The sequence below is a fragment of the Spermophilus citellus genome (assembly GCF_964194105.1).
Source record: "Spermophilus citellus genome assembly, chromosome: 1".
Classification (NCBI taxonomy): domain Eukaryota; kingdom Metazoa; phylum Chordata; class Mammalia; order Rodentia; family Sciuridae; genus Spermophilus; species Spermophilus citellus.
This window is the reverse complement of record NC_138182.1, coordinates 73,979,391-74,051,479: the sequence shown is the minus strand read 5'-3', so window position 1 is coordinate 74,051,479 and position 72,089 is coordinate 73,979,391. Positions and strand designations below refer to the sequence as shown.

The following is a 72,089-nucleotide window of genomic DNA, read 5'->3' as shown; positions in this document are numbered from 1 at the left end:
TCTTGATGCTGGGAAAATGGGATAGCTGTATGTATAAAAAATGAAATTAGAACTCTATTATTCACCCTGCACAAAACTCAAATTGAAATGGATCAAAGATGTAGGAATTAGACTAGAAACCTTACAATGGCTAGAAGAAAACATAGGAGCATCACTCCATCATAGAGGTACTGACACCATCTTCATTTACAAGAGCCACAGAGCACAAGAAATGAAACCAAAATCAATAAGTGGCTTCAAATAAAAAGCTTCTGCACTGCTAAGTAAACAAAAGTGTGAAGAGAGAACTACAAATGGGATTAAATCTTGGAAATCTGCTCTTCCAATAGGAGAATAACATCCACAATATAGAAATAATTCAAAAATCTTAACTCCACAAAAACAAATAGCAAAACCAATAAATAGGCAAAAGAACTAAACAGAAACTTCTCTATAGAAAAATATAAAAGGCCAATAAATTATGAATAAATGTTTAATATCTCTAGCAATCAAGGCAATGCAAACTACATTAAGATTTCATCTCACTCCACTCAGAATGGCAATAATCAAGAATCCAAAGAGCTATAAATTCTGGCAAGAATAGGGGGAGAAAGGAACACTTGTACTACAGACTAATAAACCACTCTCAAAAAAAATGATTGGAGATTCCTCAATAAAACTAGGGATGCACCCATGATATGGCCCAGCTATCTCATTCCTGGGTATTTTCCCAAAACATCTATAATTAGTATACTACAGAAACATAGCCACATCAATATTAATAGCAATACAATTCACAATACCTGAAATATGGAATCAACACAGACGCCCATCAATACATGAACAGGTTAAGACATGGTAACACACACACACACACACACACACACACACGTATATATATATACACACTCACACAAAATGAAGTTCTATTCAGCCATTTTAAAGAATGAAATTATAGTATTTATTGAGAAATGGATGGAAATGGAGAATATAGTACTAAGTAAAATTAGCCAAACTCAGAAACTCAAATGTCAGATGTTGTCTTGCAAAATCAAGAGTAAATTAAAGGAAAGAGGTGGGGAGGATAAGATTAAATAAAGTACCAATTAAATGCAAATTCGTAGGCCAGCACAAGGAAATCTAATAGAATAGAGGAAAGAGAATTGGAGAGAGAAGGGAGAATTAAAGGAAAAAGGGGACATCATGAATTGAAATTATTTTCCATGCATATATGAGTTTATTGGGATGAACCTAACGACTATGTATAACCATAAAAGTCTAATAAAAAAATTGACCAAGGGGCTGGGGTTGTGGCTCAGCAGTAGAGTACTTGCCTAGTGGGTGCAAGGGCCTCTGTTTGATCCTCAACACTAAATAAAAATAAATACATAAAAAAATAAAGGTATGTGTACAACTAAAAAAAATAAATATTTAAAAAAATGACCAAAGTCAAGTCTCAGGTTGTGCTTAAGTACTGCAGACAGAGATGAATAACAGAGAACACTTATTCAATGAACTTGTATTATTATTCAGTGAACTTTTCAGAGAAAATTTCTTTCATCATGGAAACATGGTGAACATCAAAACACAGGAGACATTTAGAGTCTAAATAGATATAAACAAAAGAGGAATTCTGCATTTATATTTTACTTAAAATGCCAAAACTAAGAGCAAAAAGAGAAATAACAAGACACCTATAAATGATAAGGCACCGGTATAAATCTAAAGGCTAGGAGCACCTGCAATGACATATTTTAAGTCCTGAAAGTGAAATATTGCCAGCCTAGATGGCGATATGCCTCAGAGTTATCCTTCAAATTCAAAGATGAAATAAAGACCTTCCAAGACAAAAATAAACTAAAACATCATGTCAATCAAGCCAGTTTTTCACAAGATGCTCAAATAAAAACTCCACACATGAGATTAAAATCCACAAAGACAGCATAGGAAAGCATACAATAGTTAAGCAAATTTAAGTTAGAAGCAAAATCTATATTAGAAATAAAAAAAAGACAGCAGCACTCATCTGTATATTAACACTAATTCTCCAATTATAAGACCTATCCAAAATATAAGAAATGTTGAATTAATAAAAAAAAATGAATCCACTATTCTGCAGGAGTATGCTTGACTGGAAAATACATTCAGAGAATAAAAGTAAAAGGATAGAAAATGAAAACACATGCAAATGGAAGCCAAAAGCAAAGAAGAGTACCTATTCTCAGATTTGAAATAAATGACTTTCAGCAGCAATTATCTGGACATCAAAAAGGATGAACAAAGTTAGCAGAGTAACAGGATACAAAGTCATTATACAAAAAAAAAAAATAAGGTTTTCAATAGCAATAGCAAACCTGATGGGAATGTAATCAGTATAACAACTCATTTAAATAGCTTAATAAATACCTAGGAATAAATCTAACCAAGGAGGTGAAAGACCTCGTCAACAAAAATTTAAAAATATTGAAAAAAAATTGAAGAAGAAACTAGAAGCTAACAAGTTATCACATATACATAGGAAGACAGAATTCATACTGTGAAAGTGATCACATTACCAAGAATAATCTACAGATTCCATGTAATTTATATCAAAATTTAAATAATAGCTTTGCACAACTGGAAAAAGTATTACTAATACATATGAAAGAAGAAAAGACCCATATTAGCTAAAGTGAGTGAGGAATAAAACCAGTGATGGAGACACCACAATGCCCAATTTCAAAACATAATCCAGAGCCATAGTAAGGAAAACAGCATGGTACTGGCATAGAGACAGTCATATACAAAATGAAATAGAATAAAAGACACAGAGACAAATCCACACAACTACAGTCATCTCATTTATGACAATAGTACCAAAAACATAAACTGAAGAACAGAAAGATTCTTTAGAAAATGGTCGTGGGTGAACTAGCAATAAGTATGAAACTAGATCCCTATCTCTAACATTGTACAAGAGACAATTTAAAAGGAATCAAAGACAGATATAAGACCAAAAGCTTTGCAACTAAAAAAATACAGAAAAACAATTACAACATTTTAGGAAATAGGCATAGGCACTGACTTCTTGAATGGCTCAGGAAATAACAGCAACAATAGATGAGTGGGCCTGCATGAAATCAAAAAATCTTCTGCAAGGCTAGTCAAACAACTGCAGTGGAAAGAGATGGTCTTCAGATGGGAGAAAGTCTTTGCCAGTTACTCTTCTAACAGAGGACTAATATCCTGAATAAAGAACTCAAAATTCTTTACACCTGACACACAAATTTCCCATTCAACAAGTGGGCAAATAAAAGGAAAAAAATAGTTCTTAGAAAAAGAGGTACAAATCTCCAACACTATATGAAAAAAAAAATGTTTAACATCTTTACCCATCAAAGACAGGTAAATCAAAACAGCATTGAGATTTCATCTTACACCAGTCAGAAAGCAAATAATAAATACTGGGGAGGTTGTGGGGAGAAAAAACACTTATAAATTTTTGGTGGGAACGTAAAGTACTATATCCCCTAGGTAAATCATTATGGAGGTTATTCAAAAAACAAGTAAAACTAGAACTGCTGTATGATCCAACTACACCAGTCCTCAGTATTTGTTGAAACAATTAAAGTCAGCATACTCAAGAGATTCTGTATACACCCATATTTTTATGAGACTATTTATAATAGACAAGATATAGGATCAGTCTAGGTGCTTCTCAACAGATAAATAAAGAAAATTGTGTGAGGAGTAAAATTTGCTCCCAAGATGTAGGATCTCTATTCACCTCATAGATTGTTTCTTTTGCTGAGAAGAAACTTTTTAGTTTGAATCCATCCCATTTATTGATTCTTGATTTTAATTCTTGCACTACAGGAGTTTTTATTAAGGAAGTTGGGGCCTAATCACACATGATAAAGATTAGGGTATGGAGATTCCTTGGAAAACTGGGAATGGAACCACCATTTAACCCAGCTATCCCCCTCCTTGGTGTATACTCAAATGACTTAAAAACAGCAGATTACAGAGACACAGCAACATCAATGTTTATAGCAGCATAACTCACAATAGCTAAAATGTGAAACCCACCTAGATGCCCTTCAGTAGATGAATGGATAAAAAAAATGTGGCGTATATACACAAGGGAATATTACCCAGCAATAAAAGAGGATAAAATCATGGCATTTGCAGGTAAATGGATGGTGTTAGAGAGGATAAAGCTAAGTGAAGTTAGCCAATCCAAAAAACAATTCCAAATGTTTTCTCTGCTATATGGAGGCTGATTTATAGTGGGGTAGGGAGGGGGAGCATGGGAGGAACCGACAAACTCTAGATAGGGCAGAGGGTGGGAGGGGATGGGAGGCGGCAGCGGTTAGCAAGGATGGTGGAATGTGATGGACATTATTATCCAAAGCGCATGTATGAAGACATGAATTGGTGTGAATATATTTTGTATACAACCAGAGATATGAAAAATTATGCTGTATATGTGTAATAAAAATTGTAATGCATTCTGCTCTCGTTTATTTTTTAAAAATCAATTAATTTTTTTAAAAAAGTAAAAAAAAATAGAAAAAGGAAATGTGGTACATATACACACAGGTGTATTTTTTATCCATAAAAAAGTGATATTGTGTCATTCTTAGGAAAATGATGGACCTAGAAAGCATCATGTGAAGAACAATAAGTCAGATGCAAAAGAAAAAGCATCACATTTTATCTCCTATGGTGAAACTAAAGAAGGAGATATTTTCAATGGGAAAGACAATCAGTATAGAGAGAAAGGAGTTGGGCATAGGAAGGAAGAAATGGTAAGTATTTTGGAGTGAAATTGGCCAAAATGTAATATGCATGTACAAATAAGTCATTTGGGTACTTCATGTGCATAAATTAAAAAAAAAATACCATCTTAATCATCTTGTCTGTAATTCATTAGTGCTAAATTTTAAAATTCCAAGCTTCAATGAGAACACAATGAAAATAATTTTGTTTTATTAAGCATATAATATATGCCAAGCACTTATTTTCATGATTTTTTCTACATGTTATAATCACAAAATGATTATGCTGATAGTGATCCCACACCACCTCTCTGGTCATTTCAGGATATTAGGAGTAAAATGACCCACTGCACTCCCTATCCAGAATGGCCTCCTCCTAAGCATTCATTGACTGGCTCCCTCCAATCCTTATGAGCTTATATTCACACTCAGAAAGACCTTCAATGACTCCACTCCCACTCCTATCCACATCTGAACTACAAACTCCTTAAGTTTAAAAGAAATGAGGATTATATTTTCAAGATCTTCATTAAAATCAAATCTAAGTTTTTCAGAAGAATCTAGTTTCTATCATAATTAATATAGAGCTCCTGCTGTCCTTAAATTCACTATTTCTGTTGTATTTTTAACTTCTTTCATCCCGACTTTTATTCAATCTGGATATATCTTGCCCTTAAATAATTTCTTCCTATGCATCCCTCATTCTCAGCTTCGTATTCATCGAGCTGTTCTTTTGGCTTATTTTCTTTTTCTTCAATTTTTACTTTTTTTTGCCTTTTTCTTTAATTTCAATAAAACTACACAACGTATACAACAAAATCTCTTGGTCATTGTTTCTTTTGAAAGATTCCCAGCTTTCAGATACCTTAGAATCCCAAAGAGGTGTGTTGGGTCACTCTGTCCTCTAGCTGGTAGATAACTCAAATCTCGGTATGGCTGCAGTGGGAACCCTCCCAAGCAATGGCAGTCCCAGCCTTTCTTTGTTGCCATGACAGGTTTGATAAATGGTTATCCTATGTGTGGAACACTGTCAAGGACACATTCTTTTTTTTTTAACTATAAAATATACTTCCTGGAATTTTGGCTTAGCCTGGTAGCTCTGGGATACATTCTTTGGGCTTTCCTACGATAAGGGGGCTCTCCCTCCAGGTACACCCATACATAAGTGGGGGATTATGCTTTTTTTCTAATTCTTTCCATCCATAATGGCATTCCTAAGGATTGCTCACTCCCACCAAGTTCCATAAATGTTAATCCTGCATATATACTCTGCCTGTTGCTATCCTTATGACTTTGTAGCCTTATGTTTACCTCTGGGATGTATGTCATTATTATGTGCATATGGAAGATGACATGTAAGAAGACATGGGAAAAAGAGATTTAAAAACACCTCACCTTTGAGTCAGTTGCTGAAAAGAAAGGGGTCTTTATACTGATAACTTGTACAAGATTGTTTTCATCTTCATCTTCCTTTTGACACTCAGTACCACTGTTGTCAAACAAGGTTTTATTTTCTCGTGTTCCTGTGTCAGATATTGCTTCTATGACAGTAAAAACAAAGTAAATAGTATATGAAAATGTCTGTCATTTTAAATTAATGAACAGCATAAGAAGAAGCAGTCTTCAAATAGCTTACCATCTTTACTGGATTGTTGAAAATCTTCACATAATTCTTCTTTTTCTCTTGCAATATTCTAGAAAGGAAAAAAAAAAGCTTTGGGTGTAGCAAGCACCAAAATTGATAATGTAATTATAATATTGGCCATTGCTCCATGATACAATAGTAAGAACACAGGTTTCTGAGTCAGTGGATGTATATTCAAACCCTAATGCTGCCATTTACTAATCTACATCTTCTCATGGGATGAGGACTATGAGAGATGGTAGAGAGAGCTCCTAAATATTACTCCCCTTACCTCCAATTAATTATTACAAAAATACTGAAATCCATTTGAATATTTTCTTAACCCAAATAATCTAGGATAAAAATTGCAGCCATGTGTAGCAGTTTAGAGTACTTTTAAAAAATAACAATTTAAGAAATATAAAGTAATTACATGTAATATTTGGAATGGGTTTTCATGATTTATATTGATATGAACTACCTCTTGGTGGAAAAACATGCTATCTGAATATCTTATGAATAAGAGGGGTTGGAATCACAAACAGCCTAAGTTGCTTCAATCCTGTGAGTCAAACAGCTGAAGACAAATGATTATATAAATGGTGCTCCTTCTAAGAAAGAGAAGAATAATGACAAGAATAATATTTGGGGCAATGATTGATGGCTGAAAGTCACACAGTTTCTAAGCCAGGAGATCAAAATAAAACCAACCATGAAACAAAGATGGCTGAAAGAACAAACACTAAAGAAATGTTTTCTAGGACTAAAACATTTTTACTAGGAAAGAAAGGAGAAAGAAACAAAAATAGAAGACATGACTAGTCAATTGACTATGAGTTTAAGTCAATAAAGAAAAAGAAATGAATTGAGTGGTTACGATTAGAAATATAATAAAGATTTTTATTCATACTAATATTTAAGACTCAATAGTATTATATTATGCTTGTTTTGTTAATAATTCTATAATAAGGCATTACATTTTATTAGAATATAATAACTGCGACTTAAATGGTTATATACCACTATCTGAAACCTGTAACATTACTTCTGAAGACAAAGAAAAATGTGGAACTTGATACTTAATCACACATGGGTTGAGACGCTAAAGGACATATTCTGGTTGCAACTTTCCTATTTATGGCATTTTTCTTAATTGTAAAGAATTACAATTCTTAATTGTAAAGAATTGTTCCTTTTTTGACATTAATTCACGATAACTCACCTGAACTTTTACAACCTAAGCACTAAAGAAGAACATAAATTTAAGCCATATTTGTAGAAATTCAATAGATTTGATTATTAGCTCTACCATGCATATTATATTACTTAGGATAATTCATTATCTATAAATCTATTTTTTGGTCATTTTTATTCATATCAAAAACATTAAAAATATTCGAAATCTTATTCTAGTTACTCCGGGAGATATGTTTCCTAACCTCCAATAGCTCATGATGATAGAAGAGATTTGAAATGAATATGTAAATAACTAAGTAAAGATATGTCTCAAATATGAAGACTCAGAATGTTATATAAGATCTTTGAGTGGATATTTTAATACACTACAAGGCAAAAAAGTTCTAAAACTAAAGTTTTACCACATAGTCATTAAGATGCTCTGCTTCAAGAACTGGTTATTATCTTGCACAAAATATCTATTTTTATTTAGATCATGAGTTTAAAAGCACTCAGTGGAGAGATTCAGAAAACATGATGGAATCCCTTTGTAATGCAAGCATTAAGAAACAGATTCTAAATTTCTATATTGCCACATTTCTAATATTATTTTAGTATAAATAAAGAATCAAGAACATAAATAGGAAAAAAAGTTCTCCTAAGAAGAATATGATCCTAAAACATACAGTGTCCAAGAGAAATAAGTATACACAATGTACATACACAATATGCTTTATAGCTTCAAATTAATGGCTCCAGGGAAATTCCATGATTACTAGGAAAAGTTATTCAATGCTTAAATCTTTATTTAGGTATAAATATCATAAAAGTCCTGTATGATTTAAAAGTCATAGTAAAGTATATTTATTCAAATGAATCTTACAAAATTTTATATTTCTTCTTCAGTTGGAAGGATTTTCCTAATGTAACTTTTCTGTTTGTGTGTTTTCCAGCCCCCAATGCCCTGAAGTATTTAAGTGAATGTTGGTATTTACAAAAGTGTATTAATAAAAAGAAATCAGCATAATTCTATGAAATAATTTCTTCTGAACAATTTTCAAATAAATGACAGGGAGGTCACTGCAGAACATTAAGAATAGACACCTCTAAAAACAAATTTTGGAACAAGAAAATTAACTTCACGAAAGAGCACTTTACCTTGGTATCAGATTGATTGCTGCCCTCATCCGGCATAGAATCACTAGGGCCAGGTTTATCAGAACATCTTTAGAGTAAAAATAAACAACAACAAAAAATGTATAAGTCCAGTTTTTCAACAAAATAAACTTTGGTGAATGTTTAATTATATCAGATGATATTTCTTGATGATATAGTAATAACAGTATGACCTCTCTTAAACAAAATTTATTTATTTATTTCTGCCTCCAATTTTTCCTGTCTATGAAATATTCAATGAAGGAGCTTTTAGTTCCATTTCAAAAAGTGACAACCAATAGTTTGGCAGAACCTGAGAATAATTTATCTTTACAAACTGGCCTGTGTTGAAAGCTGAACTGAAAATCAAATTAATGGGCAAAATAATTTTTGTTTCTTGAACTGAAAAGGTCTCTAATAACCCAAGATAAAGTAGAAAAATACTTTCCTGTATCTTTTCTATCAAAGAGTAAGCTGGGTTCTTCAACATGGATACTATCTACTAAAAAGAGCCCATTGCTTCCTTTTATCCACAAACAGCACAGGGAGTTCCCTGAAATATTTGAATTGTTTGAAAGTTGAATGCGCACAAGTCAAAGAATGTAAATATATTTGTTATTGGGAATACTTTTGCCATACAGAGTGAAATATAAAATATAATTCTTTTTCCTATATAGGTCTTGCCTCATTTAGATCCATATAAACTATCAAGCACTTCAAAATCTTCATGGGCACTCAAATGATCAAGAGAAAAGATTGCCAGAAAAGTAGAGTACTCAAAGTCATACCTCTGTTCTCCTAAGTACAGCCTAAATATCTTCCTTCCTATGGGTATATACTCTCAGATCCCTCTTCTTTAGGACTTAGTGGTATATCCAACCTTTAAATCTACATCCTTTGAAGATGTAGATACCTGAGAGATGGCTGGGCACAATTGACACAATATTGGAGCTCGTTTTCCATGTTCCTAAATGGTGTCTCAGTCACTGGTGTCAGCATAAGCATGTTAACAAGTACCCAACTGAAGCTCTATGATGGCTTTGCCAACCAGTCATTCCTGAGCCCTAACCTTCATGTGCATAGGAAGTCATCAATGAGTTGGGAAAAAAGGTGAAAGGTGGACATCTGCTCTGTGCCATAGATCCATGTAGGTTAGCAACTTGAAGTCCCCTGGTGCTTGATTGTTTCTAAGCCACCCTCACATTCCAATGTGCTCTGGAGACTCTGCCCAGTGGCTCAAATTATTTTAACCTCTTTCATCAAAAACCTTGAAGTTTGTCAGTTCCTCCAATTAAACAAACAAGAAATTGATGACTTATTCAGGATGCTCTTTGACCTCCTACTTAATATGCCTTTTTAGATAGCCCCCAATATCCGGTGTCATTAATTTTTGTTTTGTCTTTATCAAACTGGTCATAAATTTCAACACTCTGATCACTTTTCCAAAATTCTCATTCCTACCCATCACAGTCCATTGTTTTTCAAATTTGCCCTTCCTCTGTTAGTTCCATTCTGATTCTCTACTACTGAATTCACTTCTTAATTCCATTTTTAACTTCTTCACTTAGGTTCCGAAACTTGCTCCCCCATTCAACTAAAGAATGATAATAGGGGCTCAGGATGTGGCTCAAGTGGTAGCGCAATTGCGTGGCATGCATGAGGCACTGGGTTGAATCCTCAGCACCAAATAAAAATACATTAAAGATTAAAAAAATAATGATAATAAGGAAGAGGATTGGTTTAAAATTAGGGAACCTGAGTTCAAAGCTCATTGCTTCCATGTTCTGTATCAGAAAAGTCTTCTTAATATCTTTCAAGTTTCAGGTTCATCATCATAACCACCACTTGGTCAGTATTTTAAAAGCATTTTGAAGGATTATAGAATACTTGGGTTAGTTGCTAGAATGTCTTAAATCTTTAACTTATTTCTGCTTTTTATTGGCTACATAAGGGAAAAAAATTAGTTTTTAGATGAAAAATGTTTTTGAAAAATATCAAAATAAACAACAAAAGAGTAGAAAAGAAAGGAAAATAATTCAAGAAAAGATTACAGGCATAGAAAAAAAGCTAAAAAAAAGTCTTTATAGAACAAACAAATTGAAGAACCATCAAATTAGGAGAATTAACAAAAATCAATTAAAATAACCTCTAAATTGATACTCAAATTAATTTATGTATACTATTCTACACATAGTTATTCTTCACATCTAGTAAAATAATTCCTCTTTGCGCTTGCCTAATCTTTCTTATGAAAAACCCATTGTCTTATAACCACAACTATGTAAGATTTTCCCTAAAATTTTTGATGTAAAAAAAAGGTACTGGTTAGCAGAAAAACTGTCTATCAGAAGAAACTCTTGGATAAGCAGGTTTCTCAGTTAAAATATAGTCAGAAATAACACATAAGTACCTATGACTTTCTGAATTGATCTGATACTGCATGGGCTCCCTTTTGTCCAGCAAGGAAGTCCAAAGAACATGGTAGAGGACAATGTGGCTACAGAGTAGCTAATCAAGACCTCCAGACAAACCAGGAAGCAGGTCTGATTTTATTGTGCAGTTACCATGTATATATACTCAGGTAGTAGCTAGGCAGATTATAGGCAGCCACCAATACAATTTCTTGCTAACTGTCCTTACAGCGACCAATTGAGGAGCAGTCCATGGAGCAAACACAGGGACTGCAACACATAGCCTCATGCCCAGGGCTGTGCCTACAGGGTAAGTGGTTTTCCACTGGCACACCTAGCACCAGGTTTTCCACTCAGACACCCTTAATGTATACCATGTATGCAGTACTCCATGCACTTGTCCTCATATCATACATGTATCTTGAGTGTAGGCTGCATAGAAGCCTAGGCAGTGGGGCAAGAAAATGGCATTGTCAGCCAGACAGGCTGACTGTCAATCTCAGACCAGCTATTGTTAATGAAAGGATCATGGGCTATTTAGGCAACAACTCTGAATGACAGTTGCTTAATTAGTAAATAATGTGTTATAATAACACAAATACTTTCAAATCTATTGTTATGACTATATCAAGTGATAAATATCTAATATGGTGTCTAGTCCAGACAAAAGCATTCAGAAATAGTAGTGGTTTTTTTTAAATTTTTATTCCTGAATATAGTTAACATATAAATTTTTAAAATCTATCTTACCCTGTTAGGGAGTCTTCTGTAGAACTTTCACTCCCTATTAAATAAAGATAAAATACATATTTAATCAATTGTATAAAATATAAAATGTTAAAAGTATATGACTGATGCTTTGTGATGAAGTATTTCTTTGGGGCCATACATGGAGATGATTCTAGAATAAATATTCATGATACTGATGATAGATAATTAGTGCATTAAGAACTCCTATATTCCCTTCTCTGTATTTATCTAATGCAAGGACAAAGAATGAGATTCATCATAATTTGATATTAAAATATAAAATACTATGTCCCATGATCATAATTCTAATGGGAAAGATGTAAAACTGACAGAAATTATCATTACTTGAATTGGTAGTATTAAGCTGACAATATCAAACAAATCTCATGAGTTTTCTGGACTAAAAGCAGTTAAGAACAATTATAAGAGAGTATGATTATTTTGTTATGACATGAAATTTATAATGAAATACTCTTTCATAAGGAAGCTAGATGTGTGGGAAGCATCCTTTGTGGCATGGCAAAAATTGGGCAACAGACCAGGGACTGGTATGCTTACAAAGATATTATAGCTTAAAGTTGAGAAGAGCTCAGTAGAAATCAATATACTTACCCTCACTAATGATGTTCTAGTGAAGATACTAATCTCTTAGTTCCAGCTACTTTCTTATGTGTAGTGCAAACAAGTCCTTACCACGAGAAAGATGATACCCTTGAGAGCTCAAACATGATCTGGACTAGACACCATGTCTGGGCTAGACACCGTATCATATATTTATCACTTGATATAGTCATAACAACTATATCACTCTCATAGAGAAGTTTAAAAAGAAGCACCAGGGAGTTAGCAGCAAGTTGCCAAGGAGTAATAGCTGATATGAAAAAGTATTTAAATACAATTATTAAGTTACTTGAGCTTACAGAATGTGCCAACTCCTAGTAGGAGAAAAAAATCATTTTCTGCTTCATGTAAGATAAGAAACAAAACAAAAGGCAATATGATTGTCTTCATATTTACCATGGCAGAAAATCTACTGATAAAGAAGGTTGGGGATGGAGATCAGTGGTACTGTGCTTGCATAGCATGCATAAACCCTGGATTTAATTTTTTTTTTAAATTACTCCTTCACATCTTCATGAGTCTCTGATAAATGATTTCAAAGATACTGCAGTAGATGAAATGCCAGAAAAATAATTTTAAAAAATGCCAAAAATAATGATTGAATTCAAAAAGAATATGAATAAATAATTGCATAAATTAAGAAATTTACTGCAGGATACAAAAGAGCAATTTAATGAACAGAGATTCTGTATAAATACAGAGAAGGGGACATAAGAGTTCTTGATGCACTAATTATCTATCATCAAGCAAAATATTGAAAATAAAAGCTAAATAGCTCAAATAAAAAATTCAGCTAATGTAACACCCATAGACTAGACCAAGTATAGGTTGATAAAATTTCAAGTTCAGGTAGTAGCAAACCTCAAGAAATAAAAAGGAGAATGAACAGAACTTCCAAACCCCTAGGATATTATTAAAGGCTAAACTTTATGACTCATAAAGACCAAGCAATGGAGGTACAGGCTATAGGCATTACAAAACTGTTCAGTGAAATAACACCAAAAATTTTTCCAAATTTGGGAAACGGTATGAAAACCCAGGTACAGGAAGCATTTAGAACCCCAAGTGTACTTAACCAGAAAAGAATGACTGTTTTTTTTATAACATAAAATTGACAAATACAAATCAAGAATTAATATTGAAAGCTATGAGAGAGAAGAATCAAAGCACTTATAAAGTAAACCCATCAAATGAGCATCAGGTTTCTCAACAGAAACATTGCAGGAAATCCCTGAAGAAATAAACAAAGAAAAAAATTTGAAAGTCGATGGAAATGGGAGTCATAATGTTAAGCAGGATATTAGGAATACAAAGCCAAGGATTTCATGTTCTCCCTCATATGTGGATTATGAAAAACAATAATATCCTGAAATATAGAAAAGATATTACTAGAGAAGGGAAAGGGGAGTTGAGGAGGGGGAGTGAGGGAAAATAAAGTGGGAACTAGGGAGGATGGATAAGATTCAAGTAAGATGTGCATATATGGATGTCAGAGTGAAATCCAATAATTTATGCAAATAAGCAGTCAATATCTGTAGTTAAAAAGAATATCTCTTTTTAGAACAAATCTAAAATGCTATAATGTTACTAAAGAAACACAACACACCAATTTAAAAATCTTTCTTTTATATATAAGAAAAACTATAAATCCATAAAACATCTTATATAAAACATATGTTATATTTACAGTCAAAACTACTAATGTAAATCCATAAAACATCTTACATAAAATATATATTTATAGAGTTAAAACTATTAATGTAATTTTTTTCAGATAACACTGTTTCAGATTATAAACTTCCAATAATTAATTTCTTAAATAAGGTATTCAAAAATATTTAAAACAAATTTAAAAATATGAATGCAATTTACAATTTGACTTTTTCACTGCTCCTTTGTTACCAAAACATTTTTTATTCTTACTTATTTAGTAAGGTAGAAACAACAAGAGAGTTCACTATCAGAATTCTTACCTTCTTTGGTATTTTTCCTCATCTTACGTTTTCCTTCTGTACAGTCAAACATTATTTTCCTGTTGCCATGTATAGAAAAGTAACACAATTAGTATTTTAATACTGAATGAAAAATGTTAAACAAATATATTAACTTGAGAGAATTTTAGACATCATAAGAGCTAACAACAGAATTTTATCCCATGTATTTCAAATTTGTGAGCTCTGTAAACATCCAATAACCATACAATTATTTGTATGGTTTTATGTTTTCATTTTGTTTTGTATTGTTTTTGAGCTGAGATTTCACCATGGTGGTGTGAAGGCTGGTCTTGAACTCCTGGGCTCAAGTGATCCTCCTGCCCCAGGCTCCCAAGTATCTGCAGTTAAGGTGCATGCCACTGCACTCAAAGGCTTGTAATGAAGAAGAAAAAAGAAAGGTGAAATAATTATGCATTAAGGACAATACTGCTCAATACATTAACTAGAGTAGCTTGACATAAAGAAAAATGTCCTGAATTCAGATCCTCTCTCTGTAAACAATAGCTCTTTGATCTTGCACAAATCATTTCTCTTGGACTCAAGTCTCCTTCTAAAAAATAAGACCATACTTCATTAGTTTACCAGGTTGTTATGAAGATTTAAGGAGATAATATTAAAACATGCTAAGAAAAATAGTAATGAAGTGATTAGTTCTTTAATCCTGAATTATTCTGGAAAGCCAATTGAAACTCAAAAGTATATGTTATCACAGGATTTAATATTCAAATGTTAAGGTTATTGGAAAATACTATTAGGTTTTTATTTTGGATATTGACTATATTCTTCTTTAGGCCTTATAATTCAGGGCAAATCAGCATTGGGATAAATTAAAAATCCAATTTATTTATGAATATTTTATATCCTTAAATTACATAATATAATTTTCCCTGTTACGAAACTAAGCAATCGCACCCAGGGCAGAAAATTAACAAAAACTGACTTGGCCTGCTACTATTCCTTCTCTATCAAGTCAAATGGAACCAGTGAGAATGATGCTTAGTCTCCATGTTCATCTTCAGCTGACTTGGATGACAAAATCCTATTTTATACACAGATATTGATGTGTCAGTATGGGGCTTAACTGTCAGATATCTCAATTCTCTTAGATCTTAGAATGCTGCTTTTAATGACTTCCCAGTGAGGCAGAACTTGAAAATATTCTGAAGCCTTCAGGAAAATGGGCAAGTAATTTGAGAAATTTTCATCAAAATTGAAGAAAAATCACTAGAGATGCCAATTAAAGTCATCACACTTCCCCCTTGGAAACAGTAATATGAGACCTCCCCCTATCAAAGAAAGGTGCTTCACAGGACATAATGAGGCTTTTGGGTACTGATCTGTTAGCAAACATGAAAGGAAACTGATCTCTTCCTATGACATTATTATATATTATAACGTTTTAAAGTTCTAAGATATGGGCTGGAGGTGTATCTCAGTGGGAGAGGTCATGATTGAGGACCTGGGTTCAATCCCCAACACCACAACACCAGCAGAAAAAGAAAAAGAAAGTCCTGTGAGATATCCTGCACTAATCACTACTGCTAATTAGCCTAGACTTCTGCAGTGTTAATGGCTGGTGAAGGGACTCAGTCACTGTCATTCCTAACATATTTGAACTATGAACACTCAAATGATATATAAGATGATAGTTGTCCTTATTTTCAACCTCCACTTAATGTTGATTAGTACTTTAATTAAAACACTTACATGTTGCAGCCACTAGCAACAGAATAACATAATGCAGTCCCTCCATCCACATCTTCTGCAAAGACATCAATACCTCCTTCAATAAGAAGCTTGATTATATCTGGTGATTCATACCTCACTGCAAGCATGAGGGATGTTCTAAAATAATGGAGAAATAATTTTGTTATTAGGTACTTTAAGAGCTAATTTTATGTATCTAATCAATTTAATATCTTGCTTTACATATCTTAACAGACATAAGCATCTTGGGGGATCATCTGTGCAAATCATCTCTCAGTCTAAATAGAAAAAAAAAAAACAAAGAGGAAACTTCTTGTCCCAATAGGGAATTACATGGTAGAAGTTATAAACATAAAATCACTTGATGGACAATAACTGTGATGAGGCTATTTATCTGAAGTACATAAAAGATTTCAAAAGAAGAATGCCCCATTTCTTCCTCAGTCTGATGTAATATAACTCATAGTCAGCTTAAAAGTCAAGCAAACAAAGGCTGTGAGCAGGCCTAAAACAATTGCTATAATAATAATGGTGATAATCAGTCATTATTAATTCAGTTAATAACAATGAAAATAAGCATTTGGTAAGGACTAAAATCAATGTTTATGTTTCATCTTACAACCACCCTTCAAGCATGTTTTGAATGAAAAGAATTTTTTTCATATCAGGAAATATATTTAGTGATAAGTAATGTTTCCAAAGTGTCACACTTTGTAACTAGAAAAGCTGGAAATGCAACACAGTCATTTGTGAATTTAAAGCCTATCTCCTTTCTCATCACTACAAACCTATTTCTTCATTAAAGAAAATGTATATGCCATTAAAGCTGTTTTTCTTCCCTCAGCCCTAGCCAATTAGAATTAAAAGCATCAGGGCTGGGGTTGTAGCTCAATGGTAGAGAACTTGCCTAGCACATGTGAGGCACTGAGTTCAATCCTCAGCACCACTGAAAAATAAATACATAAAATAAAGGTATCGTGTCCATCTACAACTAAACAATGTATTTTAAAAAGAAAGAAATCATGCAAATAAAAACTACTCTAAGATTTTATCTCACTCCAGTCAGAATGGCGGTTGTGAAGAAGACAAGCAACAATAAGTGGTGGCAAAAATGTGGGGGAAAATGTACACTCATACATTGATGGTGGGACTGAAAATTGGTGCAGCCAATCTGGACAGTATGGACACTCCTTAGAAAACTTGGAATGTGACCACATTTGGACCCAGCTATCCCATTCCTCAGTCTATACCCTAAAGACTTAAAATAGCAAACTACAGTGACACAGCCACTTCAATGTTTATAGCAGCGCAATTCACAATTGCTAAACTGTGGAAGCAACTTAGATTCCCTTCAATAGATAAGTGGATGAAGAAACTGTGGTACATATATACAATGGAATATTACAATTGAAAGAGAATAAAGTTATGGTATTTACAGGTAAATGGATGGAGTTGGAGAATATCATGCTAAAGGAAATAGGCCAATCTCAAAAAAACAGGGACTAAATGTTTTCTCTGATAAGTGGATGCTAATCCATATGGAGAGAGCAGGGGGTGAGTAGAGGAACCTTGGATTGGGAAAAGGGGAGGAATGAGGGGATAAAGGCAGGAAATACAGTGGAATGAGGTGGATATCATTACATGTACATTTGCACAAATGGTGTGACCCTACTTTATGAACAACCAGAGAAGTGAAAAATTCTGCTCCATTTGTATATAATGAATTGAAGAGCTTTCTACTGCTATGCACAACTGATTAGAACTAATAAAAAGTCCTGAAAAAGGGAAGAAAAACATCAAAATATATTAGACAATGGACATCTAGCAACAGATATTAATGCTCAATTAGGAATAAGTTAACATCAATATTCTTCAAAAAAAGCAATTTAGAGTCATCCAAAAGGAAAAAAAAATCATCAAAGTCTATTTATGCTCAATATAACCTTTTAAAGGAAACGTGTAAGAAATAGAAGTTAAAATTATAATAGAGAGGTTAAGAAATACATTATTCAATCAAAAAATGACAAAATCCATATTTATTTAAAACTTTTGTTGTTTTAGTCAGCTTTTTAACAACTGTGACTAAAGGACAAAACCAGCACAATTGTAGAAGAGAAAACATTTATTCAAGGGCTCATTGGAGTCAGAGGTTAGTCCATAGAATCCAGCTCCATATCCAGGGGCTCAAGGTGAGGCTGAATATCATGGTCTGAGAGTGTGGCAGAGGGAAGCAGCTCACATCCTGATCATGGTGATCAGGAAGCAGAGGGAGAGAGAGAGATCTGCACTTGCCAGATGCAAACATATATTCTGAAGCCATGCCCCCAATTCCCACCTCTTCCAGCCACACCCTTTGACACCTCAGACACTTCAGTTACCAGTCAGTTAATCAGTTAATCCCTGTCACGGGATTAATTCATTGATTGGGTTAAGACTCTCACAACCCAATTATTTCTCCTCTGAACCTTCTTGCATTGTCTCACAGGTAAGCTTTTGGGGGATACCTCATATCCCAACCATAACACATGTGAACAAAAAAATCAACTATTTCTACCTAAAACATGGTTTGTGTTCATATTTTTCACTCTACCCAAATATGTATAAATTAATATTCTCCTTCCCATTAATTTAATATTTGGCTTGAATGAGTGTTTTTAAAGAATAAACTACTATACCTCCCTCTCATGTCAACCGCATGTATATTTGCTTTCGCCTTAATTAAAAATTCTGCCATACGGTGTTTGTTTTCCTTTAGGGCAAGTAAAAGTGGGGTGCAGCCATCCTGGAAAACAACAAAAACAATTTATTAACAATTTTGCTTATTTCTCAATTGAACTCAAAATCTTATAACAGACCTCACAAACGTAAACGTAAACACTATAAAATAAATGAAGAGCAGCCTCTTCCTTCTAGCATCCTGCACTTCCACATGAACTGCTCTTTTCCCTTACAATGGGTTATGTGATTGCCACTATCTCCCATCAAAACCAAACACTTCTCGAGGACAGGGTATGTATCTTTTTTCTCTATGACCCCATACCCGAAGCAAAGTAGTAAAAGGGCTTAAGTATCCTATTGAATACATGGGCTAAACTTTTATCTCTAGAGCTGGGTTTATCAATCAATATGCCAAAGAATTTCCAGTTTTAAAGAAATACCAAGATTCATCAAAAAATTTCATTGATTCACTATTAGAGAAATACCACAGAATTGTGCATTATGCATCCATTAGTAAGGACATCTGTGTACCATTGCTAACACTAATTTGACAACACTTTTTCATAGCAGACATTCACTTATGAAGAATTCAAGTTATAGGGATACAGTTCTAAGAGTTATCCAATAACATGGGAGGTTCCTCCATGCAACACAAATCCTGTTGAATCTCCTCTATATAGTTCAAGATCTTACACAACAATATAAGGCACTCCCATTCCACTAGGAAAATGCACTCTTGAGTTAAGAGAGAGAGGCTTCTAAAAAGTAGGCCCAAATCTCCATCATCTCGGATTTGGCCCCAACTTCCTTAATAAGACTCCTATATACAATAATTAAAACCAAAAATCAATAAATAAGATGGAATCAAACTAAAAGTTTTCTTCTCAGCAAGAGAAACAGTGAAATGAACAGAGAACCTACAGAATGGGAACAAATCTTCACCACAAGCATATCAGATACAGCACTAATCTATACGATATATAAAGCACTCAAAAACTTCAACACCAAAAAAAAAAAAGAAAAACAAATAACCTAATCAATAAATGGGCCAAGGAACTGAACAGATACTTCTCAGAAGAGGATATATAATCAATCAGCAAATATATTAAAAATATTTAACAACTCTAGCAAGTAGAGAAATGCAAATCAGAACTACTCTAAGATTTCATCTCACTCTAGTCAGAATGACAGCTATCAAGAATACAAACAACAATAAATGTTGGTGAGCATGTGGGGGAAAAGGCACACTCATATATTGCTGGACAGACTGCAAATTGGTGTAGCTAATCTGGAAAGCAGTATGGAGATTCCTTGGAAAACTTGGAATGGAAACACCATTTGACCCAGCTATCCCACTCCTCGGTTTATACCCAAAGGATTTAAAAACAGCATCCTACAGTGATGCAACCACATCAGTGCTTATAACAGCATAATTCACAATAGCTAAATTGTAGAACCAATTCGGATGCCCTTCAGTAGATGAATGAATAGAGATACTTTGGTATGTATACATAATGGAATATTACTCAGCATTAAAAGAGAAAAAAAATCATGGCATTTGCAAAAATGGATGGAGTTAGAGAATATAATGCTAAGTGAAGTGAGCCAAGCCCCCAAAAACAAAGGCTGAATGTTTTCTTTGATATGAGGATGCTGACTCATAATGGTGATGGTGGGGGGAACATGGAAGGAATGGAGAAACTTTACAAAGGGGAAGGAGGGGATGGGAGGGGGCATGGGTGCAGGAAAGACAGTGGAATGAGTTAGACATCATTACCCTAAGTACATGTAGGAAGACACAAATGGTGTGAAAATACTTTGTGTACAACCAGAGACTTTGAAAAAATGTGCTCTATATGTGTAATATGAAATGAGTTGCATTTCTCTGTCATATACAGCAAATTAGAATACATAAATAATTCAATAAAAAAGAGAGAGGCTTCAAATGAACTTTGAGTCATTTGGTACCTGCGTTTTCTCCTATTATAAGATGAAAGATACTACTCTTACATGTTAGAAAGTTAATACAAAATGTATTCATAATAATCATCCTGGGACCATAATGCACATCCACTTTACCAAATTCTTTTTTATTCTGGTTCCATTTGAATTGCTGCTTAAAGATATTTATAATTTTAGACAAACTAGAATTCAGAAATTTTGTGTATCAATAAAAGTTTTATACTGATCTACATGCACTATTTTTAGCATCATAAAAGACTAGAGAGACAAAGCTGAGGACAAAGATATAATACTGCTTGCACAATGTGTATGCTCTCCACCTAACTATGAGTAGCCTAATGAAGCTTATAGAAACTCTAATGGGAATATAATTTATGTCGTACATATAAGTAAAAGGTTTGAAAAGCATAAATTTATAGATTCTAAAATTCAATTCCATTTCAAAGAGATTAATATAGTCCATAAGCCATGTTCTTATAAATTAATATAAACTATCATGAAACCATGGAATTGTAAATAAAGTATAAAACAGGAGTTATAAAACTTCTTATAGGGCAAAGTATGGGATTCTGAGTGAATGAATGCTGTAGCTATCCAGCACAATCTGGAGAACACCCATGCCAGGTATGAAAGGGGCACCTGAGCAGAGCGTACCACATGGTAACATGGGCTCAAAGGAGACTCCACATGGTTCTTCAAGAGAAGCTTGAACTCCATATTTCCACACAAGTCTCCTGAATTTTAAATGTGGAGTCAATTTATGTACACTTATATTAAGTAAATATATCCGTAAGATAAAAAAGTTCCAACATTTGCTACTCTTCTAATCAAGAAAACCCTGCTTATAAACAACATCTGTTGACTTATGTCACTGTCAAAATAAATGTATTTCAAATATTTTGGAAATAAAGGTAGGGGATGTTTACCTTGTTTTGAGCTTCAATATTTGCATTATGTAAAAGCAGTTTTGCTGCCACTGATGTGTTGTTAGTACAGACAGCATGGTGGAGAGGAGTTCCACCACTGGGATCCTGAACATTTACATCGGCACCATTTTCTAGAAGAATAGTTGCACATTCTTCTTCTTGCTGTTGGATGGCCTGTTGGTTTGGTACCAAGAAATAGATTGTCAATTTCAAGAATTCAACACAAACGTTCCATGGGATTTACTAATTAGTTATATTTAAATGATATTAATCAATTTTTCCTCTAAGTATGTAAATATAGTTCATCCTTCACAGAAATACCTTGCTACATCTACCTTAATCAGAGGTGTGTTGTTGTCACTGTCACAGAGGTGAATGTTGCATTTGTTCTTTACTAGAAAAGCCACCACTTCTGCCTGGCCATGGGCACATGCATAATGTAGAGGAGTCCTACAAAAGTAAGATTTGTTAGGAGGTCATAGAGCTCCCACTTAAATCAGACAATTATTCATGCCACTGTAAACATTCGATAGCATATGATTCCTCTCCCTTCAAAACAATTTCTTCAGAAGAAACAACAATCTTTATTAGCTGTTATTACAGCTAATTAATGAAAATTAATGAAAGATTAGCTCATTCTAGCTGCCTGTTCCACTGACTTCTTCCCCCCCACACCATACCCCCCGGCTGAGGATTAAACTGAAGGGCACTCAACACTGAGCCATATCCAGAGCCCTTTTAATTTTTCACTTTCTGCCATGGTCTCACTAAGTTGCCCAGGCTCATCTTGAACTTGCAATTTTTCTGCCTCACCATCCCTCTCAAATCACTGACTGATATTACAAGTATGCACCATTGCTTCTGACACCAGTGAATCTTGATTTTGGTTGTGTATTGTTAATAATTTTTCAGATGTATTTTAAGGACTAAGTAGTTCAATGTTTAAAATGTTTATTTACACATAAAAGAAAGGCCCATCACCCATCCATGGTGCCTTACCTTAAGTGAAATGTGATAACACAATTGATCAATGGAAGTTCTAGTCATATGAGTGACATTTCAATAAGTTTTAGTTACAAAAAGTACTATAGATAAAGAGGGTTGAATAAGAAAACATCAATAGACCAAATTTATTTTTTTATTTTTTTTTTATTTTTTGGAAGCTTAGACCGACAAGCCAACAGTAAGAGCTGCATTTTATGACGTCACGGTCCTTGGCCATCTCTGCACTGTAGTTTCCTGAGCATTTTCAGAGCTTGAGGGGGCCGGAGACCATCTGACCCAGCCCTCTGAAAGGATGAAGAAACAGGCTGGAGGGGAGAGGGCCTGCAGGGAGAACCCCACTTAAGGGTCGGCACTCTGCCCCACCTTCAGTCGCTTCCTCTTTAACATATGGTTTCCCCTAAGTCCTACAGAAAGTGAGAAAAGCCCCATCTTGGCACATGGAGAAACTGAGGCAGAAAGGAGGGCTGGCTCTAGGCTGCAGTGACTTGGAACTTCCACAGGGACCCTGCTAGGTGTCTCTCCTGGCCCTGCATGAAGGAGAGGGAAGAAGGGTAAAGCAGGCCAGCTTCCCACCTCCGGGCGGCACAAGGGCTGGCTGAGCTGCCTGCTTAGGCCTCTTGTGTCCCTCACCTCTAAGGGACCACTTGGAGCTAAGGCTTGGCCCCCACTCTCACATCTCCTCTGTTCTCTAGAAAGAGATGCGTCACATGGCCAGGCCTTGGTGCATAAGGAAGCACTTTCCAGAACTGTTTAAACCAGTCACCGGATGGGGAGGGGCATTGTGTACTGGGTGCCCTCGCCCAGCACTGTGGCAGAGGCCACCTGCTTGGGGGGGGACGAGGCCCCTGAGCAGAGCCCAATACGTCACAGGAGGCTAAGGCTAGTCTTTGGCTGAAATGTAACTGGGGAAGTTCTGTAGGTGGAGGGGACCCATGACCATCTTAGGGGGAAGGGGAAAATTCTCCTGTCTTTAGAGTCCAATTCCCCATCACCTGGGACCCTCTCTTTCCCTTCATTGGGCTGCAAACCAAAGCAAACTGAAGGGAGGCCCAGGCCAGGCCCTCTAAGAACCCATGGAGCGGCTGCAGCAGGCACCTGCCCAGGAGGCCTGGAGTACCAACCCCGCCTGCTGGGTTGGGGAGGGAAGGGACTTTTGCATGGGCGGGGTCCAAACTTGCCACTGACTGTGGGAGGCTGGTGTCTTCCCCTCTGTTCCCTCAGAGCCCAGTGTAGGTCTAGGCCAGGAAGGCCACAGCAGCCAGTGTCCCAGCTGTCCCAGATGCTCCTTCTACTGGTAGTTCTAAGGCTGGAGCAAGACTGGAACTGGGGACCCCTACTCAGAACCCTGTCCTTCCTGGTAGGAGCAACCAAAAAGCACCAGGAAGCTCAGAAAAAGAGAAACCAGGTGGCTGGAGCTGACCCAGAGACTTCTCCTACTAGGGCACAAAGACATGGCCCTTTCCCTACCCAGGGACATGGCGGGCAGGGCTGACCCAGTGGAGGGAGGGGCAGGTATATAAAGGGGAGCAGACACTAGTCGAGCTTCCTCTTCATGTAAACAAAGCAGCAGTGACCCTTCCTGGCCTGGCCACCACAGTCTGGAAGCACACGATGGTCTTAGAAGTCTTGGGACCCACTCTTCCATCTGGATTCAGGCGCTGAGGCCAGGATGGAGGCTGCAGGCGGAGGCCGGTGAGGCTGGAGGTCCAAACTGGTACAGGGTGGGGCCTGTGCTGTCCAGGGCACAGGGCAGGACAGGTGGGCATCCACAGGTCCTGCAGCTCAGGAAATCACGCAATTGCCGGACTTGGAAGGACTGGGACTTGTTTTACCTGAGATGTTGGTGCTGGAGTCCTCAGTGGGCCTCTTCCCCTTCAGAAACTCCACGTCGGGGCAGGCCTCGGGGGAGAGCGAGCCGGCCCTGTTGCTGGGTGCTGCAGGCCTCTTGGCCCGGCGGCTGAACAACCTGCTGCCCATGAAACGCTTGCCCTCGGTGGCTGGTATGGGGCCCCCGTTGGCAGCATCTCCCTTGCCATTTTGGGTGACTGCCTCTCGGATTTGAGCCTCGGGTGGCTCAGATCTGTCAAGGGGAAGGGATCCACGGGGGGCCACACCTGCTGTATAGTAACCAGGTCATTCAGGAAGCTCTCCAGGCGCCGGGCTGCCTCGCCACCTCCGCTGCCCTCCTCCTGCCCCTCCGGGTTGCCATCAGCCTCCCGCTGTTGCCGGGCAGCCCAGCGCATCATCTCCCCTGGTGGGTGGCGGCTACCTGCCACCAAGGCATACTTGGGGTTGATAAGCTTGCGAGCCACAGTGGAGGAGCGGTCGAGGCCAAGTCTGCCAGCGCCTCCTGCCAGGCCCAGCTGCTGGAACAAGTTCACTTCCTCGGAGATGGCGTATAGCTCCCGGAACTCCACGTCGAAGGGTTCTGTGTACTGCCTTGTAGGATCCAGTGGCTACTTTGTCACCATCTACCATCAGGAACCTTGATGACAGGGTTCCTTTAATCTTCCCCATGGGCATGTAGAAGCCAACGCCTGTCACAGAGCGGACACGGATGTTCCGAATACGGAAGTCAGCCAGCTCGAGGCTCCCGCACATCTCCAGGAAATACTTCACTCCAGCCTCGTCCAGGATGATATACACTGGGACCCGGCGCTTGGAGGCAGCATCCACAATGTCTTGGAAAATATCCCCATCGGTGAAGAGGTCCATGACCAGCAATGACCTTCTGGGCCTGTTGGATCATCTGCCTGACCACCTGCTTGAGGTGGGGCGCCTTCTCCTCCTTGGGGGGATGGGTGAAGAGAGTGACGCGGCTCATGCCGCGGTAGAAGCCAGCGTCGGTCCAGCCCAGGTCCAGAGGGGGCACCTCGGTGTCGGAGCGGTCCGGCCGGTAGGCCAGGGACTCGCATGGTTCAGCCGGGACCTTCGCTGGGACATTGGCCTTGCTCTTGCTCTTGCCGCGGACGGCGGGGGCTGCGGCGGCCGCGTCCTCGTAGGGGCTCCAAGCGGTGCACAGGGCCTGGCGCTCCTGGCTGGAGAGGAAGTCCCGCAGCCGCTCCTTCTTGAGCCACTCGCGGTAGGCCTGCTCGCCGCGGCCCAGCAGCGCCTCCAGCGCGGCCCGCCGCCGCTCGCAGTAGTAGAAGGCGGCCTGAGCCTCGGTCACCTTCGGGTTCACGTGCGCCTCGTCCAGGCAGCTCAGCTGGGAATCGGCCATGGCGCCTGGCCCCGGCCGGCCCCTGCCCGGGCGCGGAGGTCCCACAGCCTCACCTGGAGCCTCCGAGGGGCCAATAGACCAAATTTAAAGCAAAGTTATTCTTGCTTTTTTTTCAAGAAACATAAAACCAACGGAAATGTATGATTCAAAAGAATTAGTATGTTTCACATTGTTCAGTATTTAGATTTGTAGCACTTAAGTAAATTGAATATATCCAATACTTAATATCAGTATTAACGTGATCTTAACTTTTCAAATGGGCAGTTTACAAACTCTTATCTCCAGAAGTGCTTTTGTTTGAAAAGCCTGAGGAAATTCTTCACTTCAAATTGAGTTCTATTAGTTCAGTTTTAAATCTCCAGTCAGGGAAACATGAAGTTTTTAAGAAAGGAGGACCTCAGAAATAGTAAAATATGTCAAATATATAATAGGTATTCAGGATATGAGTGGTGAGTAAATGAAATGAAAGAACAGATAAAGTATACTTGGGGAGTTCAGTGTGTGGTGTTTTTTTGCTTGTTTGTTTGTCGTTCTCTACTGGGAATTGAATCCAGGGGCACTTAAACACTGAGCAACAGCCACAGTCTTTTTTATTTTTCATTTTGAGACAGTGTCTCCCTAAGTTGCTAAGGGCCTCTCTAAATTGCTGAGACTGGCTTTGAACTTGAGATCCTTCTACCTCAGCCTCACATATTTCTGGGATTACAGATTTACACAAAGGCACCTGGTGGGGAGTTCAGCATTTTTAAACAAAAGTTTTGTAAATTAAAGCAATACTTTCAACAATATTTATATTTGCTTTCTTTTACTTTCTTAAGAATGTAACTAAAAACGATAAACCTACAATTGCATTTATGAAATAAATCTGTATGGAATAAAACAGACATGTATAGGAAATGTATAGGCACTAATATCTACAAGCACAGATGAAAAGATTACCTTTTCTTCTGAAGAGGCTAAAAGTTGGCTAAAGATAACAATCTACAGAAACAAGATTCATCTCCCTGCTCCTCCCAAAGATTATTTTATTAACAAGTAGTTCTCATTAAAACTTTTACACATATGCATTTTAGAAATAACAGGTAAGGAAAAGGAAAAGTAGAAGCCAATGTGGAATTTTTCCAAAACTACCCACATGGAAGTTGAAAAAAAGCAGAACACAGAAAATGTCAAAATACTGCATTACTACAGAGCATATTAACTGCTGTCAATGAAACTAAGATAGAAACAAACAGAAAGATAAGGAGGAATTGCCAAATATTGGAGATAAAATAAACATTAAACAAAAGAGGAAAAGAAATCTTTACTCATAATTTGAATGCTGAAAATAATACCTCAGTGTTTAAATTTTACTACATTTTTTTATATATTTGTGCCTAACACAAGACCACAATCTATTTGTGTGTATGTACTATCAAGCTTCGTTTTCACTTGATGTTCAAAAAGACATCTTCTCAGGTCAACATACATTTATATCTTTGTCACCTCTAATGGTTACATAATATTTCATGCTAGGAATGCACTGCATTTTCTTACTACAATCAATTCTATGAGTCCTTTCTAACACACTGCTATATTAAGTCATGCATATTTTATAATATCCTAAAGATAGTATAAAGAAATTGATATGTGCAGAAATAAACATTATTAAAATGTACAATACTATCATTTATTTGAGAATTCATAAGGAACTCAACCCTTAAGCAGCAACATAAGTACCACTACTCTTCATTCTCACAAGTATTGTAGCTAAAAACTGTATTTCATTTGTCATTAAACTTAAATTCCTTCTCTTAGTAGGGACACAAAGTCCTTTTTCCTATATACACAGGTCACTTGTGCATCTGAAAAAAAGTACTTTCCCTAATTTAAATTATAAGGTTCAGGGGCTCTGGAATACAGCTTAATGGAAGAGCACTTGAATAGAAAGCTCAAGGTAATGGGATCAAACCCCAGGAACAAAATTAAGAACTAAAAGAGAAAAAGAACAAAAGGAAGCCTTGTTTTTCAGTTCATTCTTTCTAGGAACTTTGTCCACATAAAATGTGTACAGAAGGATTTGTGTTTTCTTCTAATATTTTTCTCATTTTGCATTATTTAAAATTAATAATCCATATTGTATCAGGGAATTATTTTTGTGACATAAAAATCCAGCTAGTTTTCTACAATTATTACACATTTCATTGACACATAATTATTTTTCTACGAATATGATATTCATCAGTAGCACATTCTAAACTTTTTCAGATATTTGGGTGCTTCTTGTTTTATTCTGTTCTACTCATTTATCTTCCTTTTGTCTGTTGGCAAACAATATGTGACAGTTGATGGGGAATTTGGTACACAGACGGGCAAGTCTTTACTACAAACACTTTGTTAGTGTCATAATTATCCTAAAAGTTTGTATGTAGAACTCAAAAATGATTAAGGTCTGACATTTTTATTTGGTTATTTGAAACTGTTAACCATAGAAAGAGCTCAGACTTTGGTAATAATAAATATTTCTCTTAAAATACACCACACCAGGGTTCAGGCTCTGGCTATTCCAAGTGTCCTGAGAACAAGCCAGAGAAGGGGCACTAGGGCAGCAGCTTACTGTGCAGCCTGTGCATACCCTGCCTGCAGTCATCTTGGCCCTGGTGACTGAGAGCCTGTACCATTGGATGCAGTGAACAGATGTTCTGATCTCTGTGCCTAAATAAACAAAAGAACAAGAATGGATAACTGCAGAAAATGATACCTGAATGGATAACTACAGAAAATGATACCTGGACAGCATAAATCTGCAGATTTGCATTTAAAGCATTTAGTGAATTTTCCTTAGTGTGATCAGCGTGAAGGGGTGACAAGATTGAAAACCCACGATGTGTTTTTGAGAATGTGAATGCTCCCATGCATGACTTCTATTCTACTGTCTCAGAATTCATTAAAGTTAACTTAGCACTTGCAGGAAAAAAAACAGGGGTTCTCAATAATCTTGTTAAGAAAATGGTTGATTGGTCAAGAGACACTAAGAACACATGAACTAGTAAGTAAAGTATATGAGAAGCAAGAAATGCATAAAGAGGAGTAGAAGTGGCAACCCTAAGAAAACTAATTGTAAAAAACAACTGCAAAACTGAAATCAGAACAGAGAACAAAGAATCATCTGCCCACATCAAAGACCCTTACAAGGCTGCAGATTAGACAAAATGTAAACATAAGTATACAGCAATAAAGAATATTGGTGTAATTATATTATGAGTGATTTTTTTATATAATGAACTTTCCCACCTGGACTATGATATACTTTTTATTTTTTTCTATTTTTATTGATTCTTCTTAGTGAGACATAATATTAGGGTTAGGGTTAGGATTAGGGTTAGGGCTAGGGCTAGGGCTAAGGTGGCATAGGCACAGGCTGGGTGAGGACACAGGTCAGCTCCCTCCAGCCTCAGGCAGATGCTCCTTCTCGCTGACCCTTCCATGTCTTCCCTGGCTCTTTCCCCTAGGCTGCTAAGCACAGAATGCAAATATCCCCTAGGGCAGGACCCAGGGACAGAAGTGTGGACCCAGCAAAGCTCCTAGCCCAGACACTGCCCAGCTTTGGGTTGCCGCCAATGTGTCAGGAAGCATGATCCCGCCCTCTGTCAGCCCCTGCCGCCACTTCTCAGCCCCCTTAACGAGGTTCTGGCGCCCACTGTGCTCAGTCCCCTTGGTGAGCAGCTCTGCAGTGCTGGATGGCCAGCCTCCTGAGGGGATATGTCAGCACCAGGGAAACCGGCTAATTTTTTTTTTTTTTTCCGTGTAGCTGCTTAACAAGAGGGCCTGGGCATCAGACTGCACCAAGGTCTATAGGTGCTAAAGAGTCCCTGAGGTTGTTAAAGCCAAGCATCCAGGTAAAACAAGGCCACCTTTCTGCCCTATCCTCCAGGGAATGGCCTGGATGAAGCTGGCTTCTTCTCCATCGGCTCTGCCCTCCCCATGAGGTCCCTTGCACCAGGGGCTGCCGGCCTCTTGGACTCTATTACCTGTTCTTCTTATCTACATCATTGACATGACAGCTCCCTCGAAGAAGGAGACGCCTCACTTCCTCCAAGTCTCCATCCCTGGCAGCTTTGTGTAGGCGGCCTGTGGGATTGTAGCCCACGACCCTAGCTCGAACTCCCATGGCACCCAGGGTCTTGCAAAAGGTGTTCATCCTTCTCCAGGGGCGAGGGTGGAGGTCAGAGGCCACCTACTGAATGAAGAACTGTTGTAAGAGGCAAGTCCCCCGTAGGGCAGGACCCAGGCACTGAGGGGCAGACCTGGCACAGGCCCTAAACCTACTCAGGGATGCCCCCAACTTGTCAGGAGGGTTACTTCTACACTCTGCCGCTTCTCAGGCTGCTGAGGTCCAGACGTGGCTCTGCTCCGGGCGCCAACTCCCACAAAAATGGTTGTTGCTCACACGTGCATGTGCATGCACGTGCACAGGAGCGCCACGAGATCTGTCTAACCGTCGGCGCTAACTGCACTCCTGCGCACGTGCATGTGCATGCACGTGCACAAGGAGCGCCACGGGATCTGTCTAACCATCGGCGCTAACTGCACTCCTGCGCACGTGCATGTGCATGCACGTGCACAGGAGCGCCACGGGATCTGTCTAACCATAGGCGCTAACTGCACTCCTGCGCACGTGCATGTGCATGCACGTGCACAGGAGCGCCACGGGATCTGTCTAACCATGGGCGCTAACTGCACTCCTGCGCACGTGCATGTGCATGCACGTGCACAGGAGCGCCACGGGATCTGTCTAACCATGGGCGCTAACTGCACTCCTGCGCACGTGCATGTGCATGCACGTGCACAGGAGCGCCACGGGATCTGTCTAACCATGGGCGCTAACTGCACTCCTGCGCACGTGCATGTGCATGCACGTGCACAAGGAGCGCCACGGGATCTGTCTAACCATGGGCTCTAACTGCACTCCTGCGCACGTGCATGTGCATGCACGTGCACAGGAGCGCCACGGGATCTGTCTAACCATGGGCGCTAACTGCACTCCTGCGCACGTGCATGTGCATGCACGTGCACAGGAGCGCCACGGGATCTGTCTAACCATGGGCGCTAACTGCACTCCTGCGCACGTGCATGTGCATGCACGTGCACAGGAGCGCCACGGGATCTGTCTAACCATGGGCGCTAACTGCACTCCTGCGCACGTGCATGTGCATGCACGTGCACAGGAGCGCCACGGGATCTGTCTAACCATTGGCGCTAACTGCACTCCTGGGAGACCCACCATGTGAGCTCCAGTCAGCACGGGCTCTTTAGCCCACTTAGAAGGTGTAGGTGGAGTCCCAGAGTCAGCAATGCTGGAAGAAGAAGTAGAGCCTGGTGCAACTCAGGGTCCCAGTAGATAAGTGTAGAAGGAGAGCTGGCCAGGAGTTCCCAAGCACAGATCCTAGAGTAAGTTATAATCTATGTATCTATAATATGTGAAATTACACTCTACATTTGTGTATACCTGAAAAGAAAAAAAAATGAACAAAGGGAAAAACATTTTCAACTCAATTGGGCAAATATTTAGAAATGTGATTGCTGGGTCCTATGGTAAAACTATACCTGGCTTTATATGAAACTGTCAAAGTGTTTTCCAAAGTGATTGCATCTTTCCTAGCAGCAATGAATGAGTGTTCCTATTGCTCTGCATCACTGCCTGCATTTGGCTTTTTTTTTTTTTTTTTGTCCCTAGTAGGTATGTTATGATATCTTATTGTTCCAGTTTGCAATTGCCAAATGACATGTGTTGTTGAGCATATGCTTATTTGTCATCTGCATATCATCATACCTACTTTTTGAATTGTCTGTTCAGATCTTCTGTTCATTTTAAAATCAGATGGTTAGTTTTTTTTTTTTTTTAATTGTTTAGGTGTAGATGGACACAACACAATGCCTTTATTTTTATGTGGTGCTGAGGATTGAACCTGGTTCTGCCCCTGCTAGGTAAGCCCTGTACCGCTGAGCCACAATCCCAGCCCAGATGGAGGGGCGTGGCCGCGGCCGTGGTCGGGCCAGAGGCGGCATCGCTCCCGCCACTGTGTGCGGTGTGTTGCCGGAGGGGGCGCGTGGCGGCCGCGGCGCGGCGGGACGCTGAAGCTCCGAGCGCAGCTCCAGCGCCAGCGGTGGGACCGTGGACCGGTGAGTGCGGGCTGCGGCGGCTGGACTCCCTGGTCTGGGCTAGGGCAGAGCTTTGTAGTAATATTAGGTACTGGTCACCACTGGCATTTTACTGCCTTAAGATTGGGGTCAGGCTATGATTTTAATGGAGCTTTGAATCTGAGCCCCAATAGGACATTGGTGATCTCCTATGCTTAAGAGCCAAGCTGTCATCTTTCTGAAGAGTGGGAGATCTCTTTGTTTTATAGCTTGACTACTTGTGTTTTTGGACACTGTTGAGTTCTTTACTTTCTAGTCTGTGGCTAGGAATTTCTCTCAGTTCTCCTGACTTCCTCCAGATTTCAGCCTCCTACTCTGCAGCCAGAGGTGTTCACCAGTGCCAGAGAGACATGATCTCTCACTTCTCCTGCCCCATATCCTTATGCACTATCCATATGTGTTGCCAGGAAAGACTTGGCAGATGGATGCAGACTTGGCTGTGTGTTACGGGCTCTTGGTGATGCTAATCCATCATTTTAGCTCACATATGAAGGTTAAAAGTTTGTTAATAGATAAGCTTGTATCTTTTTATCCTTGCCATTGACAGATTCCTTGTTACTCTGCCAGGATTGAAACAGCTGTGGATTACTCCTTTCCTTGGAAGATATTGTTGATGTCTGATGTTTACTTCATTTAAGTTTCTTTGTGTTCTGAGCTTTAAACCCTTCCTGTGTAATCTTATATAAAATGGAGGTTATAGTCACCCCATGAAATTTGATTCATTTGGAGAAAGAGGACAGAATATTTCCAAAAGTGTCATTTATGAATGAACTGAGCCTTTGCCTCTTAGAAGCTTTGTGGTGGTATTCATTTACTGACTCTGGAAGATACTCATTTGTTAGTTGAATGGTTTAATACCCACCTGTGCCATTATCTTTGGGATCTGAAGATTATGTGATATAATGTATACAGAAATACACAATACACTTCCCAGGGCTCTAGTGGCTTGGGTAGAAATTCTGTAGAGAGATTTTGAGATTTACCTTTTAATAGTGTAATAGAATGGGTATCTGATAATCACTTTACATTTTAAGAGTTGTTTTTACAGTGATATGATTTCATTTCAAATAAAAGAAGGACTGGCCAGTGGTTGAAAGTATATTATCTGGAAACATATTTTTGTTTTGTTTTGAATGTCAACTTCATTTTTTCCTCCTGTTCTTGGGCAAGGCTCTTGACTCTTCCCTAGTTTCTTCATCTATAAAATGGGAATACTCATAGGGTTGTTATGAGGATTTAGAGACATATGTACGTAGAGCATGGAAACAGGGTGCCAGGAGCAGTACCATAGGCTCAGCCAGTGGTAGTGACCATGTTCCTCATTTGTTCCCTTTCAAGTGCCCTATGTTGGGGTAGAAACAGTCCTGCTTAGCTTTTTATATTAGCAAATTTATGCTACAAATCCCAACTAAAAAGATGTTTTAAATAAGAAGCCTTACAGTGCTCATAGGAGCTGGGTTCTCTTCCTTTGTCAGTTGGTAGATATTGGAGATCAGATGTTTCGGTTCCTGTTTTCTCCTTGTGCTGGGTCATCAGCAAGAGGGACAAGAGTTTCTGCTCTGTATCACTTATTACCTTTAGGAAGAAGTAATGCCACAGAGAATCAGTGGTGACTCCTGCTCAGGTCTTCTGCCCACCTCCCTACTTCTTTCTTTCCTCCTTCCCTTCCTTGTTGGAAGGCTGGTATATATAGTGGAGGGATTGCCTTCTTTGTGACAGGGTAGAGATGACCAGCATATAGTTCTCTTAGGTTGAGAATGCTGAAGTTTAAAAGTTATGTAGGAGAGAGCGCTGTGATATGTTGAAATCTCACAATGGACAGAGCCCCATCAATGTTTATGGCACCACAACTCACAAGAGCTAAACTATGGAGCCATCATAGAATTTACAACCAGAAACCTGCACTACAGAACATCCTTGGCAAAATATTCCATGAGGAGGAAATGAACAACAATAAAAATCAGAAAAGGGTAGTATCACTCTAAAGGAAAAACCTATCAAAGAGAAACTGACTTAGTTAAATACCAAAAATAAACAAAAATAACTGGGAATACAAATCTTGTATTATTTCCTTCAAACACTCTTTTTCTGTAGGAGGGGAGCTGCAGTGTACAGGGACCCTGCTTATTCCTGAGCTAGTTTTGTGGAGTTTATTTGTTTTATGTTTTGGTAATTAACAGAAGAGTGCTTTACCACTCAGCTCTGACCCTGGTAGCTTTTAGTTTTTATTCTGACCACGGGTCTAGCTACATTGCTGAGGGTGGCCTGGTTAGGGTTGGATTGATAATGACTTTTCCATTGCAATTAAGTGTATGATTATTACATCCACGTGGGTCTGTGGGTGGACTCTGTTGATGTCATGATTCCTTGATGATAATTGTAACAGTTATACCAAATTATACCAGGAGCCTCCTATTCTGGTATAATTTTGAAACATAATCCTACTCAGTATGTGCTTCTTAGGGGTGCTGGAGTATAATCCAGTACCACGCATGTCCTGCCCCCAAGCCCTACCAGTGCTCTGCGCCTCCAGTTCCCACACCTCCCTTCACGTTGGGTTGTCTTGTTCATTCACATCAAATCCTCTGCTGGAGATGGTTGCATTTATCTAGGTCTTTTCATTGCACTTCAAAATAAAAATGACATTTACATACATGCGGAGTCATCTATGAAATTGCTGCATTGTGATTTTCTTGGACCTCAAATCAGTGCATTATGATAATTTTATAACATACATTAGTGCCTGGTAATGATAGTTCCTGCTTTTGCTCTTAGAGTTCAGAATTCTTGTCTAATTTCATATCCATTTAACCTTCCAGGAGAATTTTCAAACTTTTTTGCTTTGGTCCCTTCTTCAAATGGAAAGGAAATCATGGTGAAATTTTGATGGGGTGTTATCATAGATGAACCTGAGGGAAGCTGTCCTCTTTATAATGAGGAGTCCTATCATCTATTCCCAGGGTGTGTAATTCAGTCTGTTATGTGCTGATCTGTATTTGTATTTTTTTTCAAATTCTGCAGGTGTCCTTTTAAAATATGCTTATGTGTGAAATGTGATATTTATGTGACATCAATATAAAACTGACACAGTGTTTCATAGTATTTGTCCAACTGTATGTAATATGGCAAACAGAATGTGGCTGATTGCCAGAAATGGTTATTTCTGGATGGAATTTCCAGGGTATCCTATTACTGAGCTATATCCTCAGCCCTTTTTAATTTTTATTTTAAAAAATTAATTTTTGAAATGTTTTTTGAATTTAGTTTTTTAAAATGACTATTACTTTTTTCACAGTTAAGGCAGGGTTTTACTTGGTTGCTGGGGTCAGTTCACAATTGTGATCTTGCCTTCCTAAGCCTCCAGAAGACTGGATATATCAGGTGTGTAGCACCACATGCATCCCAGCTCACAATTTCTTTTTTTTTCAGATTTTTTAAAGTCATGATTTATTATTTTTATTTTTTATGTTTTTAAAATATTTTTTATTATTTTTAAAGATAAATGATAACAGTGGAATGCATTATGATTTTATTACACATATATATCACAGTTTTTCATATCTCTGTATATAAAGTATGTTCACATCAACTTATCCCATTATATATGAACTCATTTCTTTCTGCATTACAATTGTTAATACACAAATATGTCACAATTTTCATGTCTTTGTATATAAGATATGTTGACACCCAAATCAAGTCTTCATACATGTAATTTGAATAATGATGTTGATCATATCATTGTATAATGAAAACCATGACATTCCACCATCCTTGCTAATCCCCTTCTCCCTCCAATTCCCTCCCACTCCTCTTCCCTATCTAGAATTAATCTAATCCTCCCATGCTCTCCCTCCCTAACCCCACTGTGAGTCACCCCCCATATATCAGAGAAAATATTTGGCATTTGTTTTGGGGGGATTGGCTAACTTCACTTAACATAATATTCTCCAACTCCATTACTTTACTGTCAAATGCAATGTTTTTATTCTTTTTTAGTGCTTAGTAATATTCCATTGTGTGTATATACCACATATTTTTTATCCATTCATCCACTGAAGGGCATCCACAGTTTATCTATTGTGAATTGTGCTGCTATAAACATTGATGTGGCTGTGTCCCTGTAGTATGCTGTTTTTAAGCCCTTTGGGTATAGACTGAGGAGTGGGATAGCTGGGTAAAATGGTGGTTTCATTCCCAGATTTCCAAGGACTCTCCATACTGCTTTCCATATTGCCTACACCAATTTGCATCCCCACCAGCAATGTATCAATGTGCCTTTTCCCCCACATCCTTGAGGACACTTATTGTTTATATGCATAATAGCTGCAATTCTGGCTGGAGTGAGATGAAATCTTAGCTTTGATTTGCATTTCTCTAATTGCTATGTTGAACTTTTCATATATATTTGTTGCTCATTTGTATATCATATTTTGAGAAATGCTTGTTGAGTTCCTTGGTCCATTTATCCATTGGGTTACATGGTTGTGTGTGGTTTTTTTGTTTGTTTGTTTGTTTTGTTTTTGTTTTTGTGTGTGTGTGTGTGTCAAGATTGAGTTCTTCATATACCCTAGAGATGAGGGCTGTATGTGACATGTGAGTGGTAAGAATTTGCTCCCAGGATGCAGGCTGTCTCTTCACCTCACTGATTGTTTCTTTTGCTGAGAAGCTGTTCAGTTTGAATCCATCCACTTACTGAATCTTGGTTTTAATTCTTACACTATAGGAGTCGTATTAAGGATGTCGGGGCCTAATCCAACATGATGAAGATTAGGACCTACATTTTCTTCTCTTAGGTCCAGGGTCTCTGGTTTAATTCTTGGGTCCTTGATCCACTTTGAGTTGAGTTTTGTGCTTGATGAAAGAGAGGGTCTTAATTTTATTTTGCTGCGTATGGATTTGTTGTTTCCCTAGCATCATTTGTTGAAAGGGCTATTTTTTCTCCAATATGTTTTTGGTACCTTTGTCTAGTATGAGATAACTGTATTTATGTGGGTTATTCTCTGTGTTCTCTATTCTATACAATTGGTCTACTTGTGTATTTTGGTGCCAGTACCATGCTGGTTTTGATACTATTCCTCTGAAGTATAGTTTAAGGTCTGGTATAGTGATGCCACCTGCCTTCCTTTTCTAAGGATTGCTTTGCCTCTTCTGGGTCTCTTTGTTTTTCCAGGATTAAATTTTATTTCTTTTTCTATTTCCATGAGGAATGTCATTGGGATTTTGATTGGAATTGCATTAAATCTGTATAGTGCTTTTGGTAGCCTGGTCATTTTGACACTATTAATTCTACCTCTTCAAGAACAAGGTAGAACTTTCCATCTTCTAGGTCTTTTTAAATTCTTTTTCTTTAGCATCTTGTAGTTTTCATTGTACAAGTCTTTCACCTCTTTTTCTAAATTAATTTAATCCCTTTCAAGTCTCATTACCTTATTTTTTCTTTCATTACTTCCCCCAATATTCTCCTTCATCTATTTTATAAATCTTCTATTTATTCATTTATGTTTGATGCTTTCTACTTATACAGGAATGTGGAATTCACAGTGGTATATTTTTATATACCCATGATTTTAAAAATTTATTTGATATTCTCCTTTCCTTTTCATTCCCACTCAATCTCCTTATACTCCACCAATCTTCTCTATATATTTATGATATCCAATTCTCCATTCCCTTTTTCTTTTGCTGTAGCTGTCACGTGTGAAAGAAAACATTTGACCTTTGATCAGTCTGATTTATTTCACTTAACATGATGTCATTAATTTCTGTTCATTTACTGACAAATGTTATAATTTAAATCTTCTTTATAGCTGACTAAAAACTCCATATTGTGTGTATCACATTTTATTAATCAATTCTTCTATTAACAGGCATGGGAACTGCTTCCATAATTTGGCTATTGTGAATTGGGATGCTAGGAACAAAAAAAAAATGTGGCTCTATCAAAATATAGTATTAATTACAATTACAGATATCAAATATTCATGGCTACTCGAACATGCTTTTCTGTTACAAATATAAGTCAGGCATACGAAAACAATCCACTGTTGATGATTATATATAGGCAGTAGCATATTCAAATAAATGTTTCTCATTATGGAAATAGTGTTATTTATTGGAAATAGTGTTATTTATTGCAAATATCACTTGCAGTTTTGTTTGCCCTTTTAACCTTTTATTTTATGCTTATTATTATTATTGCTATGGTTTTGACTTTTTTCTTGTGCCTCTTACAAAAACATTTTTTTCTTCTGGAAAAGTCTATGTAAAATTTAATTTACCATTTTTAAGGTTACAACCCCATAGCTTTTACAGTAGTCACAATGTTGTAAAATGATCACCAGTGTTTAGTTTCTGATATTTTTATACATTAAAAATAAGTTCCCTCTAACACCCATGAACATTCTCCCAAAGAATTATTTTTAATTTTTGCATCCCTTGACATTTTAAAATGTGTTTTCTCATATTTTTAGATTTTTGTGTAAATTTTAATACCGTTTTGTTCATTAGACAACAACCTTTAGAAAGATAGAAGGCATAACCTTTAGAAAGATAGAAGGCATAACAATTAGAAAGATAGAAGGCATAATAATTTATCCTTATGGCTTTGATACATGGGCTCATCCAGGGCAGGGCTATCAGTCTAGATTCCCTAAGGGGTCTGTTTGTACATTTCAGCTAGAGTTCTTAGAACCATGGTGATTGAACAGGAATAATAATTTGGGGACTTTATGTACACTGAAGTAAATGAAGTAAATTAAGCTGGACACTAAGTAGAAACATAAGAAAAGTAAAAAATGAAAGTTTGAATAAAAATTATGCTTAAAGTACACTAGGCTCATGATTGATTGTTTTAACTTAATGATATTAGAAATTAAGGGGGATTGGTAAAAAATATTTCAAGTAGAACTTTTCAGACATAGAAGTTTGTACTATATATAGGAGGCACAGAAACCCACTGAGTTCTGTGGTTTTCCAAGAAAATGTCTTAGAGTAAAGTCATGAAATATCTGTCAAATGTCACTATGTTATCATGGCCTTACTGGAAATTATTGCATTTGTTTTTGTGCTGCTGGTAATCAATCCCAAGTTCTTGCATATGCTGAACAAATTCTGCACCACTTAACTACAACCATAGCTCCATAAAATATTATTGTGTAAATGTCTCTGTAAATGAAAATTTTACAGATTATCTTTTTTATGCATAAATTACATATAATTAATGAAATATATTTTATTATGTCATATAATTCATTCATTATATGACTCATTGTACTAAAGGTTTTTAAAGATATATGCTTAAACTATGTAAATCTGCAGTATTTTATATAATTATAAATCTATGTATGTATATATACAAACATCTATAGAAAAACAGATATAGATACACAAATCTTAACTCCATGGATCTGTATATATTTATTATAGTTTCTAATTATATTATTCTTACTATTGCTTCTTATGACTTTCTAATAAAATTATATGTGATACTGCCCATTTTTAAACTGGTTGTTTAGTTGCTCAGTGGTTTTTTAAAAAATATTTAGTTATCAATGGACCTTTGTTATTAATTTATATGTGGCGCTGAAGATGAAACCCAGTACCTCATACATGGTAGAAAATTTGTCTACCACTGAGCCACATCTTCAGCACATTTTGCTGAGTTTTAAGAGCTCATTGTATATTTTTTATTCCAGACCTTTATCATATATATATTTGCCAAATATATAATCCACTTTGTTATCATTCAGTTATTAGCATATTTGAAAACACAGAAGGGTTTTCAATAGAGAAATAGTTTATTAACTTCCTTATTTATAGATTCTGCTTTGGGCTTTGAATGTTCATGTCAAGGACAAAGCCATATAGAATTTCTGCTATGTTGTCTGACACAAGCTACAAATTTTTAACATTTTCTTTCAGATGAATGATTTCATTTTTTAAAAGTTGTAAGTTCTGTGTCTAATTCACTTCTTTGCATACTGATGCCATGGTGTTCATAATTCACTAAAAAATTATATAATCTCCAGTGAAGTACTGCCATCACTTGTGTTTTCTCAGTTTATTTCTAGGTTTTCAGTTCTATTCAACTAATCTGTTCGTATACTCCTTGCCACATATCTCACCTTTTGGGTTACTGTAAGTTCATAGTAAATCTCAGTTTCAGATATTTCAGTCCTACAAACTTATTCTACAAAATTGTTGACCATTCTGTATGACAGTTTTCTCCATATAGCCCTTAGAAGCGATTTTTTTAATGTATTTGTGCAATAGGTTGTTAGGATTTTATCATGGTTGTGTTTAATTCATTTATTAGAGTTTTAGATAACTAACATCTTAATATTGAATGCTCCTTTCTGTATGGTAGCTGTAGGGTCCCCCAATTTACAGGAAGTTGATCAGCAGTGTAGATGACATTCTGGAACATCAGAATGAGGTGAAAGACTGCAAGTTTGAGACCTGAACTAATGATATTTTTTCCAACCAGTGTCAAAAATATGTTCTTTCTAAAAAGTAGTTTTTAGTTGTTGATGTACCTTTATTCTTTATTTATATGTGGTGCTGAGGATCAGACCTGGTGCCTCACACATATTAGGCAAGTGCTCTGCCACTGAGCCACAACCCCAATTTGATTTTCTTCAAATTGATTTTCGGCAAGTTCACACATTTTCTTTTAGAAAAAATATTTTTAAAGACCATTGTAGGTGAGGACCTTAAACTGACTCCAGCTATGTTTCTGTTAACTGGTAAGAATTGTGACTCTGGAAGACTAACCATTTCCTTTCTTTGCAAAAGGGATCTGAAGTGTGTGGACTTTACAGAATTATTTTCTTACCTGTCCAGAATTACCTCACTCACTACTTAGGAATGAGCCACAGAAGGCTATAGTGTTACAGTGAGAGTGCTTCACAGTTTGGAAACTATATTTTTTCTAACATGTCAGAATATTTTTTTTTTCATTTTGTGAACAGTGACTATAATCATCTACTAACCAGATTTGTCTTGTTGTTCCTTTCACAAAATCTTGATACCATACAATTCCCTTTGGCTCAAGTATTTAAATATTCTACTATTGAAGATTTTTAATTGGTTATTTGTATAGAAGTGGTGATTCTGCTCTGATTTCAAGGTAATTCTTCCAATAAAGTAGCTACGTTTAAGTAATTGGGATCCCTCCACACGTAGAGTTCCGACGTGGAAAACCCACGTGGATACTTCTGGTGTGTCTTACTGATCTCATCTTCATTTTGCACACAGAGATGATGACAGTCCTGTGCCTCTTTTATCACTAATAATTTTATTATATATTTCTAAAAGCCATCATTTTCCTTGGTTATATTTCCTTGGTTGTATGAGTTTTAAGTAACTTATTGTTACTATTATTTCTCCATTACAATTACATCAAAAGGCATTTTTTCTTTTATTAACCATTTCTTTGCCTCAGTCTTTTGAACCCATACGTGCTGCTGTCTGGGCCTCTATTGTACCAAATTTATTCATTCATCGAACTGCTTATAGAACTTGAAATATTTCAAGTTTTTCTTTTCACGAGGTGGAAGTGTCACTTTACATGTCTCCCAACATTAATATTTAATGAATATTTTAAACATTGGGAATGTGTCATGGATGATACTTGAAACTAATGGTATTGGGGAGCTCAATCTATCTCATGAATACAAAGCAGAGAGAATAACTACCAGACTAATTTCCAAAGCTTTTTATACCATTCTTTTTATCTCCCTTGGGCACAATCACCTTATGAGAATATCTTTGACAGGTCTGATTTGCATCTGGAATGTCTGCCCAATTTCACATTCACTCATGGCAGAAAAGTTAGGAGTCGGGCTTTTATTCAGTGCTTGGGTTATGGTATATATCCTTCACTTCACTCTGATATGGAATAGATATTCTGTCTTTGGACTTATCTATTTTCCTCTGAATTAGATAATGGAAAGTATCTTATTACACATATAAAGTCACTCTCCTACATGACAGTCAGTTCTACTAACTCTTAATTCAAGTTAAAAACTGAATTATGGTTTGGTCCATGTGCTATTTATCTACCAATTTTTATTTCAGGAGCCATTGACATTCAGGGATGTGGCCATAGATTTCTCTGAGGAGGAATGGGAATGCCTGGATCCTGCTCAGCAGAATTTATATAGAGAAGTGATGTTGGAGAACTACAGCAACCTGCTCTTTGTGGGTGAGCATAACTTTCCTTCAAAATTCCTAATTATCATTATTTAATTTTCTTCCCTTGAAGTATATATTTTGGGAACTTCTCCACAAGAATGAGTTTCACATTTATGCTTTCATAAAAGAAGATGGGGTAATTCTTGGTGCTGACAAAAAATGTTAATGATGTTTCTTTTCATCTTTAATGTTTTCCTTTGTTGGCATGATATATATCCTTCACTTCATATATGGTTTCCTTAGAGGAATTCAGTGGTGTCAAATCCTGTGGCCCACATATAGCAGAGGACATAGTTGAGGTAAAGGAGGAAGCCTAAATTCAAAAATGTTGATTGAGAAGTTACCCAACAGAAAATATTTTTGAGAAGCCTTGATTTCTTTCTCTTGTTATCATAGAAAAACCTGTCCTGTGTTTTGTGCTTTAAAATTATCTAGTCTCCTGCTTTTGCTCCAGTAATGTATTGGAACATTCAAATTAACAACAAAACACTCCCCTTGCCTTGTGAGTGTCAATATTATCTGACAGCACTTCCATAACATTTTAAAATATTTTTTAGTTGTTAATGAATTTTCCATTTATTTATATATGGTGCTGAGGATTGAACCCAGGGCCTCACATATGCTAGGCAAGCACTCTACCACTAGTCTACAACTCCCACCCTTCTTGCATTATTTTCAGGAAATTTTTACACATTTCTCAAGACCTCTAGGTCAACCCATTGTAATACATTACTATCATAAGTCAGTTTCTCTAATCTTATTTGTACATTTTTTTCACTAAAATTTCCATATCAGTGTTCTTTCTGATATGTGTAATAGATTTTCTGTGAAATTATCTGCCATGGAATGAATGTCAAGTTGGACAAAGACTGCTGTTTTGAGAGATGGTGTAAGTTTTATTTGAGTTAGAGGATTTGTAAAATAATACATCTGTGGATATTTAAAATTTGGTTGGTTTTTCTTCTTTTTTTTTTTTATTGTGTACAGAGGGTTCCATGTTATAGACTGGGTTCCTTCATATCAGTTAATTGCTTTACAAATTAAGATATGCATGACTCTGGTTTGTATTGCCAATCATATTATATATGCTTTTGCTTGTATAAATATTAAGTTTGTCTATGACTTTTGTATTTTATCTTGATTGGCTTTTCATTCTGCCCATGTACTTAGAAATTGAAATTTTCTATATGTAAATGTAATGGGATTGATGGCAGTGATACTCAAATGCTGAACTACACCCCAAGCTCCTTTTCATTCATAGTTGGAGAGAGGTTCTCACTAAGTTATTGAGGATGTCTTGAATTTGCAAATCTTCTGCCTCGGACTTCCTAGTAGCTGAGATTACATGCATGGCCATCATTTGTATATTGATTAGTTTGTTCTTTTTTATAGGATAAAGACCTTAATAAATAATAAAGACATCATTTTAAATGTAGCTTTTTGAGAAATGTTGCAATTCTCTTTTATGAAATTTTGTAATTTTTATTATAATCAAAACTACAAAATAAAACTTACTGCCTCCAAAATTTTAAATATACAGTTCAGTAACATTAATTCAAATTGTTATGCAATATATCTCTAAAAAGTTTGCATCTCAAAAAAAAAATACAATGCCTAGGAAGCAAGGGCTGATTTCTGTCTCCCCATCACAAAACCATTCTCTTTCATTCAGAAAGCTGCTTCTTTAGTTTAGAGATGTCATGTTCTAGAATTCTGCAGTATTCTTTCTGTGACATTTCAGTTAAGCTAGTGTACATACATTTTGTAAAATATATCATAAATTTTGGGATTATAGATAGTTGCACAGAATGACTTGGGCCCCTCTATTTATCATTCTTATTTTGTATGAGATCAAGGTAGTCTTTTATAATTTTATTTAACCTTAATGACATTAGCATTTATTGAAGAGTTTTTAACTCACAAACCTTCTCTGTATACAAATTTTCCCCTACAATTTTTAAAATTTCTTAGTCTTTTTTGGTATAAATTACAGTAAATTTTGACATATTATTCATACATGGAGTAATATTTTACTTAGCATTCCATTCCTGAGGTGTACATGGTGTGGACCTTCACTGGTGGTGTATTTATATATAAACATAGAAAATTTGTGTTTGATCCATTCTACTGTCATCTGTATTCCTATTTCCCTTTTCTTCCCTTCACTCCAACTTTGTCTAATCCACTCAATTTCTATTCTCTCCCCCTCCTTTGTTGAGTGGTTTAGCATCCATATATATTATATGTAATGTTTGTTTCACTCTACTATCCTTCCTATCTAAGTAACTATTCTCACCCCCCATTGTGAATTAAGATCCACTTATCAGAGAAAATATTTGGCCTTTGTGTTGTGTGTGTGTGTGTTGGCTTATTTCACTTAGAATGATATTCTCCAACTCCATCCATTTACCACCAAATGCCATAGTTTCATGCATCTTTAAAGCTAAGTAATATTCCATTGTTTGGGGGAATATATATAATCACATTTTATTTATCCATTAATCTGTTGAAGGACACCTAGGTTGGTTCTGTGGTTTAGCTGTTGCGAATTGTGGTGCTGTAAACATTGGTGTGGCTGCATCCCTATAGTGTGCTGTTTTTAAGTCCTTTGGGTATATTCCGAGGAGAGAGAGTTGGGTCAAATGATGGTTCCATTCTGGTTTTGCAAGGAGTCTCCATACTGCTTTCCATGGTGGTTGCACAAATTTGCAGTCAGTCCCATGAGCAATGTGTGAGTGTTCCTTTTCTCCCACATCCTCACCAACATTTATTGTTGGCTGTATTATTGATGATTGGCATTCTGCCTAAAGTGAGATAAAATCTTCACTGGCACGCATGCCCAGCGCCCGGCAGCCCACAGCATGAGGGCGGTAAGGAGGGCCAGGGCAGGTCCACAGTGGAGGGGCGTCACCCCCAGGAGGGGCACAGTGGGCAGGACCCCGGGACCCCGCCCCCGCACCTCCATGGCGGCGTTGACGGCCGTGTCGGAGCCCAGGCTGAAGTCCGTGCCAGGCACGTTGTTGCTGATGGTGGCGGGGATGACGCACATGACGATGCACAGCTCCTCGTAGCGTCCCCGCGCCTCCACCAGCTGCAGCACCCCCTCATAGGCCTGCGGGCGAGGCGGGAGGGGGAGAGGGGTGCTCTGCGTGCGGGCTCACCCTCCTCCCTGACCTGCGTGACCTGCATGCGGCTGGGCGCGGAGGCCAGGAAGGCCGGGGCCTCTGCAGTCTCCCATTGCCTGGCCTCATCCTGCGGCAGCTTCCAGGGGAGCTGCGTTCCGCTGAGGACCAGAGGGCTCCGTGGAGCTGCCGAGCCCACATCCACCCGCTGCTGGCTTATCATTCAGGGACGTCTGAGGACACCTCGCATGCTCCCCAGGCTCCCCTCTCCTCCTCGCCAGCCCAGGGCCTTCTGAACTGTGGAAGCCTTCAGGAGTCGATAACTGCCCCAGCCCTGACCCCACAGTGAGCACCCTGACCCTCCCACCACCAGCGCGGTGACCTGAGGCCGCACTTCCACCAGGTGTGTGGCCTGAAACAGGGGAGCCCCACTCAGGACTCTGGGCAGGGCAGCCCTTACCTCAAAGCCCCCGATGACCAGCAGGGCATGGATGTTGTAGGTGCGGAGATTCTCCACAATGGCCTCCAGGTGGGCCTTGGGCAGGGTCCTGCAGCAGATGCCATGTGGACATGTGCGTCCAAGGACTCATGTCCACACTGTCTGACCCCAGAAAGCTCATGCCTCGGCCATCCCAGAGTCCATGATCAGTCACTGAAACGCCCCTCCCTGAGACAGTGAGCTCCGTGCAGGGACAGAGATGTGGAAAGTGGCCACGAGTGGCCTGTGCACCCGTTTATCATCCTGAGACCACCAGACCCTGGGATGGAGACCACAGCCACAGCTGGCATGCCTGGTTATAAGGCCAGGAGAGGCCAGACCCCAGAAAGAGGCACAGGCGCCCCTGCTCCAGCCCACTCCCACACAGCGCCCACTGCAGCTCCTCTGCACAGCCAGCCACGGCTGAGCTCAGGCCAGGAGGCCCCGGCCCGGTCAGCTCGGCTGACCCAGAGCTGCCAACGGGGCTGGCTCCTAGGACTGCAGGGCTGGTGTCCTCTGTGACCCTGGAGACTGTCCCTGGCTCTCCCCTCCCACTGCCCAGTGCTGGCAGCTCACCTCTTGGTCCCCAGCATAGAGCCACCGCGTCCCAGCCAGCCAGCCACATCATGCCAGCCCACTTCTTGCACCTGGCAGGTGGGGGTGGGGTGGGGTACAGGTTCAGGGGAGTGGAGTCTCCCAGCTCCTTCTCAGCAAGGCAGGCCTGTGCCCAGGAACAAAGGCCATGCCACGCTGACCACTACCACACAGCCAGGGTGGGATCTCCAGGCCTGGCTGGCAAGGCTAAGTGGATGCAGTCCCTCAGCTTCAACCTGACAGCTGGCCCCTGTACTGGGCCACTCTGAGGTTTGCATGTCAAGAGCCCCCCAAGTCCGTCTAAGTAATTGAGGGGTGGGCCACAAAGGACCAAAGGGCAAACAAGACCCAACTACAGCAGGTGCAGTGCTGGGCCCCAGCCCCCGCCCTCAGCAACACACCCACCTGGCCCTTGGCCAGGCCTTCAAAGCCGTCATGCACCACGTACACCGTGTGGCCATGGGAAATGCCAGTCCGCACCGCAGAGCGCACAGCTGCGTTCATGCCGGCTGCCGGGGCCCCCACATTCAGGATGGCCAGGGAGAAGTTGGTCTGCAGAGAGAGGGGACAGGACCGGAGCATGAGACACAAAGCTGGACAGGGAGTGAGCGAAGGCAAGCGCTGTCCACTCCGCCAGCTCCCCTGGAGCAGCACACATCTGCTGAGAAAGACCCCAGGAGACACGGTACAACCAGCACATACTGTAGTCCCCAGTAAGGGGAATGGCCGCTGGCACCCAGCAGGGCTCCTGGGGCAGCATGGCGGGGGGGGGGGGGGTAAGCAGAGGTAAGGTTGCAGGCAACGGCCCATTCTCAGGGCAGGGCCAAGGGGTGTGGGGAAGGGGGCTGCAGCCGTCCTGCCCCCCAGCAGCCACTCTTGAGTGAGTGACCAGCTCCACTGGCTGCTGCAGTCAACCCTGCACACCCGAAATGCAAGTAGGGGGTCAGTGTTACACACAGCACGCCTGCACCGCCCTCCCGCGCCACCTCTGCACCCAGCGTGCACCTAGCACCTCAGTATACCTGGCTCTGCAGCAGCCAACTCCTAAGGACAGCATGGCCAACTGTGGTTCCTGCCACCAAGCCAGCCTGCTGCCCCCAGAAGGGGTCACGCACCAGCCAGGTCCCGGGAGGGGCAGAGAGACCACATGGCTCCACCAGACATGCTGTGGGCACCAGGAGGCTGCAGGAGCACTGGAGGGATGGCTGAGGTGGGACAGTGGGCACCCTGGCCAGGCTGCACAGCCTCTGGAGCCCACCCAGCCTCTGGCACCAATGTGGCCACCTCCAAGAGGCCTATGAGCCAGAACCCACTGTGAAGTGTGTGGGTGGCCCCTCCTTGATCCTGGGACAAAGAAATTAGCCCTTTGTCACCCTGAGTCTGTAACACCCCTTAACCTGAGGCTCTCTGCCTGCTGGTGCTGTCCTCTCAGTGTTCCATCATGGGCTACTTCGTGCCCTGTGCCGAGTGACAAGAACCAGCCCACTCTGCAGTGGGGTCCCTGGACTCTGCACTGTGGCCCAGGCTTGGCTGTGGGACCTGCTGGTCCAACTGGCACTTGTGCCCACAAGCAGAGCCAAACCTAAGACCCCTTGCTGCTCAGACCCCAGGCAGCGGAGAAGGGCTCCACAGGTCAGCTTGGCCAGCCCCAGCTCGCGGACCCCAGGCTGCAGGGCGGGGAGGCACGCAGCAGGTGGGCTGAGGGCCTCTGAAGCAACATGGCCGGCTCTGCTCCCTCGCCTCACCTTCTCCTTGGAGAGCTTCTGGTGGGCGAGCAGTTTGTAAATGTTCCAATTGTTCTCGAAGCTCCTGGAAGGAAGCGGGTCATGCAGCTCAGCCCCAGCCACGCCACCACGCAGTGCAAGCCACGCTCCGCCCAGCAAAACTGGTCAGGCACACGCCCTGGGGCTCTGCGGGGACCCCGGCACAGCCACAAGGCAGCCAGACTGCGCACCGTGGCTTCCCAGGTGTCACACTCCGGCTGGTGCCTTCGACAGCAGGCTCAGTCCCCAGCACACACAGGGTTGTGACCAGCAAAGCATCCAGCCTGTGCAGCCCCGGCAGGAGCAGGAGCGCAGCAAGAGGCCGTCAGAGCTGCCCAGGCAGAGTGGCCGGGATGCCTGCAGGAGGGGGGCATTCACACCGCCAAGGACCGGAGTCCACACAGCTGCTGGCCTTCGCTGTCCCATCAGCCCACCCGCCACGATGTACTAAACCAGCTGGAACCTCTCTGCATTGGGTGCTACCCACCCCAGTTCTGCCCTTCAGCAAGGCTACGCATGTCCAACAGGTTCTGTCCTGGCCGCTGAGGCCCACGTCCACCCCAGCCAGCTCCTTCACTGCAGACCCAGTGCCCCCGAGCTCCCCCAGCTAGGCTCCCTGAAGAATGCTGAGGGGACCCCAGGTGAGCACCCGCAGAGCCCACCTCTGCAGCTGAGCACAGCCCACGCCGGCCCCAACCGTGGGCCGAGCGGGCAGCACCCTCACCTGCCACGGAGCTGGATGGCCTCGTCAAACCTCCGGTCATCCATGGCTTTCTGCACTTCCTTTGTCTTAAAGAAGCAAAAGCACAGGCTGTCGGAGGCCCTGTGCGCCCTCACGGCCACAGCCCACCCCGTGGTCTCAATCCTGACCTCACAGCCCCTCAGCCCTCACCTCCCACCCCCTCCTGGATCCCTGCTCCAGCCACAGCAGTGTCCCCCGTTGGACCTGTACCCACCATTCCACTGCTTCCCTGCTCCTCCTCGTCCCTCCCTGCTCCTCCTCAGTCCCTGTCCCTCCCAGCTCCTCCTCAGTCCCTGTCCCTCCCTGCTCCTCCTCGTCCCTCCCTGCTCCTCCTCAGTCCCTGTCCCTCCCAGCTCCTCCTCAGTCCCTGTCCCTCCCTGCTCCTCCTCGTCCCTCCCAGCTCCTCCTCAGTCCCTGTCCCTCCCATTCTAAACCAAACACATGCCCCACTGGGCTTCTAAGGTCAGCCCAAGGCCACTGAGAGACTTTGGCTCCTCACAACCCCCAGGTCCCCTGCAGCTGACGCCCCTCTTGGGCTGTCTCACCTGGGCTGTGCCCACACCCCTCCCCCACCACTGTGGCCCTCCCTCATGAGGCCCGGGCTGCGCTGGGGGGACAGCATGGCAGAGCCACCCCACCCGACACACCAGCCATGTCGGAGGAGGGCAGGGCAGTGCAGGGCAGGGCAGGTGGCACCAGCCTGAGGGTGGCGTTATGCAGGGAGGGGCTGGTACTCACCACCTGCACACACTCCATGAGGGGCAGCCGCACGGGCTGGTTCCCCGAGAGGCTGACCACGCAGGCTGGCGTGTCGGGCGTGGCCTCCAGCAGCGCCATCACGGCCTCCACACCCATCTTGCTGCTCTGTGCAGAGAGGGGCGCTCAGGCTGGCGCAGCCCACCTTCACGGCAGCTCCCCTGCCCTCTGCCCTCTGCAGACGCACACACCGCAGCTTCAGCCCCACTCGGCCCGCATCCACAACAGCTGTCGGCCACCACTTCACAGGCCTCCCACAGTCCTGCCAGGAGGGCCTGGCCTCGCCCCGAGGGCAGCAGGGGAGGGCTGAAGGCATCTCCAGGTGCCTCCCCCACAGAACTCCTTGAGCCCACCGTCCTGCTGCGGGTGCAGGTGGTGAGCACGGGGATACCATGTCCAGAACTGCCCGCTGGGGCCAGCCCCAAGTGCAGGTCCTGGCACAGCCAAGGAGCGCCAGCCAGGCGATGCAGGGCCCAAGCAGGCACCACCTGCTCCATGACCCCCTGGGCAGTTACAGGCACAGGGAGGCGGCCAGTTAGCCTCCTGGGTTCCTGTGCTTGTTGCCAGCAAGGTCCACCTGCCATTACTCTGGACTGTCTTTTCCAGGACATTAGGGGACAGTCCCAGAAAAGCAATGGTGGCTGCCTCAGGAGCAGCTGGCAGGCCACGGCTGAGATTCAGGTTCCCACTACATGGAGGTGTCACCTAGTGCTCCTCATGTCACCCGGTGGGGACACAGGCTCAGGACCAGCCCAGAAGCATGGAGACTCTGGGGGCGGCCACAGATGTGAGTGATGCACTGTCCTTTGTCTGACCCAGTGTCTTCTACCAGTGTCCACACACAGGCCAGCTAGTCTGTGACTTCCAGATAGGGAGGGACCCCTGCATCTCCCTATTCTTGGTGCTGCACCCCCCACCAAGCTGGGTGGTGGCTGGCTTGGCCCCAGTCCCAGGCCCCTCGTGGGGTCTTGGATGTGCACCTGATGTATTGTGTAGGGGGCAGCGGAGGCCTGGCCAGGTCAGCAAGACCCCTCCAAGGGTCAGTGAGTGCCATCCAGGTCTTTGGCAGGCCCAGGCGGAGCCCACACACGGACATTCTTCTGGGAAGGCTCAGAGCAGCACTGGGCCAGGCCACAGCACCATGCCGTCTCGAACCAGCCTAGGTCTTGTCTGCCTGGTCCCCTGCCAGGGTGACCAGCCCTCACGTGCAGGCTCTTTGCTACCCATGGGCCTTCCTGGCCCCAGGACTGGCTCCACTCGACTCCAGCATGACTCCTCAGAGGAGGAGCTGAGACTCGGCTGTAATCAGCACCACTGACAGCAAACCCAGAGAGCCCAGAACTGCCAGGAGGCCACCAGTCAGGCCCCTCTCTGCTCACTCCCCGCTCCCCCCGCCCCCAGGAACCTGCCCACAGCCACCAAGGGGGTCTGCAGCCCCGACTACCAATGTGTGCAGTGCAGAGGGCACTGGCAAGGAGACACAGGCAGGGTGGGATCTCGTGGACCCCAGGCCCAGCAGAGAGACGCTGACTGCATGCCCAACACGTCACCGTCACGTGCACACCACTCACCCCACACCTGGGCAACTGCTCACCCAGCCAGGGCGACGCCCACCTACCAGGACACGGTCGAAGGCTGAGGGCGTCCCTCCTCGCTGCACATGGCCCAGCACGGTCACTCGTGTGTCAAAGCCCAGCCTCTGGACCACCAGCTGGTTGTGGGGAAGAGATGGGGGGCCATGGGCTCCTGTGCCACCCGCTGCCCTCCGCTCCACCGGCCTGGCCCGGAGCTCACCCCTGCCCAGCCTCAGAGCCTGCAGGGCAGCCAGGAGGCTCGCCTCTGAGCTGGGGGTCATGTGAGTGTGCACAGGTGAGATTTCCCAGGTGTGCGTGTGGGTGTGTACAGAAGTTCGAGTGCACTTTCATGGGACGTGCTTGCACACCGCAGCCCTGGACTTGTGGCCCTGGGCATGGGGACAGAGGAATCCACAGCAGGTGGGCCCCTGGTACAGTGCAAGGGGACACGGTCACCCAGTAGGAGCCCAAGGAGGGGGCACAAGGGCCAGGACCATGCTCCAACAAGGGGAGCCCAGGGCAGGGGTCATAGGAAGGCTCCTCCTCACGGGGCAGGGGTGTCCAGCTGCGGATCCAGCGTGGGGCAAGGGGCACCCTGTCCCTGAGGTGGAGCTGGGCTGTCCCTGGGGTGCTGGGGGCCCAGCCCTGAAGAGAGCTCGTCCTGGATTACGACTGGAACCCAGAGAACGGGGGCTTCCAACACAGAGAGGGACAGTGCCCAGGGTCAGGCCAGGGCTTCTCGGGGAGAGCCCCAGCTGCCATCCTGACCTGGCATCACCAGGGACGAGGATGCCTAGGAGGAAGCCAGTCCAGGCCCAGACAGCTGTCCCCACAGAGCGAGGGCGGGGACCCAATGAGAGCCCTGGAGGAGTGCAGACGCAGGAGCACTCTGCCCCGTGACCCGTCCCCACCCTCCACTCCCCATGGCCGGGCCCACTCCAGGGCGTCCACACACTCACGTCCTTCACATAGCTGGACGAGATGGGCTTCCCGTTGCGGTCGATGGCGCCCTCCGCAATGATGATGATGTTCAGCCAGGACCCCCGGCTCCGAGTCTGAGTCAGAGACACCCCAGGCTTCACCCACTGGCAAAGCCACCGAACATGGCCCTGGCCCCTGGAGCCGCCCTGGGGTCTAGGTCCTGGACCAGGACACGGTACCCTCAACCCCTGTGAGCCAGGGCAGACCTCCCCCAGCTCTGCAGGACCTGAAAGGAGGCCTAGGGTGCAGAGGGAAAGCTGAGTCAGGGCCCATGGACCCCAGCACCCTCCTGGGGGGAGGGACATGGGGCGGAGGCGGGGCGGGGGGGGGACCCCAGCACCCTCCTGGGGGGAGGGACGTGGGGCGGAGGTGGGGTGGGGAAGGACCTGGGGCCAGGGCCACAGCACATGCTACAGGTGAGGCCTTCGAGTCCCAGGGCCTGGGCAGGGCCATCTGCAAGGAGGGCAGAGGAACCCATAGGGACAGTGCCCTCCCCAGTCCCTGAGCCAGGTCCCCGGTAGCTGGCCTGGGACACTCAGGTCCCTCTAAGCCTGTGTTCTCATCCTTAGATGGGTGACCTCACAGAGCTGACCACCAGACAGGGCTCCCTGGACACTGCACCCTGAAGCCACTGGGCAGGCCAAAGATGGCACATGGGGCCCGCGATGCCCCTAACACCCCACACCGAGCCTTGCTCCATGGGACAGTGGCCGTGCTTATGGTCACACAGCTCCCTGACAAGTTCAAAGTGCTCTGTGCTCCTTCTCCTCAGTGATGTCCTGTGATTCGCTCTGACCTGGGAACCCCCAGGTCCACAGGGGCCCCCAGAGCCTCAGACATGGAGACAGGTCGGAGCAGCTCATGTGCGGCCTGGGTGCAGTCAGCTGGGGTCGCAGGTGGGAGGGCTGCCCGGAGGAGGCAGTGCTGGTACCGGGGGCTCAGAGGGGACAGGGATGCGAGCAGATCCAAGAGCCGGGGCCTCCCTCTCTCTCCCTTAAGGCTCGGGAGGTGGGCAAGGCGAGAAACACCTGCACTCAGGGGAGCAGGTGCCCACGAGAGGCCCAGGTGCCTCCTACCAGGCAGGAGGCTGCAGAGCCCAGATCCAGGCCACTGAGCCAAGTGAGCAGAGGAGCTGTGGTCACAAGGGCCAGCTCTGTCCTCACTGCAGCCAGCCTGGAAGGGCTCCACCCAGGGGGTCACGGCCTCATCCACGGGCTCTGCCTCCACTGGGGAAGGTTCGAGAAGCCAGACCATGACCTTCAGCGGCTGCACAGTCGGAGGGAGGAGGAGCCACAGTGAATGGGGGTGAAGCCGCCACACTCACGTGGGGACTGGACCTGTGCCAGCCCCGGGCCAGCCAGCTGCTCCTGAGCTGTGAGCCTGCCCCCGGCCCCCCGCAAAACACAGACCCTCTGGACCCCGGAAACCAGAGCCAAAGCCAGAACCTCCATGCCCCTGGGCCCACCCTGCTCCACCAGGCCTGGGCAGAAGCTGCAGGAGGGGCTCCGTGGCCTTCCACCCACCATGCGCCCCAGCCTGACTAGAGTCAGCCATCCCAGTGGGGGGCCCTGAGGGTCTGCAGGACAGAGTCGCCCATTCTACCCAGAACCCCCTCCAGCAGGAGCTCAGGGCTGCATGCCTGGCACCCTGCTCCAGCCCTCCCAGGAGGCCTCGCCTCCCTGCCCCCTCCTGCTCCCACTCTGGCCCTGGGCACTCCTGGCCATTCATCCCCCTGGCTCAGAACCCACCGACAGGTGCCCGGCTGCCCTCAGCAGGGAGAACAGGCCTGGGATGAGGGGCCAGCCCCAGCCCCTCGCCACCCTGAGCCTGCCACCTGGGTGACTGCGCTGCACCCTGCACCCGCATCCTCAGCTTCAGTGGCTCAGACCCATGATCACTGTCCCAGGAAGCCAGGTCACCACGTTCCCTGCTGACCACACAGAGCCGAGCCCAGGACAGCGACCAGGGTGCCCCTCTCTGCAGCCCTTGCCCACCAGGGGCAGGACCCCAGGTGCACGCAGGTGACCACATGCCAGAGGGGCCGACAGCTGCTGTTGAACCAGTAGGACATGATGGACAGCCACAGAATCAGAGGACACTCCCCAGGGTCCCCTGAGGACATGCTACTCAGAGCCATCGAGGGCTGCAGCGAGGCCCTCAGCCGCTCACCTCACCCAGCCTCTCGCACATGAAGTTCTCCCAGCCATCCTCAGGGGGCGACTCGGGGATGAACAGCCAGTCGGCCCCTGAGGCCAGCGCCGACACGAGAGCCAGGTACCTGCGGGAGTAGGTCCAGCCGTCTTCTCCTGTCCCCCCTGCCCCAGCACTCGTAGCTCACAGCCTTCCATGAGCACTATGGCATGCCAGACGCCACAGAAGGTGCCACGCCCACCCCCCCGCTGTCCCCGCCCCACCCAGCTGGCCAGGACAGCCCTCCTCACCCGCAGTGCCGCCCCATCACCTCCAGCACGAAGGTCCTCTGGTGGCTGTGGAGACGGAAGGGGCAGTGTGTCAGGGCCGCAGAGCTGTGCCAGGCTGACTGGCCCACGGACAGGGGCACAGGCAAAGGAGACTGCCCTGCCCCCATCCCCAGGGCTAGAGACACCCCGGGCTCCCCAACAGCCTCCGTCCAGTTGTCTGATGTACACTAAGGTCAAAGGCCACTTGCCAAGCCAGGGTCTGGCTGTCCCCAACATGACCCCAAGGAGCCCCTGCAGGTGCCACGACCCCCAAGGGCAGCAGCCACCGGGGCTGGGCCACATGGCTGAGGCCCCAGATCCACCTGGCAGGGTAGGAACCCAACCCCCAGCTCCTCGGCTGACCCCTGCCGACTCCTGCTGTCTCCAGGAGGCCAGCCTTTCCAGGAGGGGCAGGGAGGCCGGGAGCTGACTAGCTGGTGGGGCTCGCTCACCTCTGAGCGGTGGTGGTGATGGCGTCGATGACCTCCATGATGCGGTGCAGGGCTGAGTCGGTGCCGATGGTCATGTCCGTGCCGCAGAAGTCGTTGTCGATGGAGCCGACCAGCCCAGCGATGTTCAGGTGCGAGTAGGTCTGGGCCGTGGTCTCCGAGATCTTACCTGGGCCAGGAGTAGCGGGAAGACCTGGCTGAGTCTGTACTGAGTCTGTACGGTTCACTTGGCCACCATGAGGGGTGACGGGGCTGTCTGCACCGGGTGGTGCCCACCACAATCCACCCAACACCCTGTGGTAAGGAGCGGCCATGCCCACGCTCCAGGGCCCCCAAGTGGCACAGGCGAGGCTCCAAGAGGCTACTTTCTAGGCAGCAACCTGGGACACTGCGTCTAATGTCACCCTAATCCTAACCGCATTTCTGCCAACTGTGGCAGCCTGTCACCATGGCCAGAACCTCTCGGGAGCCGATCACACACTGCCATGAAGCCCAGGCCGTGCTGGAGTGCCAGCCAGCACTGCCCGGCTCCTGGATGCCAGGTCACCTCAGGTCACTCTGACCCCTCACCACCAGCCGCCGCAGCCCTACATCTGAAACCACCTAGGGTCGTCCTGCCTTGGTGGCAGCCAGGCCACCGGCTCTTGCACAGACCCACCTTCCCCCACCAGCTCCTTCAGCAGGCTGCCCCACTCGCTGCGGAAGATGTTGGCGCCCGTGAGGCTGCCGTCCCCCTCCCCCCCCCCCCCCCCGATGACGCACAGGTTGGTGATGCCCCGCTGGACCAGGTTGTAGGCTGCTGCCAGGCGTCCCTCCCTCGTGGTGAAGGCCTTGCAGCGGGCGCTGCCGATGACCGTGCCGCCCTGCAGAGGAGAGCAGCGCCTCAGGTGGGCTGGCAGGTGGTGGAGGTCCCTGGGGGCACCAGAGAGACCAGAGTACTGGGCAGCAAGTCCAGGGACATCTCCAAGCCTGGACAGGGTCCCCACATCCCAGGCCTTTCTCAAGCAGGAGGGGACAGAGCATGATGGGTCTGGAAACTGGAAGCACCGCACATGCTAGTACACACTTGCACACGCTCGCACACACTCGCACACACACACAGTGCATTGCTGCAGGGAGCCGGCCGGGCCCACGAGGAACAGACCTCGGCAGCCCCCCGCTGGCAGCTTCGGCCTGCCCCCCACCTCAGGGCCCCAGCCCTGGCACACAGCTGCGGTGCACGGCACTCCGGGGCCAGGGTGCCCCTGCCCACGTGGCCGTGGGGACCTCACACCCATTCCCCTCTGTGTTACTCCTGAGGCCTTCCGGGCTGCGTCCACGCCCTGCAGCAGCACCCACCAGTCTGCACCAGAGCCTCCTGTCCAGACCCCTGTCGTGGGCCTGGACTCCAGCCAGACTCCTGGCAGCACCACACAACCAGGAGGCCTGGGCAGCCTGCAGTGGGCACCTGCAGGATGGGGTGAGTGCACCCACGTGCTCAACGTGCTCACGGGGCAGGAAAGGCCGCCTGACCACAAGCCTCACCAGCTGGATGATGTTGGAGATGCTGAGCCAGTTGGCGGGCTTGATGTTCTCACCTCCTTCCACGAGGCCCTCGTAGCCCTAAAACCAGAGTGGGACGGGCATGAGACCAGGGTGGCACAGCAGCCAACAGCACCCTCATCTGGGAGACGGGAGCTGGTCATGGCCAAAACCTCACCAGCAGGAAGCCAGCCTAAGGGTCCCCACCTCAAGGCCCAGCCACCCCAAGGGCCTCAGGTAATGAAGGTGGGACTGTGCATGTGGCTCCGAACCCCGTCTACACAGCCAGGGAGTCGGTTCAGTGCAGAGAACATTCACTTGGCAAAGGCTCATGGAGCAGGAGCCCACCTGGTGCGCATTCCCAACGCCAAGCACTCCTCACTGCACCCAGAGGACCCCGGGGAACCCACCGCCCCACCTCCTGGGGGCACAGATTAGATCTGCCAGGAGTGGACGTGGCAGGAAGGCCCTGCAGAGGGCCTCTGCCTGCTGCCCTGCCCCGTCCTCCCCTCCTAGTGGGCCAGCCCCTGTGTGAAGACCCCCCCCCAGGAACACGAAGTCTGCAGTAGGGGCGGTGGAGACCAGGCTGCTGAGGGGTCCCAGAGATGTGCTCCAGGTGTCTGAGAAGGTCCTCGTGAGTCTGACGCAGGGTGACGCAGCCCACCGCAGCCCCGCCTCGGGTGCCCAGCTCAGCCGTGGCTCCTGCTCCTCCTGGCTTTTCCAGACGGGTGACGAGGCCAAGGGGTGGGAGGTAATGCTCCCTGGGGAGCAGTTCACACGCAGGGCACAGAGATGGTTCAGCTCAGGACACAGAGGTCACCACGGCAAGAGCAGAGAGCTGGCGCCAGCCCTGAAGTCCACGTGGGCCAGGCCAGCCAGCGGGCACTTGCCCACCCTGCCATGGCCTGACACACGTGGTTCTCGGGGGCACCCCATGCTCCGCGGGCCCACAGCAACCTTCCTGGCTCAGGCCAGGCGGCCCAGCCATGTGTGTGAAAAGCAAGGCCAGGCCCTGCCCAGGACGCTGCTGCAGGCACAGACCTGCTGGGCCGGGTCAGGCAGAGCCAGTGCAGGGCCACAGCCTGGCCCCCGCCCCGTGGGGAGGAACACGCAGGCAGGCCCTGCAGACCCCAAGGCAGCCAGTAGGGCCTCCTACCCCTGCCCCCCAGATGTCTCTGCCCAGAGAGGGCGCCCCTTCTCAGGCCCCACTCACTCCCCACTCCCCAGCCCTCCCCTACCCTGCAGGTCCGGCCCCAGGCAGCCTCTGAATTAGCTCCTGTCCCTAAACCCCGGAGAGGAAGGAGTCAGACCTCTCACTTAATAGAAGAAACGGAGGGTCCAGGAGGTGAAGGGACTTGCACACAGACTTGAACCCAGCCTCCCTGCCTGGAGCCCTGTGTCCTCAGGGTATGGGCCACAGCGCCCAGCTTCTTGGATTCCTAGGACTCAGATCTGCTTCTGAAGCCACTGCAGGACATGCAGGCTCCAGGCCCCATGTTGGCCTGCCCCTCACTGTTCCTCCTCCCACTCACTGTGTGTTCATTCATCAGACACCCTGTGGAGCAGAGGGGTGGGCCTGCCACAGCTGGGGCCAGGAGCAAGGGCACAGTGGCACACGCCTCTGATCCCAGTGGCTTGGGAGGCTGAGACAGGAGGATCAGGAGTTCAAAGCCAGCCTCAGCAACTCAATGAGACCCTGTCTCTACATAAAATACAAAAAAGGGATGAGGATGTGGCTCCAAGGTGAAGCACCCCTGGGTTCAATTCCCAGTACAAAAAAAAAAAAAAATAGAGGGCAGAGAGAGGGGCGGGGTGGAGGCCCTGGGAGAGGGCAGGCTGGACTTGGCTACACAGCGAGGGAATTCCAGAGATCTGTGAGCAGGGAGGGAGGGAGGGAGGGACAGGGCATGTGTGTATGCAAGGGCCGTGTGTGTGTGTGTGTGTGTGTGTGTGTGTGTGTGTGTTCCCATCCCTGCACCAGAGCACCCGCTGCAGGATCAGCCCCAAGCCCAGGACAGGGCTGGGAGGTGAGACACAGGAACATCCCACAGTTAGTGACAGAACAAACAAGGACGTTGCTTGGTTTCACCCTCCAGGGCCTGTCTGTGCTGGTCACTGGGCAGGGTCACAGGACCTCAGAAGGGGACTGAGGCAGCCTCACAGCAGGAAAGCACTCCCCTGGGCAGGGCCAGGCCTCCAGGCTGAACAAAGACCAACAATGCCAGCTCCCCTGCCCCTCCAACTCCCCGGGAGGACCCCTGGCAGCCCCCTGGCAGCCGCTGAGCCTGGAGTGGGCTGGTTCCTGGGTACCAGGAGGCCACCAACCTCGGGCAGGTCTCCTTCCTGCAGATGCCTTGACCAGGCCCCTACTTCCTGCCTCACACTGCCCTCACCCTGTATCAGGGGCAGCCCCCACCACCACAGCCCAGGCCACCTGAGGGCTTCCAAGGTGACCACATACAGCAGGCCACAGTCCACACCTGGCCACCCTGCTTCCCCAGGGACACCTGGCCACCCTGCTTCCCCAGGCCACACCTGGCCACCCTGCTTCCCCAGGGACACCTGGCCACCCTGCTTCCCCGGGGACACCTGGCCACCCTGCTTCCCCGGGGACACCTGGCCACCCTGCTTCCCCGGGCACACTTGGCCACCCTGCTTCCCCAGGGACACCTGGCCACCCTGCTTCCCGGGCATACTTGGCCACCCTGCTTCCCCAGGGACACTTGGCCACCCTGCTTCCCCGGGCACACCTGGCCACCCTGCTTCCCCAGGGACACCTGGCCACCCTGCTTCCCCAGGCCACACCTGGCCACCCTGCTTCCCCGGGCACACCTGGCCACCCTGCTTCCCCGGGGACACCTGGCCACCCTGCTTCCCCGGGGACACCTGGCCACCCTGCTTCCCCGGGCACACCTGGGCCACCCTACTTCCCCGGGCACACCTGGCCACCCTGCACCCATGCACCCTGCACACGCCCTACCTCGTAGATGAGGAAGATTTTGGCGCCCACGTAGATGCCCATGCGTGTCACAGCCCTGACGGCAGCATTCATACCTGTAAGGGAGTCGGGGCGAAGCGCATCAGTCCAGCCTCCAGGACACTGGAGACCCTGGCCCACAAAATGAGACCAGCCTGGGGCCGGCTTCAGAGCCCTGGAGTGACACAAGGGAAACCCCCACGGAGCAGCAGGCCGGGGACAGCTGCTCAAGGGTCGCTGGCCTCCGTCCACCTGCTGTGTCCCCAACCTCTGCAGTCCTAACCTTGGCGACAAGATTGGCCCACAGATCCAGGCGCTGACCACGAGGACCCAAGGATGAAAGGGCAGGGTCCCCTGCTGTACAGTCTCAGGCCAGGACATGGGCAGAATGCCCTCAGAAGCACCCATGGATGCACCCCTCCTTCCTGTCCCCTAGCAGGCTCCCAGGACTGCCTCCACGTTCCCTCTGCTCTGCAGGAGTCCCTCTGGGGAGGAGGCCTGGGCCAGGTGGAGCACGCAGCACACAGGAGGCCTCTGCGGTTCGCCTCAAGGCGGCCCGGACCCACAGCACAGCGGGGCAGGCGAGACCATCCGGCCCCAGAGGGCGGCGAGCTGCAGTCGCACAGCTGGATGGCGCTGCTCTCCCCCAAGGAGCCTCTGCCCCTCTCCTTACCAGCCGGGCACACATGCACACCCAGACGCCCGTCCCAGGCCTCAGGAAAGCTGTGCCCGGGGGAGCCATGCCCCCAGCCTCTAGAGGCCTGAGGTTCTTCTCTGCTGGGTGCCCTTCTAAAGCTCCAGGAGGTCCCTCGAATGGAGTGGGTCTGCACTGTGACCCCAGGAGGATCCATGGCCCTACCCCGGGGCCCCAGAGGTCCCAGCTTGGCTTGAGGGCTTGGAGGACTGAGTAGTTCTGAGACAATGCCCCCCAGGCCTCGAGGAAGCCCCCTGGGCAGAGCCTCACACCACCTGCTCCCTGTCCATGGCCCCCCGCGGCACACTGGCCACCATCCTGGGTGAGATGAGAAACCCATTCCTGGGGGAGAGCAAGCCCCTGGCCAGCAGACTCACCTGGACACCCCACTCACATACCCAGGGCACAGCAAGCAGCCCTCTCCAGACCCAGCAGACACCGGTGCCAGGGCTGCTGCTGGAGGGGCACCCAGACATCAGGGTGGGCAGAGCCCAGGGGCCAGCGGGCACTCCCAGCTTACACACTTGCCAGACACATCAACTGTCTCACAGCCCATGATGACAGAAGTGGGGTCGCCAAGGTTAAAGAGGGGGTACAGCAAGCACCCCAAAACCCAGAAAGCCATGCACCCCAGCAGACATGAGCACTGTCTGAGGAGATCAATGCCTGGAGTCAGGGCCAAGGCTGGGCAGGGGGCTGCAGGTTCCCCCTGCCCTCTGCCCTCACTGAGCAGGGGACACAAGGGAGAGGAGGTCAGCCAGAGCCCTCACCAGCCCCAGAGAGAGGTCCAGACCCTCCTCTAGCAGAAGGAGAGAGCCAGCTGCTCAGACAGGACGAGGGGGCTGCAGCGAGGCAGAGGCCAGGTCCCACTGCCCAGTGCAGATCTCTCTCAGGTAACCCCAGCTCCGGGGGGACCCGTGCACTATGGCCAGGCCAGCCTGGTGTCAGCAGCTCACTGGTCAGCCTAGTGGGCTCCCAAGAAGCCCACTGGGGACAGCAAAGTGCCCAGGCTAGGGTAAAGTGTGACCGTACCCCTGGCTTGCAGTGACTTCAGGACACTGCGAAATAAACCCTCATGACACCCAGAGGCAACAGCAGCCAAAACCAGACAGTGTTCCACATTCGGGAGAGGAGCAGGCAGCCACGTGGTGTGCGGCTCATCTCAGGCTGGGCCAGGGCTGCTGCTATGGAGCCGGCCACCTGAGGGCGAGGGATCCCTAACCCTCACAGAAGCTGGCTCTTCAAAAGGCCTACTTAACCAGGAGTGGTGGCACACGACCATAATCCCAGTGGCTCAGGAGGCTGAGGCAGGAGGATGGCAACTTCAAGGCCAACCTCAGCTATTTAGCAAGGCCCTAAGCAACTTAGCGGGACCCTATCTCAAAATAAAAGAAAGAGCTGGGGATGTGGGTCTGTGGTTAAGCACCCTGGGTTCAACCCATGGAGGGGGATAAAAAACACGCGTATTTAACTCCCTTTAACCTGCTTTTGGGCAGCAGACCGCCCCCCAGCCCCCCACCACCGTCAGAAGGGCAGGCAGGAGCCGCCTCAGCCGACAAGCAGCCCCCTCTCTGCTCCAAGGACTGAGCTTGCATTTGCTCCTAAAGCGGCTTCACCATGGCTATGTCCGGGGAAAACAAGGTCCCGTACAAGGTAGGGATCCTGGGATGAGGCCACGGAGTCCCGGTTGGCCAGCAGGCCAGCCAGAGCAGGTTGCCCAAACTCTAGGCACAGCACGTGAAGAGAGACAAGCAGGGCAGGACACTCAATCCGCACTGACCAACAGGGAAGGCAGAGCCCCAGCACTGGGCATGGGCTAGAAGGGCCTGGGAAGGAGAGGTGCCAGGGCAAAGCGGCAGCGGGGTCGGGCGGGCGGGCAGGGTGTGCCTGCTCCAAGTCTTCCCTTACTCTGCACAGACAGACACCCTGGGCAACCGCCGTCCCGAGGCTGCCGCCTCCCGGCCCCCAGGAAGGGAGAGACCCACAGCTGCCGAGGACAGGACTTCCTGGCCGGCTGGAAGAAGCCTGGCAGGCCCCTTCCCCTTTAAAATAAGGAAAACCCTCAGCTAGAGGGAAGTGCTGGGTCAGGTCACAGAGCCACTGAGCTCAGAGCGGCCAGGACTCAGGCCCTGCCCCGGCGAGGCACTCACTGCTGGCACATCCTGACACCCAGATGGCTCTGGGTCCCATTCTCCAGCAGCCGAGAGCCCAGCGCTGACACAGGGCACACTGGGAACGTGGAGCCTGGCCACCGTCTAGGGCAGGTCACAGGAGCAGTGCTGAGCGGGGGGTGGGGGGCCTCAGGACAGATGGCTTTTCAGGATTTACAAAGCAAAAGGCGCTGCTCTGCCCAGATGCCAGCTGCTGCCCCTCATCCAGTGATCTCTGTCCACTGCCCGGCATTAGCCCCAAGCTCTGAACCGGGGGAGCCTGCAGTAGAGTCCCCCTCACTGCCAGCCCAACCAGAAAGACAGGTCCCCAGGCTGTAAGTCAGAGACCAGAGCCCACCTAAGAGGAGCAAGGCTTCCGGGGCTTGGGAACACACTTGCAGGGGCTCTGACGGGTGCTGCCCTACGTCCAAGAGCACTGCCCACTCCAGGTGAGGCACCGAGCAGCACGCGCAGGGCAGCGGACGTGTGCAGACGGCTTTGCCCTACCCCTGCTGGGCCGGGGGAACTTGGTCTCAGGGTCCTTCACCAGCATCACAAACCCCATGTCTGCACTCTCAGCCCTGAGGATGGCCCAGCCCATCAGGTCCCTCCTGAGGAAAGGTGCAGGGATGGGCACCCCCAGGGGCCCTGCACGCCCACCAGCTGGCCTTCCTGCAGACAAGCTCATGGAGACCTCCTGGGCTTGAGGGACCCTGAGGCTCCAGGGAGGACTGGGGGCTTCCCCAGGCTCAGGGAGAAAGTGCCTCTCTGACAGGTAGGTAAGTCCAGCCGTACCACAGGGCGTCTGTCCACCGCCCTCTGGGCCTTTCCCACTGCTGACCTTCACGGGATGATGCTTCTCGAGGGCCCCTCCAAGCTCACGGTCTCCTCACCCAGGAAGCCACCACTGCCCAGGAGCAAACACCCTCATGTCACAGGCAGAAGGGCACACTGACCGGCAGCCTGGGCCAGGCCCTAAGCTCCACCTGAACCCCCAGTCTGTCTCATCAGCAAGACTTCCACCTTCCTGGGCTATGTCCTGATAGAATCTGTTTTCTCCCTCTTCCCCAGCTCCTGGTGGGGGATCAGACATCAGGACTGTGCATCAGGGAGGGCCTGTGGATCTGCCCCTTCTGAACTCTCCAGAAGGAAACAGACCAGGCCCACTGCAGCCCCGCCCAGCCCACCACCTCCTTAAGGCCTCTCCTCTCTCCTGAGGACTAGGGTGGGTGGTGTTGCCAAGTGGCCGTGTTCCACAGGGGACACACTGGCCACTTAGACAACTGGAAACCAGAAGTCAGAGCAGGACCAGTCCACCAGGAGAGGGACTGAGGGACACAGACATCCCCCTCTACCCCAGGCCAAGAGTAGGGTGCACTTACCGAGCCTTCCCAGGCCAGGCAGACCCTACAGACCCTGGGCACCATCTGGGGCCTGTCTGAAACCCAGCAGGTGAGAAGAGGACTTGGATAAGAAGCATCCCAAAGCCCCCAAAGCTCCCCTCCGGACAGCTGCCCTCTTCCCCAGCCAGGCCCCAAGTCAAAGGGCCCGGGGAGGAGCGGGGAGGAACCAGGAGGTGGAGGTGCTGTCAGGGTGGCAGCCGCGAAGGCAGCTGGGAGCGGCTGGGGAACACTGGTTCCTGCTCCTTTCAGGCTCCAGGCTGGACTGGGTCCCACTGCCCACTCAAAGACCACTGCTCCACGTGGCTTCTGGGAGACAGAGGTCTTGACACGTGTTGCCCAGAAGAGGCGCTGAGGGCCAGTGGCTACCGGGGGCCAAGGCCACTGCTCTGCGATCCACGCCTGGGTCCCGGCCCGGCCGGCTGCGCGGACACACCCCCGGGGCCAGAGTGGACCGGGGCGGGCGAGGGCGGGGCGCCAGGAGGCCCGTGGCCCGCGGCACGTACGCGGGCGACCCAGAGCGCGTCGGGGCGGAGTCCAGGGACCGGGACCCAGAGGCGGGCGCCCGGAGCGGAGGCCAAGCTGGCCCAGTGTCCCCAGACCCCAGGGCGAGGGGGGGCGCTCCGGGGGAGCCCGGAGAGGGTGGGCACCCCGCTTCCCCCGGCCACAGGCCCTCGCTCCGCCGCCCACCTTGCGCGTCGCCGCCGCTGGTCAGCACTCCGATGGCCTTGCCGGCCCCCGACATCCGCAACTTCTCCAGGTCCACGGTGGCCATGGCGGCGGCCGAGACGCAGGACCCGCGCTCCGCTCCCGCCTGGCTCTGCGTGCCCGGTCACTGTAGCCGGGTCCCCGCCCCGCGCCGCCCGCGCCAGGGTGCCGGCCCCGCCCCGGCTCCGCCCCCAGCGCTACGCCTGAGTGACAGGCGCGGGGACGCGGCTGCCCAGTTTCTGCAGGTGGGGCGACGGGATTGGGCCCGGAGCGCGGCAACCGGGGAACCGGCCCGCGCAGGGACCCAGCGCAACGCTCTCCGGAAGTGCCTGTCCGATCCCGGAGTCCCTGGGGTGCTCTGGCGCGCCCTCGGTGCCTGACCACACAGCAGCTGGGTTCAGGGTCCCACCAGGGCCCGATGGGCCGCCTGTTTCCAAACCGGTGCCCTTTAACAAACGCTCGCGCTTTTAAGTGCTCCCTGCGTGGCTGTGCCAGTGTCTTAAAACCCGTGGCAAAGGCTTCGGTGTCTTACAAACGCTTGGCCGCACGGAGTGGACCTGAGTGGGGCCCAAATGCTTCCCTGCCCAGCCTGATTCCGGGGCTCCACTTGCCCGACCGGGCTGGACAAGAGTGTGTTTTTTCAGATTCTTTGGGGTGGCCATGATCTGCCCGCCCCCATGAGGTGGGCTCAGAGAGGCCCTCCTGCTGTGGCTGAGCTGGCCGCTGGGGGACGCAGTGGCAGAATGGAATTGAAAGAAAACCAGCAGCCTTCAGGACCTCAGGGAGTCTGCAGGACCCTGGAGGACTCTTGCCCACCAGGCAGCCCCTGGGGAGCTCCTGGCTGAGGTCTGGCCCTGCTGGGAAGGTCAGTCATGGAGTAGGGGGTCTTCTAGCCACCGGCAGAGCAGACAGGCCCCTGCCCTCAGGGCCTTCAGAGTTGTGAACTGCAGCCAAACCCAGGGTGCTAAGAAAAGGTGGCCATGCCACCAGAGTCCCTGCTCAGGGCCAGCAGGCGAGTTGGCCAGACACCACTGGAGTCCCTGGGGTCGGTGGGTTGCCTCTGGGTGATGATTACATGCAGCGTTAATGAGAACTGTTGGCTGATCTACAATGTGTGCAGTGCATATTTCTGTTTATTATGTATTTATTTACTCCGGAGCTCTGAAGTCCTAGGGCCTGTTTGCCTGGTGCGTGCAGGGCAATGACTCACCACGGAGCTGCATTCCCAGCCCTTTTCTTTTCTTTTTTAAATAGGGCATCATAAGTTGCTGAGTCTAGCCTCAAACTTCAATCCCCTTTCCTCAGCCTCCTAAATTGCTAGGATCACAGGCCTGCGCCATCGTGCCCAGTTGGTAAGCACATTCTTTTACTTAACATTCTGCCTTGACCCACCTAAAGACTGGAGACACAGGAAGTGGCCAGCTTCCCTCTCCATGTCCTTCATTACCGTCATGAAGAACTTGACACACATAAGCCATTTTGTTTTGTGTTTTTCCTTTTCCAGTGTTATTTTGAAGATAGCATTCACTTTTAAAATTTGTTCTTTTTAACTATACATGACAACAGAGTATATTTTTTTAAATATCTATTTTTTTAGTTGTAATTGGAGACAGTACCTTTGTTTTCTTTATTTATTTTTATGTGGTGCTGAAGCTCAAACCCAGGGCCTCACACTCGCTAGGTGAGTGCTCTACCACTGAGCCCCAGCCCCAGCCTGACAACAGAGTATATTTTGACAAATTTTTTTTTTAAAGAGAGAGTGAGAGAGGGGAGAGGGAGAGAGAGAGAGAGAGAGAGAGAGAGAGAGAGAGAGAGAGAGAGAGAATTTTTAATATTTATTTTTTAGTTCTCGGCGGACACAACATCTTTGTTGGTATGTGGTGCTGAGGATCGAACCCGGGCCGCACGCATGCCAGGCGAGCGCACTACCGCTTGAGCCACATCCCCAACCCAATTTTGACAAATTTTTTACAAACATGGAATATGTTTTATTAGGATCCCAGTCTTGTTGTGCATGCTATGAAGAGTCACTGTGGTACATTCACATATGTACATAGAGAACTTATGTCACATTCATTCCACTGTCTTCCTATTCCTGTCCCCCTCTGTAACAGGGGTCTATTTTAGGCTTTGAATTAGCCCTTGCTGTTTGGCCACTGCAACTTTTTTCTTTTTCTTTTCTTTTTTTTTTTTTTTTTTTTTGTGAGAGAGAGAGAGAACTTTAATATTTATTTTTTAGTTTTCGGCGGACACAGCATCTTTGTATGTGGTGCTAAGGATCAAACCCCGGCTGCACGCATGCCAGGCGAGCGCACTACCGCCTGAGCCACATCCCTAGGTCATTTCTTCCTCTCCCTCTCTCCCTGCTCCTCCTGGATGTCAGGGGAAACAGGGTGACCTTCCCCACCCTAGGCAGAATATCTGTCCCTGAGCACACACCCCCATGAGATTGAAGTCATCCAGGTTTGGGGATGGCACCAAAAGATCTCAGAAAAGACTATTTCCCGAGTTAAGGAGTGAGTCACACTCCAACAGAGAGCGCGTGGAAGGTAGCCTGAGTCACCTCTCTAACAGCCCCTGCTCCTGCTGAGGGGCAGAATCCCACCTATGGGTCAGGAGTCCCCTGTGTTTCTCCTTTGCTAGCAAAGCAATAAAGATTTCTTTTTCACTTTTCTCAACACTGTGTCCTCGTTACTGGGTTGGCGTCAGGGACCAGGACGAGCTTTCAGTAACACAACACCTCCCTTCCCTTCATTCCCCTTGGTCTAATTCACTGAACTTCCATCTCCCCTCCCACCGCGGTTGTGTGTTAGCAGCCCCTATCCGAGAGAACATTCGGCCTTTGGTTTGGGGGGATTGGCTTATTTCCTTAACATAGTTGTCTCCAGATCCATCTATTTACCAGCAAAAGTCATAGTCATCATCACTGAGTAACATCCCATCACGTGGGTACACCACATGTTCTTCACCCGGCCATCTGTTGAAGGGCACCTGGGTCGGTTCCACAGTTTAACTACTGTGAACTGAGCTGCTGTGAACATCGATGTGGCTGCGTCACTGCAGTGTGCTGATTTTAAGTCGTTTATGTATAAATTGAGGAGTGGGATAACTGGGTCAAATGGTGGTTCCATTCCAAGCTTTCTGAGGACTCTCCATACTGCTTTCCAGAGTGGTTGCATCAATTTTCAGTCCCACCAGCAGTGTATGGGTGTGCCTTTTCCGCATTTATTGTCCTCACCAGCATTTATTGTTACTTGTATGCGTGATTGTTGCCATTCTGACTGGAGTGAGATGGAATCTCAGTGTGGTTTTAATTTGCATTTTTCTGATTGCTGGAAATGTTGAACACTTTTTCATATATCTGTTCACCATTCATATTTCTTCTGTGAAGTGTTTGTTCAATTCCTTAGTCCATTTATAGATTGGGTTTTGTTTTTTTTTTTAATTTTTATTTTTTTCGATGTAGATGGACACAATATCTTTGTTTTATTTTTATTTATTTTTATGGTGCTATGCATCAAACCCAGTGCCTCATGCATGCAAGGCAAGCGCTCAACCACTGAGCTACAACCGCAGCCCTGGTGTTGAGTTTTTTGAGTTCTTCATGTCTCCTGGAGATAATGCTGTATCTGAGGTGCAGGTGCCAAAGACGTGCTCCCATTTTGTAGGCTCTCTCTTCTGCTCTGTTTCCTTGACTGTGAAGCTCCTTAGTTTGATACTATCCTGTTTAGTGATTCTTGATTTTACTTCTTGCACTTTAGGAGTCTTGTTGAGGAGGAAGTCAGTTCCTAACCTGACATTATGGAGATTTGGGCCTGCATTTTCCTCTAGTAGGTGCAGGGTCTCTGGTCTAATGCCTAGGTCCTTGATCCATTTTGAGTTGATTTTTGTGCAGAGTGAGAGATAGGGGTTTGATTTCATTTTGTGACATATATATGTTAATGGCACCTTTGTCTAGTATGAGATAACTGTATTTGTGTAAGTTTGTCTCTGTGTCTTCTATTCCATTGGTCTACATGTCTGTTTTGGTGCCAATACCATGCTGTTTTTGTTACTATAGCTCTGTAGTGTAGTTTAAAGTCTGTTCTTGTGATTCACTTTTCTTGCTGAGAATTGCTTTGGCTATTCTGGGCCTCTCATTTTTCCAAATGGATTTCATGATGGCTTTTTCTATCTCTATGAAGAACATCGTTGGAACCTCTATAGGAAATGCATTAAATCTGTATAGTGCTTTTGGTAGTATGGCCATTTGGACAATATTAATTCTGACAGGCAATTCTAATCTGAAACACGTCCTCCATTGTAGAACAAGAGTCACGTCAGAGTCACTCTGACTGAGCCGGGCCTTCCTAGGGTTCAACCCCACAGACGCAGGCCACGCATCAGGTGGGCTCACTTGGGAGCCGCTGTCCTGCACCTCCAGCTTCCTAGCAGCTAAGGACCACCCAGCTCCAGGAGGTGGCCAGAGCCCAGCTGTCCTCACCACACAGCAGGACAGGTAGAAAAGGAACTTCTGTCAGAGTCAGATAAGAATCTGGGCCACTCCCAACCTCAGGTGTAGAAGAAGAACAAAAGCTGGAATGTGGAAGAGCCCTGGACCTCAGTGCCCTGAGGCTTGCTGCCCAGTGTGGGGAGCCATTCTGACACGTGATTGGGTGACTCCCGTTAAGGGCCTGAGGCACTCTGGCTGTGTCGGAGTTATCCCGACCCTTTCCTGATGAGAGAGCCCATCCGTGTGGGGGTGTGCGTAACCACTGACCCTGGAGACCCAATCACTGACCCTGACCTTGGAGTGCAGTCCCCCCCTCAACCTTCATTGGATGGAATTCTCCCCTGAATCTCTTGTTTCCCCCAAATAAAAGGCTGATCCCCGGCGTGTTCGCTCTCTCTCTCTCCTGCTAGCCCAGAGTAATCCTCGCTGCCCTGCTGAGCGGCTGGAGGCAGGGAAACAGGGAGACCGAGCCGTCTGGGACCTAGCATTAAAATAAGGTACTGTCTGTGTGTTTTATTTTGATCTCTTCTAACTAACTGAATGCCAGAACCTCATTAATGAAACCACTGCGCAGGCCGCGTGGTAGAGCCCAGGGTGGACCTGGCCCTGCCCGGTGCGTGCACAGCCTCTCTGTGGAACCCCAGCACCACCCTTTCCTCCCTGCAGCTCACAGTCAGGGCTCCAGGTTTGGGCCGCACAACTCAGCAGCCCCCTGGCGGGAGCATTTTTTAAAAACCCTGCCTGACTGCACCCTGATGCTTGCTCGCAGACCTTCAAGTTGGGCATGTTGGCCTGCAGAGAGGCGAGGGCTCCGCCTCCCTCCCCTTGCTTGCAGTCTTGCTGTTGAGAGTCACAGCCATCCCCAGGCTTTGGCACACAACTTGATGTTCCTTTCCAAAAGAGGCAGAACCTCTGGGTGTAGTGGCGCACACCCGTAATCCCAGCAACTCAGGAGGCTGAGGCAGGAGGATTCCAAGGTCAAAGCTAGCCTCAGCAATTTAGCAAGTCCTTAAGCAACCTACTGAAACCTGGTCTCTAAATAAAAAATAAAAAGGGGTGAGGATGTGCCTTAGTGGTTTAGCACTCCTGGGTGCCATCCCTAGTATCAAAAAAAATTTTTTTCAATAAGTGGCAGAACCAACTTTTCAGAATGTGTGAACCCCACAACTGCTGAGAGCCATAGCCAAGTAGGAATGATGCATCGAAATTTCCTTGCCAGCGTACCCCATGTTGCTTAGAGGAAGGACTCGTGGAAATGGACTTGCCTTGGACATTTGCTGTGACATTGCATGTATGTTTGAGAAAGGTGACCCTGCTCAAGGACCAGGGTGGATCCGGGTTTAGGGCAGATCAGGTTTTAGGGAGTATCCCATCCTTGGGTTTAGGGCGGTTCCAGGTTTAAGGTGTACCCTGCTGGGAATAGGGCGTATCCTGCTGCCTCAGGCACGCCTGATCCTTGAGTTCCCGTTGAGTTCTCGTGGGATTTTCTCGTGGGATTCAGAGAGTATTTGGGGATTCAAAGCCTGGTGGAATACGTGGATTTGGCAGAACGTGATTTTTCCTCAGAACCTGTGTGTGGAGTGCCGGTGACAGTTCGAGAATAAAGAGTTGCTGTTTGAATCTACAAGGTGTGAGTGGCTCGTGATTTTGTGCCCAGCCAGACTGCGGCACACAACCTAGTGCCTCATGTGGGGGTCTGCCTCCCAGTGCTGACTGGGCACCTCGGCCTTCTACCCAGCTTGGCCTGCGACTGGGACATGTCCTGTGTACCAGCTTCTCATCCACCAGGAACGCCCTCTCGGGGGCCCATGATAACCTGCCCTCATGCCCCTGGCTCGTGGTCTGGTGGGGACACTGGAGGACAGGCAGAGTCGGGCAGGGCTCTGCTGAGGGGAGGAGCCGGATGGGGCTGTGAGCGCCTTAGGGATTCTGCCCTTCCCCCTGCAACATGGAAACGCCCACACCCGGGTTTGTTTTCGTTCTTGGCTGTCTTTCCTTTTGCTCTGGAGAAGGTCACCTGTGTGCCCAAGTCGAGCAGGACCCAAGAGGGCTCAGGGCCCCTCCCCACCCAGCACCTGTGAAGGCCCCTGCAGGACCCCACAACAGTGGGGGACACTATGAAAGATGGCGGGACGCGGGTCACCTGGGAGCGCTTCCTCAGGCCAGCGTCCAGAGAATGGGTGACCCTGTTGGGGACTTCCTCAGGGTAGGGCCAAGGATGACCTTCACCTGGGCCGCCTCGCTGTGGGCCAGTGGCTCTGCCCACCCTGCAGCTCAGAGCCAGGGTGCGGGTGGGCAGTGTAGGGAAAACTCAGATGGACATGAGAACCTGAGGCTCAGTCTGCCCCCTGGGGGCCCTGGTCCTGAGAGGCTTGGAATCGGCAGACCTGGCCGAGGCCTCTTTCAAAACAGCCTTAAGGTTAACAGACTGAGGATTTGGGAGCTCAGTTACAGGGCGGGGCTGACAGGGATGCTTTCAGTGCAGCCAACCTTCTTAGCCAAGAGTCCGGCCCTGCTTTGCCATCTTGACTCTAATGATCTCCAGAAATAAGTGAGTTTCCTTGAGCCCGATAGGCTCGCTGACATCCTCCAGATTCTCCAAACCCAGAACCTGACGGTCCCACACGGTGTCTTGGGCAGGATGACAATTGCTCATAGATTACTGACACCTCTGGGTTGAGACAGCTGAGGGCCCGTGGCCTAGCTCACAGGGGTCTCCTGGGGTGAGAGGAGTCCTGTAGGCCTCGTGGGCTGAACTGTGTCCACTGCTACACAAGCACTCACAGTGCTGGACCAGGCAGACTTTTTCCTAGAGGGATACTATAGTTGGGGTCTGGAAGATCC

The 72,089-nt window shown here is 46.1% G+C and overlaps 1 protein-coding gene and 1 pseudogene across 2 annotated transcripts; both read right to left on the bottom strand.

The window, feature by feature from the left end:
• Positions 1–22,959: 22,959 nt before the first annotated feature.
• On the bottom strand, positions 22,960–26,008 carry LOC308653700 (protein FAM83F-like; annotated as a pseudogene). Its single transcript has one exon. The product of its transcript is annotated as a protein FAM83F-like (transcript).
• Positions 26,009–28,587: 2,579 nt separating this feature from the next.
• On the bottom strand, positions 28,588–64,926 carry LOC308640849 (ATP-dependent 6-phosphofructokinase, liver type-like; the record flags this gene model as incomplete). Its single annotated transcript, XM_081278793.1, has 20 exons — positions 64,736–64,926; positions 59,805–59,878; positions 56,828–56,905; positions 55,962–56,166; positions 55,307–55,472; positions 54,837–54,881; positions 54,565–54,673; positions 52,374–52,469; positions 51,459–51,551; positions 49,823–49,948; positions 49,067–49,131; positions 48,325–48,388; positions 46,985–47,131; positions 46,562–46,632; positions 45,968–46,055; positions 45,244–45,497; positions 31,989–32,204; positions 31,272–31,344; positions 30,019–30,224; positions 28,588–28,702 (listed from the first exon to the last, which is right to left on the bottom strand). Exons 1-20 carry the CDS (start codon positions 64,818–64,820, stop codon positions 28,588–28,590), a joined length of 2,376 nt encoding a protein of 791 aa, XP_081134919.1. The 5' UTR covers positions 64,821–64,926.
• Positions 64,927–72,089: the final 7,163 nt, after the last annotated feature.